At 51.8% G+C, this 72,089-nt stretch overlaps 1 protein-coding gene across 1 annotated transcript; it reads right to left on the reverse strand.

Annotated features, from left to right (window-relative positions):
• Positions 1–13,441: 13,441 nt before the first annotated feature.
• Positions 13,442–49,088, reverse strand: LOC144945673 (dual specificity tyrosine-phosphorylation-regulated kinase 4-like). Its single transcript, XM_078874240.1, has 12 exons — positions 49,083–49,088; positions 48,451–48,553; positions 47,314–47,471; positions 45,562–45,698; positions 44,607–44,753; positions 42,452–42,590; positions 41,060–41,135; positions 40,505–40,677; positions 39,053–39,113; positions 38,361–38,478; positions 13,636–13,696; positions 13,442–13,453 (listed from the first exon to the last, which is right to left on the reverse strand). Exons 1-12 carry the CDS (start codon positions 49,086–49,088, stop codon positions 13,442–13,444), a joined length of 1,191 nt encoding a protein of 396 aa, XP_078730366.1.
• Positions 49,089–72,089: the final 23,001 nt, after the last annotated feature.

Genomic DNA, 72,089 nt, shown 5'->3' on the forward strand with positions numbered 1-72,089 from the left:
TTTTACCATGTTTAGTTGTTTCTTTTTTCACACTATTGTTATGTAGGCCAGGCTTAGTCACAAACCGTACCTCTCCATAACAAAGGCTCAGCCTCTTAAGCCTCACCTTACCATATTAATAAAAAGTGTGCCGTACTTGGCCCTTCCCCCCTCTCCAACCATTATATATACGGAGTGGTAGCTCTTGTATACTCTCATTTACTTGATACAGCTGTCGTGGCTGTGACGGTTCCACCTGAAGACGGAAGCTTGTGTTGCCTCCGAAACGTCGTGATTTTTATTTTATTTTACTTTTATTAATTTTAATGTTTTACCTACGTGACTTTACCGAAAAAACCTAAGAATATTTATAATCTGAGTAAGACGTTTCGCCAGTAATTACAACCAGCGTCATCAGGCGACAGCCAGATTTGTGGAGAAGTCCACCTGTCTCGTTGTTCTAACGGTCCCGTCCGTGCACCGATGTGGAGGCCTAGAGGTGACGCTGACCTCAACACCCTCCCCTTGTCTCCCCCTCGCTCTCTTCCCATCCCCCGCCCCACCCTCCAGTCGGCTCCTTCTGCGCGTGCACCAGCGCCAGCAACAGCACCTACTGGTGCATGCGCACCATGAACGAGACGCACAACACGCTGTTCTGCGAGTTCGTCATCGGCGTCGTCGAGTATTACGACCTCAACGTTGACCGCTACCAGGTGAGCGTGGCTTTCCCCCCCCCCCACACACACAGAGAGGGAGCGCTCCATCTCACGGCGTGCAGCGCCACTCGTGCAGGGTCTCCACTCGAGAGAGCCCTCACGAGGCTATCTTCGCCTACTCTTCCTTGTGGCGAACATGCAAACATGAAACACCCTCTGATAATACGATGCATTGTATTTGAAACTGATTGGTCCGCACCAGAGACAGCTTTATCTTTTGAGCCTCGTCTCAACTGTGTTAGACCAGAGGACGCCAAAAGGCGAACAGCACAAAAGCAATGCCACTATCAGGCCATTTATCGCTCGCGGTAGAGCTTGTTTTATATTCGCATGTTCAGCACAAGTACGTGTGGTTAATGCAGACAGTATTTCTGGAAAGATGATTCTGTTTGGTGTTTTAACATCTTAACACAACTGTTTTATTGTCAGAAAGGGTAAAACCTATTGTTATATTTTGATACCTGCAAGAGAGGCCCCATATTTTAGTAAACTCAGTTGAAGTAGTCCATGGAGCACACCGACCACATCGTCTCCCCGTCTGCTCCCCCCCCCTGGAACCGCCCCTCGCCCGACAGCTGACAAACACGGCACGCCGCTGCCGCAGCGCGACTTGAAGAGCTTCCAGGCGGAGCTCAAGGACCTGCGGGGCTGCCAAGGGCACAAGCAGTGCAACCCCGGGGTTACCCAGGGATCTCCTGCCCTTGGACAGGAGCCGCCCGCAGCCCAGAGGTCAGCACACGGACAGCGGCTCCCTCGCCAATAAAGGATGAAGAGATATGCCCTGAAGAAAGGCCACTGTCTGAATATGAGGTGGCAATGGTAAAGGTGCAGCCCTGCGGAAACCGTGCTTGTGTTTAGTTGCTGTCCCCCCCCCCACACCTCCGATTAGCGTGGTTGGCTACATACGGTTACGAAATAAGTTAAACATGCACACATATATACCACACCTACTATGCAGGTCATGTTCGTACGTGGACCTTTCGTATGTTGAACTTATTTCGCACCGTATGTAACCTTACCGTGCCAATCGGGGTCGTCGTTGGCTACATACGGTGTGAAAGGAAGTTCAACATCCGTACATACATAGACTCGCTCATGCCACTGCTGGCAGGGAAGGGCCTCTACTACAGGGAGCTCTACAGGGCCCCGACTTTATCTTCCACACTGGACAGGTGTCCTTGGAGAATGTGAGAGGAGCCACATTGTACCGCAGGACAAGAGAACCTGCCAGTCAACTCACTGCAATGTTCCCATTTGCACTGCCGAGTTTACAGAACTTGGCCATCGTCTCGACTGTTTGGCCAGTTCCTTCGTCAGAGTTCACAAGTGGGAGGGAACCAGAATGCCACAGATTCACGCACGTGAGACGATAACTCTCAATAATCCGCTCAGCCCGGGCCGGGTTCACAAATCCACTGGCTGGACTGACATGATCCTCGCCAGCTAACAATCTCGTCGTTTGTTTTAGAGTTTAATAAATGTACACAATAACTAAGCATTTCCCCTCCCCCCAATGCATAACACCACACCCTCAACCCATAGCACTCGTATTGAATTGCACACGCATTTACATTTTATAATACAATGTTCAGAATTTCCAACTGCAATTGACACTTGTTTTTCCCAGCAGGAACCATGGAATCTCGGAGGCAGAATGAACAAGGGTGAGAGGAAATTATTGTACTTAAATTAATCCTATTATAAAAAAATAACTATATTAAGAAACGTAAAATAAAAAAGGGGGATGATTCGTGCAGCTATTTCAGCTGTCACCGCACCACTCGTTGGTAGAGAAGCATTGCCAATTCACGCGGGGAAAGGGGGAGGGGGGGGTGATTCCGCACAAAAAACCGCGACCAATTTCGCTGCCAACCGTCCCGTGGAGGCAGAATAGGGGCAAGGGCTCTGCACGCCATCGTGCAGAGCGTGTCTCTTACGCTGAGCGACGTGGCTTGGTAGTGGGAGCACTGGGAGGGTGCATGGCAGCCCGTTCTGCCCCAGGTGTCGTGCACGTTTCTTGCCGCCGCAGTCGCAAGAGTAGGTGATGGATCAGAATCAGAATCTTTATCTATCCTGGATAAATACGATGAGCTGTGAAGCTCTTTTTCACGGATGTGTGGAGTCGTTTCTCAGACGTCCAGCATATGAGCCACCTGCTGCTTTCAGAATGGCGGCGTGCAACAGGGTGTTGAGCGTGGCACGTGGCTAATAATGCTTCGACTACGAATAATAATGACGCTTTCACAATTGAAGATGAACAAGCACCTCATTGTTACACATTCCTACTGTCCGTTATATAAATCAATGGGTGGTAGAGTGGCGCAGTGTCAACGCTTGTGCCTGAGAGCAAGAGGGTCCTGGGTTTGACTTCTATCTTGGGCATCTTACGGCTTTGTTCGTGCGTTCTCCCCCCCCCCCCCCTGCAGTGATATTCGCTGGGTTTTACAGTTTCCTCCCATCGCTAAAATCAAACTACAATGTGACTGGTGTTGGTCCGAAAATTCCAATCCTGAAAAATGGCCTCAAAATTATTCGATTGGGATGACACCCCACACAGCAACATCGCCCCCTCCTGCAAAACCATGGCACGACCATCTTGCATTAAAGTCTTAATCAGTGCTTTATATATATGTAATGTAGTAACTCGGCGGGAGACGACTTCACGGGTAACACACTCTTTATTTTACCAAACTCGTTCACAGGTGACTAACACCCACTTAGTATCTCGGGTGACAAACACCCACTTAGTATCTCGGGTGACAAACACCCACTTAGTATCTCGGGTGACAAACACCCACTTAGCTACCCTGGCGACTAACGCCCACTGAGCTACTCGGGTGACCAACACCCACTTAGCTACCCTGGCGACTAACGCCCACTGAGCTACTCGGGTGACCAACACCCACTTAGCTACTCGGCGACTAACGCCCACTGAGCTACTCGGGTGACCAACACCCACTTAGCTACTCGGCGACTAACGCCCCTGAGCTACTCGGGTGACCAACACCCACTTAGCTACCCTTTCGACTAACGCCCACTGAGCTACTCGGGACACTCCCTGCCCGGGGTGTCCGTCTTGACTGTGGGTCCCCAGCCCGACCCACGTGGGCGTCGGACCCTGGGTCCCACAGTCTCGCCTCCGAGCCACACAGGGCCCCGGTCCCTACAAGGACGGCGGGACTAGGGGTCTCGGGGCACTAGGTCTTCAGCTCCGTCTTCTGGTCTTCAACTGGGTAACTCTCCCCGAGTGCTCTCGCGCGTCCCCCTTTATACCCCACCTGCGGACGTCGCTGCGAGCACCCATCCTATTCGACCAATCACTGGGCGCTGGCTACGATCCTGTTTTCCCACATCTCAGCGTGCCTCACCACCCACGCCGCGCCGCCCCGTCATCTGTCACTCCCGGCGCGCGCGTCCACACCACGCCCACAACGCGTGCCCAACCCCGCACCCCGCGCCGCCCCGTGATCCATCACTGTCACAGTCGGCGCACGTCAACACCACCACTACATCACCCCCTACCACATAGCTCGCAGCCGACCCGGCTGCTATAAAAATATACAAACCCCCCTGTGTGCCCCGTAACACAACACAACAACAAGAACAACAACTAACGTAACAACACAACACGACGCGAACACTACCATCCGCAACCATCAACCAATGCCACCGCGACAATAGAACAATATATACAATCCGGCGAGTGACAATAGCAATGTGTATGCAGAAAGAAAAATAAATGGAAAATTTTTTTTTTTCTCTTTCTCGACTCGTGCAGCGTCCCATTCTTTCCGAGCGTCCCTACAACGGGACATTACCCCGGCAGAGGGGAACACCGGGCGAGCTCGGTGTCGAAAAAAAAATGTCTTCATGAAAATTGTTGTGCCCTAGCCCGAGTTCGCCTTGCCGGTCCGTCGTACGGCACCAGACGTGGTTGAACGTCCGGTGGTGCCGGCAGTTCAGGAAGACATCGGCCAGGCATCGAGGACCCGTGCGTGCCGCGGGGTTCAGGTTCCCGACGGTCAGCAGCCGTCAAGCCCGAGGCACCTGGGGGTGGGTCAGGTGGAGACACGTGAGGATCAGCCTGCGACACCTCCCTCCCCGAGTCGACGGTCACATCACACGCCCGGTCGTTACGGCACAGAACGGGGTCACACGGTGCCGCATAGGGCTTCAGTCGGGAGGGGTGCACGTACCAACGGCGTTTTTCCCATTTAATCTGTATACTCTGGGGTCGTGCAACCCGCACAATTTCCACCGGTCCCCTCCAAGGTCTCAACAACTTGGGGGACGTAGCCAACGGTGCATGTGGACAATGCAGCCAGGCCTTATCGCCTGGTTTCCAATCATGCGTATGCACCCTCCGCCCATGCAATCTCTCGTTCGCGATTTGCCGAGACCGCGAATTCAACCTCGCCGCCTCCCGCGCTTCAGTCAATTTGGCGATATTAAATTTGATGTGGTCTGCCAATTTTGATTTTGCACGTGGCTGGGAAATCCCCAGTTGGACGTCCATGGCCGGATCGGCCTCCCGCCCATACATAAGAAAAAATGGGGAAAACCCCGTCGCCGCATGAGGGGCCATTCGATAGGCTGCGAGTACCCCCGGCACCTGTAAGTCCCAATCAACCTGATCGTCGCAGACCTGTTGGCACAACATAGACGTAATCGTCCTGTTCAGACGCTCAACCATCCCGTCAGTCTGCGGGTGGTAGGGGGAAGTACGCACTTTTTTTGTACCCAACAGGTCGCACACCTCGCGCAACAAAACGCTCGAAAAATTCTTTCCTTGATCCATCAGCAAGCGTTCGGGGGCGCCCTTGTCCAAAACATAACCCTGGACGAAGGCGTCCGCCACCGCTGCAGCCGACTGGTTGGCGAGTGGCCATGCCATGGGCCATCGGGTGAAGTATTCTACGCCAACCAGCAGGAACCTATTTCCCCTTGGTGTAGCAGGAAAGGGCCCCAAGATGTCCAACGCAACCAATTCGTTTATGCGCGAAACTTGAATGGATTGCAGCGGTGGGTTAGCTGCCAATGGTGGCGGTTTTCTTTTGGCGCACCCTACGCATCCCTTAAGAATATTCGCCACGTCGTTACCCATCCCCGGCCAATAATAGTCTCGCTGGATTAGGGCGAGCGTTTTGTGAAAACCCAGATGCATGAGCCGTTCATGAGCTGCCAGAACGACCCTACCCCGCATAGCAACAGGCACAACGAGCACGTGACGCCGGGACATGTTGTCCCACTTCATCAAAAGGCCCTGTCTGCACACCCAGGAACCGACCCGCGCATCCCCTACCTCGGGAGCGCCAACTTTTCGACGTAGCGCAAGTAGGGAGCTGTCGGACATTTGGAGACGGCCCCACTCAATGAGGGGCAACGACAACAGCGAATCCCTCCCCGTGGGGGCGTCGACTCCAGGGGTGTCAGTGGCGGCGAGCGCAACTCCCGGGGTGCCGGCGACCGGGGGTTTGCACCGTGCCGATCCCAACAAACATGTGCAGTCCGTGCACGGTGGCAACCGCGACAAGGCGTCCGCATTTGAGTGTCGCAATCCCTTGCGGTAAATCGTCGTGAATTGGAAGTTCTGAAGGACCTCCAACCATCGGGACAATTGGCCCAATGGCTGTGCCACGCGCATAGCGTATTGTAGAGCCGCATGGTCCGTACGGACCGTAAAATGACGGCCGTAAAGATACGGCCTGAAGTGCTGTGTAAAAAACACAATCGCTAACAATTCACGACGAGTCACGCAATAGCGTTGTTCGGCGGGGGAAAGAACTCTACTACCGTAGGCGACCACCCGTTCAACCCCCCCGACCACCTGTGAGAGCACCCCCCCGATACCCGTGTTGCTGGCATCTGTGTCAAGCAAAAACGGTTGTGTGAAATCGGGGTAACACAAGGGGGGAGCCTGCACCAAGGCGTCACGAAGGGAGCAGAACGCAGCCTCCTCTTCCGCCCCCCAGTGAAACCGCACACCCTTAGCCGTCAAAGCGTGCAGGGGCCTGGCTATGGTGGCAAACTGCTTGACAAAACGACGGTAATAGGAGGCGAAACCAATAAAACTGCGAACCTCCGTGACCGAGGTTGGCGTTGGCCATGAGCTGACGCAGTGCGTCTTAGCAGGGTCCGTCGAGATCCCTGAACGACTCGCGATATGGCCCAAATACCTGACCGATTCCCGAAGCAGAAAACATTTAGCCGGTTTAAATTTAAGCTTAGCGGAACGCATCCTGAGGAACACCGCTCTCAGTCGCTGGAGGTGCTCCTCAAAAGTCCGACTAAAGACGATGATATCGTCGAGATAAATCAAACAGGTATCCCATTGGTGGCCCGACAAAACCAATTCCATGAGTCTCTGGAACGTGGCGGGAGCGGAATGTAAGCCCATGGGCAAACGGTTGAATTCAAATAGGCCACCAGGTGTCCGGAAAGCGGTTTTAGGTTTAGACTCGTTAGAGTGGCAATTGCCAAAATCCGGAAAGCAGATCGAGTGTGGAAAAAAACTGTGCTCCCGCCAAGGCATCCAGCGACTCATCCATCCTGGGGAGCGGATACGCATCCGCCATCGAGATTTTGTTTAAGCGGCGGAAATCGACACAAAACCGCAAGGACCCGTCCTGTTTTTTTACTAGGACAATAGGAGCACCCCACGGACTAGAAGAGGGCGAAATGATATCGGCCGCCAACATATCATTAACCGCCGATTGCACATGCTCCTTCTCGGCTGGGCTGAGCCGGAAGGGATTCTGACGAATAGGGGCCGCGTCCCCTGTAGCTATGTGGTGGCGCAACAGGTCAGTGCAGCCGATATCGTACTTATGTTTGCTGAACACGTCAGCAAACTCGAGTAGCAAACCCCTCAATGCTCCCAATTGCACCTTGGACAAGTTAGCAGAACCGGCACACAACGAGTCCAACCACTCAGTCCCCTCATCACTTGGAGGATGCGACTCGACAGTGAAATCTGCTTGAGCCACGAGCCGTTCCTCAACGGGTAGCGGCGCGGCGTGAACCAGCACCGTTCCCTGCGCAATTACGGCCGGCTGCGACCCCGTATTCAGGACCATTACGAACGGCTCACTGTCCCCTCTCACCATGGTTTGAGCAACCGCTAAGTCGAGGCCCCTTCTGGCCCTGTTAGACGGCCCCAACAGCACCCCCTGTGCCTCCGCACCCACCTCGAGTGGTTTCCTCAACCGAAGGGGTACCAACATTTGCGATCCCGGGGGCACCCGTACAGTCTGAGTTGCCAGCGCCTGCACCGTCGCACAAACCGTGCGTATTTTGGTAGGGCTCGTCAAGAACGCAACCCGCCGACCCGACGGAAGCTCAATGCAGGCCTGATCTATGAGAATTTTGATGGGCATTTTGGACAAAAAGTCCGTACCTAGCAAACAGGGAACGGCCAGCGATGATGATACAAAAATAGGGCCCGCCAATTTGATGTCACCAATGCAAATAGTCGCCCGAATCTGGCCGATGATCCCCAGGGATCCCCCATTCGCTGCATAAAATGGCACGTCCACTGGCAGAAGGGGTCTACTTTGGACGGGAAGAATGTTATAAATAAGGTCCGAGATGATAGTGGCCGACGCACCCGTGTCCACAAGCACCCGGACCTCAACCCCGTCAATAAACCGTTACCACGGACGACCCGGCCGACGCAGCCACTATCCTGTGGGCCAATTCGGACCACTCGACTGCTTGCGGGCCGTGTACGGACCCCCCTCGCCGAAGTGAACCCCCGGCACCCAGCCGCGAACCCCCCACCGCCAAGCGGCGACCCGAATGTGCCGTGTTTGTGGACCGAACGTGTGAGGTGCCGCGACTTGCCGGGTTTTGTTGGGATGACTTGTGGGCCTGGTCGTCGTCCCGACGTGGTCCTGTGGCGCGCTGACGCGGGGCCCGGCACCCGGCTGCGACGCGACCCCGAAGGCCGCAGTTGTAGCAGACGACGAGGGACGTCGTAGGTTTCGGTTGCTCCAGCTTGCGGGATGAACGTGTGGGCGAACGACCTCCCGTTCTCCACTCCCCCGGACGCGATGCAGCGAAGGCCTGCTCCTGATCCGCAGCTGGCTGAGGTTCGGCGATCGTGGCGGCCAGTGCCGCGTTCCCCGCCCATTTGCAGACGACCCCTGGCTTGCGTTTGAGGACCTCGTACGCGTGAATGCTCGTGGCGATCGCCAGGGAGCAGATATCCATTTCGTCCGCCACATTGATGGGGACCCCCAACTCGTGGGCCAACGCCAGCAGCTGCTCCGTCACCATGGCGTCCTTCCCCTCCTTGTCCATGCGGGGAAAAGCTGCGTCCGCAAAGGCGAGCAGTGCCGTGCGATAGGCGAGCGTCGTTTCTCCAGCCACCTTCCGCTGATCGTAGAACTGGTGGCGACAGGTGGAGGGCGGTCCGAACACCTTCGCCATCAGGTGTAGTGCGGCCTGGAGCGTAGAGCGGGACGACCTTGCAGCAGATGTGAAGGCTGCAAGCGCGTCGTCGTCGAGCATCGCTGGCAATGCACGCAGGGCAGTGGTGTCGGACCACCCCGACATTTCCTGATGAGCGAGGAACCTTCGTTGGAAGGCTCCCCAGTCGCCCCCATCCGCCTTGAACGCCGACAGCGCGGGCAATCTTTGCTGGAGGACCCGATCGTCGTCGACGTCGGAGAGATTTTCTCGCGCTCCGCTGTAGTTGTGTTAAATGTCGGCTCGGTTGTCAGGCGCAAAATGGAGAGCTCCGGCGCGCGCTGATGACGTGGGCTGCGTTGAGCGGAGGTCTCCGGCCACGTGGTGTCCGTGCTTCCCGCCAATCGATGGCGGCCCCTCAAAAACGGCGGCAACTTCCAGACTTTTGGCGCGAAGCGCCTTTTGGCGGGATCCCTCCAACGTCGCTTTCTCCACCAACCCCGCAGCCGTTTTTCCGCTCGCCGGAACGGAGATGTCCGCCAAGACAGCGGCGGCGGCGAGTAGCAACTCCGCCAACCGGGAGTGTGCGTCTTGGAGGCTGGTGTCGGAGGCGAGCGGAGCGTCGGCCATCACCGCGAAGTGCTGAATCGGCGGCAACTCCTCGTCCTCTCCTCCCGAGGTTGGTGTCCCCGGTACGCCGTCGTCGTCCCGACCTCGCTCGTGGGTACGGGTAGTCTTCCTCGTGTCCATTCTTCTTGAAGACAGGTTTACTTCTGACGCCAGTTGTAATGTAGTAACTCGGCGGGAGACGACTTCACGGGTAACACACTCTTTATTTTACCAAACTCGTTCACAGGTGACTAACACCCACTTAGTATCTCGGGTGACAAACACCCACTTAGCTACCCTGGCGACTAACGCCCACTGAGCTACTCGGGTGACCAACACCCACTTAGCTACTCGGGTGACCAACACCCACTTAGCTACTCGGCGACTAACGCCCCTGAGCTACTCGGGACACTCCCTGCCCGGGGTGTCCGTCTTGACTGTGGGTCCCCAGCCCGACCCACGTGGGCGTCGGACCCTGGGTCCCATAGTCTCGCCTCCGAGCCACACAGGGCCCCGGTCCCTACAAGGACGGCGGGACTAGGGGTCTCGGGGCACTAGGTCTTCAGCTCCGTCTTCTGGTCTTCAACTGGGTAACTCTCCCCGAGTGCTCTCGCGCGTCCCCCTTTATACCCCACCTGCGGACGTCGCTGCGAGCACCCATCCTATTCGACCAATCACTGGGCGCTGGCTACGATCCTGTTTTCCCACATCTCAGCGTGCCTCACCACCCACGCCGCGCCGCCCCGTCATCTGTCACTCCCGGCGCGCGCGTCCACACCACGCCCACAACGCGTGCCCAACCCCGCACCCCGCGCCGCCCCGTGATCCATCACTGTCACAGTCGGCGCACGTCAACACCACCACTACATATACACAGTGTCATTCACGCAAACTGCATGTCACAATACTGCAAAAATCCGCAACCTTTTTAACTGGTACAAAATCTGACACCTTTATACAAGGCATCATGTTTGCAATAACCTCAACACAAGAAGTCAAAATGCAAACAAAAATAAACAACTCTGATGATGATGATAATGATATGCACCTATTCGCTGCCACTGGTAAAGGAGGTCTCATAGGTTAAAACATTGTTTGAGTTGGTTTTCTGCCAATTACTGAGGAGCATTTACACACGTGGCAGGAGACCAGAGCACCTGGAGAAAAGCCACGCGTGCACGTGAACACAGTGAGGCGTCACTCCGTAGCCTCACCTCATGGCTTGGCTTCGCGAACGAAGATCTAGGAAGGACATCCACGTCTTCTGCAGGCACGCTGGTGGCTGAAGAGGCCTATGCGGGACAAGCAGGTCCTGCCACAACAGCTGCAAGTATAGGTCTCATCTGAGATGGGTGCTGAGGGATCATGGTTCTTCCTCCTTCTCCTTTTGTCCTCCATACGGGCCCTGCGGGTATCTTCGAAGAAGGAGGTGGCCTGGTGGACTGTGCCGCCAGGAGTTGCGATCAGCTGCTTGTGTTGCCCACTGACGGTGATCGATGCAGCAAGCAGTGAGGAACTTCTTCAGGGAGTCTTTGTATCGCTTTCGTGGTGCCCCTATGTCGCGATGGCCAGAGGACAGTTCCCCATACAGCACAATCTTAGGTAAGCGGTGGTTCTCCATCCTGGTGATGTGCCCTGCCCAACGAAGCTGTGTCTTGAGGACCATGGACTCGATGCTGATGACCTTCGCTGACTTGAGGACTTCAGTGTTGGCGACGAAGTCACTCCAGTGAATATTGAAGATTGTGCGGAGGCAGCACTGATGGAAACGCTCGAGGAGAATCAGGTGACGACGGTACGTGACCCAGGACTCGGCGCCATACAGGAGAGTGGTCAGCACAACAGCTTTGTAGACGTTGACCTTTGTGGCTCTTTTAAGGTTTCTGTTGTTCCAGACACGTTTGTATAGTCTGCCAAATGCACTGTTTGCCTTGGCCAGCCTGTTGTCGACTTCGTTGTCGATCTTGGCGTCAGACGAGATCACGCACCCCAAGTAGCTGAACTGGTGGACAGCTTTCAGTTCTGTTTGTTCAATGAAGATGCTTGGTGGATGGTGCTCCTCATGGGGTGCGGACTGATGAAGAACTTCAGTCTTCCTCAGGCTGACTTCAAGGCCGAAGATCTGAGCTGTTTTCGCGAAACAGGACGTAATTCGCTGCATAGCTGCCTCTGTGTGAGCAAGGAGGGCGGCATCGTCAGCAAAAAGCAGCTCCCTGATCATTTGCTCCATGGTCTTTGTGTGGGCCTGCAAACGCCTCTGGTTGAACACGCTCCCGTCGAGACGAAAACGGATGTATACGCCATCAGCGTCGTCGAGGTCCTCTGTGACCTGCTGGAGTATCATGCTGAACAAAATGGTGAACAGCGTGGGAGCAAGAACACATCCCTGTTTCACGCCGTTTGCAATAGGGCAGGGCTGCGAGAGATTGTTGCTATGTCTGACTTGTCCAAGCTGGTCTTCATGAAGCTGGACGATCATGGTGAGGAACTTCGGTGGGCAGCCTAGCTTGTCCAGGATTTTCCAAAGTCCCTGCCTGCTCACGGTGTCAAACGCTTTTGTCAGGTCCACAAAAGTGACGTACAGCGCTTTGTTTTGCTCCCGGCACTTTTCCTGAATCTGCCTCAGGACAAACACCATGTCTGTGGTTCCCCGGTTGGCTCTAAAGCCACACTGGGTCTCTGGGAGGTGATCTTCAGCTATTGCGGGTACCAGCCTATTCAGCAGTACTCTTGCGAGGATTTTTCCGGCGACGGACAGAAGTGTTATGCCACGATAATTGGAACAGTTTGATTTCTCCCCTTTGTTCTTGTACAGGGTGATGATGACTGCATCTTTGAGATCTTGAGGGAGTTTACCCTGCTCCCAGCAGCAGACGAAGAATTCATGGAGTTTGGTGTGCAGTGCTGGGCCTCCGTTCTTCCATACTTCAGGAGGGATGCCATCAACTCCTGCAGCTTTACCACTCTTCAGCTGTTTAATGGCTTCCTCAGTCTCTTGTAATGTTGGTGCCACATCCAGTTCGGTTTTCACTGGTTGTTGTGGGATGCGGTCAATCGCTGGTTCTTGGACTGAGCGGCTAGCATTGAAGAGCGTGTAGAAGTGCTCAGACCAGCGGTTCAGGATTGAGTCCTTTTCAGTGAGCAGTTCTTTCCCGTCTGCACTCCGCAGGGGGCTCAGGATTTGGTACGAGGGGCCATATACCGCTTTTAGAGCTTCGTAGAATCCCCTGTAGTCGCCAGTATCAGCGCAAACCTGAGTTTTTACTGCGAGGTTGGTCCACCACTCGTTCTGAATCTCTCGAAGCTTGCGCTGGGTGGTGCTGCATTCCAGGCGGAAGGCTGCTTTTTTGTGCGGGCAGGATGGTCGGGCCAGGTGGGCCTGGTGTGCTGATCTCTTCTTTGACAGCAGCTCCTGGACTTCTAAGTTGTTCTCATCGAACCAATCTCGGTTTTTCATCGTGGAGAATCCGAGGGTATCTTCAGATGTTTGCAGAACAACAGTTTTGATGCGGTCCCACAGCACTTCAGGAACCGGAGGCGAGTCTCCTAGGCAGCTCGGTTCCTCTAGCCTAGATCGTAGGCTTTTCTGGAAAGCTGCTTTGACTGCGGCAGACTGAAGGCTGCAGACTTTGAGCTTCTTCCTCGGGGCGCCACCGTTCCTTGGTCTGGGTTTAAAGTGAAAGCTGAGTTTGCAGCGGACAAGACGGTGGTCTGTGTGACACTCAGCGCTAGGCATTACCCTGGTGTGAAAGACATCTTTTAGGTCACGCTGGCGCACAAGGATTTTCTGCTGGAAGATGGTGTTGGTAATGTAAAGCTGCTGTTCCGCACAGAGTTCAAGTAACAAGCGTCCATTGTCGTTGTAGCTGCCCACGCCGTGCCTTCCAAGTACGCCTCTCCAGGTTTCCGAGTCTCTGCCCACTCTGGCGTTGAAGTCGCCAAGGATGACAATCTTGTCGTCAGCTGGGATATCCTGCAGACGGCTGCGTAGGTCGGAGTAAAACTTGTCTTTATCAGCGGGATCTGCCTGGAGAGTTGGAGCGTACACACTGAGCAGCGTTGCGTGTTGTTGGTCACGAAGTGGCAGACGCATTGAGATGATGCGGTCAGTGACCAGTTGGCAGGCTTGCAAGCTTGGTAGCGATAGAGTCCCTGATCATGAAGCCGATACCTGAACGGCGTCTCTCTGTCGCTGGTTTACCTGACCAGTAGAGAGTGTAACCTGCGCCATGCTGCCTCAGACTGCCTTCCCCTGAAAAGCGGATTTCGCCGAGGGCGGCGATGTCAACATCCAGCCGAGCGAGTTCGTGTGCAATTAAAGCAGATCGTCGCTCAGGTCGAGTGCTGTCAGCTGAGTCTAGCATGGTTCTGATGTTCCAGCATGCGAGTTTGAGTCTTTTCCCACCTTTTAAGGCGAGTGGGATGCGCCGTCGATTCTTTGATGTAATTCGACCGCATATGAAGATGCCCGTTGACCGCGGTAAGCCAACTGAGGGAGGAGGAGACGAGCTTTGTTTAAGCCACCTTTTCTAGGCCCCTCTCCGTGTGGAGCAAGCAGTGCTGTCCCTAGAAAAGGCTGCTTGGTCGCTCAGGGTGCTGCCGGGTGATGATGTCGTTTCCAGGTCATCATCAGACGACCACTTGCGCCTGAGCCACCTGCATGCAGGATTGAGACTGCGGCTGCCAGTGTCATCTTACACCTGCCGAGTTCGCCCCTTTCCCATCGCTACAGGACTTAGTAAGACCGGGGGGGGGGGGGGGTAGACGTGAAGATTTGCTTCTTGCCTGCGCAAAGGAGCTTTCAAGTGGAGTGCAGTGTGCGCAGAACTGACCCCACCCTTTAAACCCGGGGTTCGTCTGCCATGGCCTGGCAAGCTGGGACGGTGACAGCGAGGTCCTCGGGCCGTAGGTTTTACATCAGAGTTTCCTTCTCCTAGGTAGACGGCCTTCCAAGGCTGAAGAGATCCACCTTCCCTGCTATTTCAAACCATAGCTGGTAGGCCACAGCCGCAGTCCACAGTAACGAAGTGGCGCGCCTTAATCCCGAACACTTGGCTGTTGGGTCCTAACGAGACCCTTCCGCCCTGGCCGGTGACTCCGTCGTGGGAGTTCATTCGCCCAGTGATGCAGTGTTGACATCACCCCCTCACGTCGTTTTGCCCGCCAGCTGAAGCGGTTTACCGGGGTGTGGCACTAGGAGCCAGACGTCAGAGATTTAGGAGATGGATGAGGACCAGTGTTTCCGTCCACTCAAAAATTGAGTGCAGCTACCAGAAAACAAAGGTACTACCTCTACCGAGAGCTCCCTACACCCCCACTCCGTAGACAAGCGTAGTAATACATAATCATCATCATAATAACAACAGTAAATGCCAAAGGCTCCAACTGTAAAATTAAGCATCAAATATATCCTGAGGTCAGCGAGATAAGCGTCCAAGGCCATCATACGCAGCCGTCTTGTTTCAGTTGCGATGCTAACGTGGCTTCTTCTTCGCGGGAAGCAGTCTTCTAAATTCAATCATGTACACACGTAGGCTTTCGCGACCAATATTATTCATAATACAGTTTTTGCGTTAGATCGCTGCTGCTCTATTTAAGACCGGGAGCAACAGCAGAGCCTCACCATTCTGGCGAATTGCCAGCTGGATGCAATTACCAGCGAAACGTCGTATTCAAAAATTGTAAATGTTGTGGTTTCACTCTTCAACACACCGGCGGACTAAAGTAGTGAACTATTTGTCTTTTCGATTTAAAGCTTTCGTGACTGCAGGGATTCATCTTCTTGGTTCTTTCGGTAAAGTCACGTAGAAGGGAAGTAATAAAATAATAAAAATAAAACATAATAAAATTATTCTCACGACGTTTCGGCCACAACGCAAGCAGTCGTTTTCAGGTGAAGAATGAAACACTGCCAAGTTTGGAGCGTATATATAAGCTGGGTTGGAGGTGGAAGAAGAGCGCCTTGACAAAATAATTTGCATATCAAGAGGAATTTCGCATATTTATGGGAAATGCGTAGGAGGTGGGCGGGGGGGTTTTAAAGTCATATTATGCCCATGCATTATGCAGGATTAGCAGCATCAAAGGGAGGGGGTAGCATTAACAAAGGGAGGGAATGTTAATAGTATGTAGAAGCCACGAAACATGTCAATGGGAGAGCGGTAGAAGGAGACCCCCAGCGGAGCAAATAATGCATTCCCTGTGGAGAACACAAGATACAGTCAATGCCAGTGAGTGGACTGCGGTCTGAAAGTCACCGTAAACGTGAACAACAATCAGTTAAGATCCAAAATGGTTTATTACGTCCTTCCAATGATTGCTGAGCCAGAATCCATCTTCTCGGTTTAAATTGTCTCTGTGTTTGTATATGTGGATCGCCTCATGAACGAATCTCTCATGGTAGCCAGATGGCTTGCAGAGAACCTCTGTCTTGGAGAAGTCAATGTCATGTGAGCCCACTGAATTGTAACAGTGATCTGCCACGGCTGAGGTGTTTGTCCTACCCTGTTTCAGGTCTGCTTTATGTTCACGGATGCGGTCCGAGACATGTCGTTTGGTTTCTCCAATGTAACTGCTACCACAGAGGCAACTTAGTTTGTAGACGCCAGGGTACAGTATGTCTGGAACCACGTCTTTTACAGACGGTACCAGATCACGGATTTTATGTACTGTGTTGAATCGGACCAGGATCTTGTGTTTAATCAGGATTTTGGAGATCATTTTTGTGACCCCAGCAATGTAGGGTAAGGTGATGGTTTTGAAAGGCTCCTCAACAAGATCCTTCTTGATGGTTGGAGTGATGGCTTTGCAGATTGTGTAGTCGGAGTAACCATTAGCCTTAAGAGCTTGGCGTATGTGTTTGAGTTCACTGGTAATGTGTTCCTGGTCGGAGATGCATTGGGCTCTATGGTATAGAGTCTTAATGAGGGAGTTCTTCTGAGATGGATGGTGGTGGGAATCCGGTTTTAGGTAAGCATCCGTATAGGTGGCTTTCCTGTAGACAGAATGGCTCAATGAACCATAAGGTCTCCTTTTAATTAGGACATCCAAAAAGGGTAGCTTGCCATCTTTTTCGACTTCCATGGTGAATCTGATGGCTGGGTGTATGGAATTGATGTGGTCGAGGAATTGGTCTAGAGCAGGCCGGCCATGTGGTCAGACGACAAAAGTGTCATCTACGTACCTTTTCCATAAGGTCTGGCATAGAGTGGCAGTCTGGATGGCGTCAGTCTCAAATTTCTCCATGAAAACGTTGGCTACAACCGGAGATAGGGGCACCTCGTCCCTCTCCTCTGCGGGTCTCCCTCCTCCAGGCCGTCTCATCGCACCATCCTCCGCCTCTTGGCTCACCACCCCAGATCGCTTGGTCGCCATGGCCCCGAGGGCCTGCGAGGCTGCCACTGGCCAGGCAGCCAGGGAGCCGAGACTAGGCACGACACCAGCAGAGACACGCGATTTAAGGTTTTTATTTCCTTTCAAGCAGGAGCAGCCCTCTGCTTTGTACAGCCAATAGGACCGGAAAAATCACAAACGTAACGGGAACAGGGGATCCCCTTCACTGCCGACGCACCGAGCTACGCCGCGATCAAGTTCCCCTCTTTCACACCCTTCACTCAGAAAAAAACAAAAATTCACCATCGCAAAAAAAAAGGGGGGGGGGGTACGTTCATCCACTCATTCTCGAAAGGGGGGGGGGGGTCGTTTCGAATTAGCCCATCCCGTACTTGGGCAGCGGCCACCGCCACTTCGCGCCCGTGGCTGCTCCGCCCGCTGTCGCCCGCTCCACCTCCACCACCCTCTCCAACAGCCCCCTGGCCAGTCGGCACACCTCGGGAGGCGACATATAGGCGCCCTTAATCAGTTTCTGGCGCGCCATCCACAGGGCCTCTTTTACGGCACCTATGACGGCCCATGCCTGAGCCCAGACCCCACCCGCTCTCTGCCTGAACATCCCCCAAATCATATTAGGCGCTGTGGCCTTTACGGGGCAAAAATGGGACAGCAGGGGTCGGCTTAACTCCCACACCTCCTGGGCAAATGGGCACTGTACGAGGGCATGAGCAGCGCTCTCTCCCAGGCCGCAGCCTCTCGGGCAATCAGGTGAGCGGGCCAATCTGCGGGAGCACATAAATAGTCTGCACTCCAGCCTGTCCCATGCGGCCAGCCAGGATAAGTCCCGCTGCCTTTTGGTCAGGGCTGCCGATGCTACGTTTTCCCAAATTTGTCGTGCCCGGGTACCCCGAGCACCTGGCACCTCTGTGCAGACCTCCTTTTTCGACATTTCCGCCAGGACTTCCCTGGGAACCCACGACCCTCGCGTCCGGTCCGGCTCGTACTTCGTGATGTATTCATTTACCGCGGTGCACAACCACCCCTGAGGCCAAGCCAGGGGGGTGCTGCGCGGCAACGACGCCATGCTTAGCCGTCTCAGGAGCCACGCCAGCCTATACCGAACATAATGAGGCTTTCACCTGGAGCCCATTGGAGAAATATAGTCGCAGCGTATTACAGACAAAAATCGTGTTAAGGATGCACACGACATTCGGGGCCCCCCTCCCACCGTTCTCAGCACGTTTGTACATTGTTTCTCTCTTCACTCGGTTCATCCCTCCCCCCCAGATGAACTTGAAAAACAGGCGCTCCAACCTTTTTGCCATTTGCGCCCCTGGTAGGTAGATGAGTACCGGGAGGATTTCCACCCTCAAAACCAACATTCTACCTTCCATTGAAAGGCGCCTGTCTGCCCAACCAGCCAGCCTGCCTCTCACCATGCACTCTTTTCCCCGCCAATTCTTAGTCGCCGAGTCCTCCCTATAGAACGTGACTCCTAAGATTTTGATCCCCTCACCCTGGACCGTTATACCTGGCGGGCGGCCCTCAAATAACCTGGGGTCACCGAATATCAGCAGCTCACTTTTGCTTACATTCACCTTTAATCCTGAGGCCAAAAATAATCTATCCGCAAGTCTTAGGGCCTCCCATACTGAAGCAACATTCCCACAGAAAATGACAACATCGTCCATATATGTTGCAATTTTTGCTGGTTCCGCACACCCTGGCATGCTCACCCCTCTAATCAGCTGACTTCCCCTGACAGCCTGGGAAAAAGGCTCCATACACATTATGAATAACACCGGCGACATCGGGCACCCCTGCCGCACACCGGACCCAATTGGAAACCCTTCCGAGAGGACTCCATTTATTAGCAGGCTACCTGTGAGCTTATGATATAGCTTCCCTATCCAGTCTATAAGCTGTTTCCCCACCCCCATTTGCCTCAAAACCGCAAACAAATAATCGTGCGAGATGCTATCAAATGCCTTCTCCTGATCCAAACTGAGTAGACCCAATGAATTACCCCTCTCCACAGTGGTTTCCACCACCTCCCTCAACAGAACGAGGTTATCGGATATCCGCCTGCCCGGAACCGCACACTTCTGGTCCGACCCCACCACCTCCCCCACCACCTTCCCCAGACGCGCCGCGATAACTTTGGCCAGGATTTTATAATCGGTGTTCAGCAGGGTGATCGGGCGCCAGCTCCCGAGGTCGCTGCGCTCCCCCTTCCCCTTGTATATAAGGGTTATGACCCCTCTTGTCATTGAATCTGGCACAGGGCCTTCCTCCGTAATTTCCTTATACATCTGCCACATGTCGTCCCTGAGGGTACTCCAAAACGTAACATAGAATTCAGCCGGTATCCCATCTAAACCTGGTGCACTGTGCCGACGTAATCCCCCCACCACCTCATCCAATTCTGCCCTCTGGATATGCTTGTTTATCTCCTCTGGAGCCTCAATAACCCTATCTACCCCCCCTAGCAGTGTGCTCCGCGCCCCCTCGTCTGATGGCCTGCTCCTGTACAATTCCTTGTAGTAACCCCTGGCGGCCTCCGTTATCCCCTCTGTGTTCTTGAGTCTACCTAACCTGGGACATACCAATTCTCGGATTGTGTTGTCCGCTTTCCTGCACTTCTTAAAGAAAAAACGCGTGCAACGCTCACCCTCCTCGACCGCCTTCACCCGAGCCCTGAATGCAAGTTGCGCGGCCTGCTTCTCCCACACCGCAGAGATCCTATCTTTTAGTTGCTTTATTTCTCCCATGACGGGGAATCCCAGTTCCATCAGTTTATATGCTCCCTCCAATCTCTCATTCAATCCCCGCAACACAACCCCTACGCTCCTCCTTCTACTCTGGGACTGGAAAAAGGACTTAATTCGCCCCTTCACCATTCCCCACCATTCAGCTATCGTGCCAAAGCAGCACCGCAGGCTCCTCCATTCCTCGTACTGCCTGACAAATTCTTCCACCACCTTTTTGTCCTCCAGCAGTCCCGAGTTCATGCGCCAGATTCCCCTTCCCAACCTCAGCCCATCTGGGATTCTGAACCCCCCCGCTATCATCTTATGGTCAGAAAAAGAGAAAGGTTCGTTTTCCACTCTCTCCACTTTAACCTTGGCAGATACAAAGAGGAAATCAATCCTCGAGTGCGCGGTTCCCAAACAACTCGACCACGTGAACCCTGGTCGCTTTGGGTGTAACGACCGGTAAGCGTCAATCAAATCAAAATCTCCAACCAAAGCCCCCAGCCTCCTAGAGGAGGGGTCCAACTTTCGACATCCGGCGACTGGCCGCGTGTCCGCCAGGGTTAGAGGGCAATTAAAATCACCCCCCATGACGATGTGTCTTCGTGTTAGCAGCAAGGCTGCCACGTTCTCTAGCAACTCCACACGTTCCGGAGAGCCTGTGGGGGCGTACACATTGATCAGCCGGACCGCCGCCCCACCATATGCAACATCGACATAGTGGAGTCGTCCCGGGACCACTTCTCGGGCCTCCTGCACCTCTATGTTCTTTCTACCTAGGAGGATAACCACTCCTGAGCACCTATTAACATTGCTTCCGGACCAGAAGCAGTGTCCCTCCCAGTCCCTAGCCAGATCCTCTCGACCAAGGGAGTATGGCAAGTGGCACTCCTGTAAAAAGTAAACGTCCTTTTTCAGGGACCGTAGATAATGTAGAATGGCCCCCCTCCTAGCCCTGCCCCACATTCCCCTCACGTTTACTGATGCTACGGTAAGGTCCATACCCAGAATTGTCTCTCCCTACCCAGACCCGTCGTCCAATAGTTCATACAGGTTTGTGTCAGCCAATCCCTGCAATTGTTCCCCTCTCCTAGGCTCCTTGGGCAGCCCTCTTCCCTGGTTGGTCTTAGCCGCCACAGCACCATCTTCCGACGACCTCGCGTCTATCGAGGAGTCTGTTGCCTCCAGGTCCCGTTTGCGGGTCGACCTCGCTGGGCCACGCGGCGCTTTCTGCTTCCTTTTCACCACCCTCTTGAATTTCTCCCTCCTGGTGCTCTCCCTCTGCTGCTCCTCTCCGTCTTCCCCCGCCTCCACCGCCTCCGCCCAGTCAACCACCGCTGGGTCGGGGGGTTTTCCCACGGGCTCCTCGTCCTTGTCCCCAGGGTGCTCCACCTGCCGCCCCGTGGGATCCGCGTCTTCCTCCGATGTCATCTCCCCCTCCTCCCTCTCGTCCTGCAGTGGCGTACCCTGCCTGCCCACCTCTCCACCCCCGTCCTCCATCTTCCCGCCGGGCTGCGTTGGTTTCAGCCCGTCCTCGGCCACCTCCCCTTCTCCATCCGACACCCTGCTCCTATGTGCGCGGACCTTATTTGCGTATGACAGCGGGCAGTCCCTGTACAGGTGGTCTTTATTCCCACATAGGTTGCACAATGCCGGGGCGCAGCATTCTGCCACAACGTGGTCTCGTGCCTTGCATCGGTAACATATCCGTGCCTCGCACGCTGCAGCCAGATGGCCACTCCCCCCACATCGCCTGCAGAGCTTCGGCTGCCCCGCATACACCACGTAGCCCCTATTGCCACCAATGTTCAGGGCGCTCGGGATGTGTTGCAGAGCCCCTTCTGCCGTTCCCAACCTCACTCGCCATTGCCTGGCGCCCGTCCAGATCCCTAAAGAGTCTTGGACCCGCTTACTGTCCGAAAGCACCAGGCAGTGCTGCCTCAGCCACACCTCGACGTCGTGGTCTGGCAGAGCTTCGTTGTACAAAAATATGGTGACCACTTTTGTATCGAGCTCAGAGAGCAGTTGGAGCTTCAGCAGTGACAGTGGCCTTTCCCCCGCCTTCTCCTCGAACAAAGTCATAAAACGCTGCAGTAAGTTGCTTGTCTTAAAGCTCACGTCAAAAGCCCTGCCACCTGGCAAGGCTATCAAGCAAAACAGATCTGCCGGATCCACCTTCAGAGTTTCGACCATCACTGACCGCACGAACCTCGGTCTGTCGATCGTGACCTCCTCTGGCACGTCCTCCTTAAAGGACACCCGCACGCAGTTATGCCTCTTAGCGTGTAGCGGGGTGAAGTTCCCTGCCGAACCTCCGCGCCACCGCCCTGCGCGCTCCTGGGGCCGCCCTGCCCCCACAGGTCCAGGACTTGCCTGGACAGCGTCGCTTTGGGCACCTTGCGCCTGCAGGCCCGCCGAGCTCGGTGCTTCCTCCGCCTCCTCTCCTGGGCTGGCCGACACCATCCCACTCCTCGTCGGCTCCTCTCCCTTCCTCGCCCGCTGCCACCAGGCGTCCTCCTCCGCTCGCCTCGAGGTCGACGCTCGCGCCTCGTCCCTCTCCTCTGCGGGTCTCCCTCCTCCAGGCCGTCTCATCGCACCATCCTCCGCCTCTTGGCTCACCACCCCGGATCGCTTGGTCGCCATGGCCCCGCGGGCCTGCGAGGCTGCCACTGGCCAGGCAGCCAGGGAGCCGAGACTAGACACGACACCAGCAGAGACACAGTAGATACAAACCAGCCGCGGTCGGGGCCCTCATCGGGCAATTCGCCAGAATGGTGAGGCGATGCTGTGTCTCCCGTTCTTATATAGAGCAGCAGCAGGGTGACGTCATCATTAACTCATTAACTCATCAGGTGCAAAGATTTGAGGGGGGAGTTATTGTAATTATATACTAGATTAGTAATCGGGCTATTGTTACGATGCGAGTTGTAGAGTAGTAATCATTTGGAATGTGCTTTATTGTGATTATGCTACATTAGTAATCAGTTAGTGTTTGTTTCCCTTATAAGGAATTGTAATGTATCTTATTTAATAATACGCTTCCAGGCCGCATTAAGCCTGTAGCTCTCTGAGTGATTAAAGTTATTTCTGTTTCTCTCAATTTCAATCGATTCTCTAATTAGTCTTTGCCAGTAGTAACTAGTTTTACACAACACTTCAACGTTGTCAAAATCAATTGAGTGTCCCTGTTGGCATGCATGTTTTGCCACTGCCGACAGTTGTGTTTGTGATAATTTAATATTTCTCTGGTGTTCTTTTAGTCTTACACTAACGTTACGCCCTGTCTGTCCAATATAGCATCTGCCACATACACAATTAATCCGATATACACCTACTGTTGATAATTTAGGTAATTCGTCTTTAGTGCACGTTACTAGTTGTTGAATTTTGTGTACCGTACCAAATCTTACTGTAATGTTTTGCTTTTGCAAAACACGGGCTAATTTGTCATTTACTCCGGAGATAAATGGTATTTTTATTGTTTTAATAATCTGATCGCTTTCAGCAGTGTTGCTTTGCGATCGTGATTTGGCATTTAGTGCTCTGTTAATTTGAGCATTATTGTAGCCATTCTGTCTTAGTGCTTCTTTAACATGTTTAATCTCTCTCACTAGACTTTCACCATCTGACACTGTTTTAGCCCGATGTATGAGCGTCTTGATAAGAGAGGATTTCTGAGCTGGGTGGTGATGCGAATCTGCATTCAGATAGGCATCAGTGTGCGTTTGCTTTCTGTAAACGCTGTGTGTTATGTTACCATTTAGGCCATGCCCAAGTAAAATATCCAGGAACGGGAGTGTGTTATTCACCTCCGTTTCCATGGTGAACTGAATGGCCGGGTTTTGTGCATTGAGATGATTTAGAAAATCGTTAAGTGTATCTTTACCATGTGGCCAGACAACCAAAGTGTCATCCACATATCTAAACCAAAAGGATGGTTTTAATGTGCTCGAGGCAAGTGCTCTGGTTTCAAAGTTTTCCATGTACAAATTTGCTATAGCAGGAGATCAAGGAGAGCCCATTGCTGCTCACTCCCTTTGTTTAAAGAATTCGCCTCTCCATAAGAAGTAAGTGTTATTTAAACAATGGTCTGCGAGTTTCGGAATATCTTTTGGTAAACCTGTATTCTTTACCAGTGTATCAAGTAATTTAAGCGACTCGCTCACTGGAACCTTGGTGAATAGCGAAATCACATCAAAACTCACCAAAATATCATTAGGGTTAAGTTTAATATATTTGGTCATATTCACAAGATGTTCTGAATTTCTTATGAATGATGATGTCCTACCGATGTAAGGCTGTATTTGTTTAGTTACATATTTTGCTAATTTATATGTGATGAATCCCTACAGTCACGAAAGCTTTAAATCGAAAAAGAGCCTTCGACACTTCACGTGGCTTCAAAGTGCACCTGGCCTGGCACAGGCGCCGTGGTGACTGTCACTTATTGGCGAATGGTGACGGTCGATAACGCAGCGGTGGTTGTGAGCAATGTCATTTTGAGGGGGGGGGGGCGCCAACCCTGACCAGCTGTGAACCTCACGTCGCCTCGCAGCCACCACAGTGGCCACAGGGAGTTCTGGATGGGTGCGAGGGCTGGTAACCCTCCTCCACCTTCAACTACATCACCACACATTCACATGCAAGCCCTTGGGTCTGTCGATGGATCTCTGTGGTGAGTCTATGGGTTTCTGTGTGGTGAGTTTATGTGTCTCTGTTTTGGGAGTCTATAGGGCTCTGTGCTAGTCTGTTTGAGTCGGTGGTTCTCTGTGTGATAAGTCTATGCGTTTTTGTATGACTCTATGGGTCCCTGTGTGAATCATCTATGGGTCTCTGTGTGACGAGTCTATAGGTCTCTGTGTGGTGAGTCTATGGGCATCTGTGTGGTGAGTCTATGGTTATCTGCATGGTGAGTCTCTGCGTCTCTGTTGGATAGTCTGTGGGTCTGTTTGAGTCTGTGATTCTCTGTGATGAGTCTATGGTTATCTGTGCATGTCTGAGGGTCTGTGCGTGGTGAGTGTATAGGTCTATGTGTGATGACTATATGAGTCTCTATGTGATGGATATCTGTGGTGCACATATCGTGGCACAAGCGCCGTGGTGTCGTCACCACCACTTCGTGGAGAATGCTCCTCCCCCTGCTCCTGCTTGTTGTTGTACTCGGGAAGGAGAGAGAAAACTCGAATAAAGTCTCAACGATTTTCATTTCACCAGGTAAGGTTCACTGAGCTAAACATCTCTTTTTCAGGAGCGACTTGGCACCAATGTCAGCTCAACGAAGTGGCTCATCGTCACGTGTAAATTATAGCAGCCAAATACTTTCAACGAATATTCATATTCTTGGTTCTTTCGGTAAAGTCATGTAAAAAAAAATGAAATAAAAATCAAATTCATAAAAATAAAGTAAATATGATCAATAGCTTTTATTATTTTCATTTTATCTTATTTTCTATTTAATTTTTTTTATTTGAAAAAGAATATAGATTTTTTTGTTTTCTATTTACGTGACTTTACCGAAAGAACCAAGAATATGAATTCCTGTAGTCAAGTCAAAACTTTAAACGAATGTTTCTAAACGTGGAGGGAAAAACCGGAGGAACCGGAGAAAAATCCACGCGACCACGGGGAGAGACAGAGGCAGGCAAACTCCAAATATACAGCAGCAGGCATCAGGGTCGGGATCGAACCCACAATCTCCTGTATACCAGGCGAGGTAGTTATGGGGGAAAGCAGAGACAGCGAGAGGGAGAGGGGGGAGAATTAGTCAAACTCACACTCAGTATTACTCACTAACCATGATACACTCACCATCACACTCACCATCACACTCACCACCACACTCACCATCATACTCACCCTCATACTAACCATCACACTCACCATCATACTCACCACCACACTCACACACAAGCCCACACACATCAACATTCGCCATTCACCACTTCGTGGCGGTGACGTCACCACAATAACTCAGTTGCCATGTTCTTGGTTCTTTCGGTAAAGTCACGTAGAAGGGAAGTAATAAAATAATAAAAATAAAACATAATAAAACAATTCTCACGACGTTTCGGCCACAACGCAAGCAGCCATCCTCAGGCGAAGAATGAAACACCCCAAGCTTGGAGCGTATATTTAAGCTGGGTTAGAGGGGGGGGAGGTGGGAAGAAGAGCGCCTAAACAAAATAATTTGCATATCAAGAGGAATTCAGCATATGGAAAATGCGTAGGAGGTGGGCGGGGGGGGTTCCAAATCAATACTATGCCCGTGCATTATGCAGGATTAGCAGCATCAAAGGGGGGGGGGGGAAGGGGGGGAGCATTAACAAAGGAAAGGAATGTTAATAGTATGTAGCTGTAGTTACTAAACAGCCACGTAAAAAACTACAGTATAAACTGCATGACAAACTAAAGTATAAACTACATAGCATCATCAGTAAACTTACTATACTCTACAATAAGCTGAGTTACTAACAGTAAGTAATACATGAAAAATTCTACGTTGTAAAAAATTATATAATATGCTTCCATCTAAACTTTATTCTCTTACATCACACGCGTCTATACCGTACTATATACTTCCATAGGCAAAACCAACATTAAATTACATACTGTATTGCTATAAACCACCCTATACCTTATACATTTTTAATATAACACTATGTATGATTCTACCCACCCTAATGTGTATCAAAATGGTTTATTACGTCCTTCCAGTGATTGCTAAGCCAGAATCCATCTTCTCGGTTAAAATTGTCTCTGTGTTTGTAAATGTGGATCGCCTCATGTACGAATCTCTCATGATAGCCAGATGGCTTGCAGAGAACCTCTGTCTTGGAGAAGTCAATGTCATGTGAGCCCACTGAGTTGTAACAGTGATCTGCCACGGCTGAGGTGTTTGTCCTACAGTGTTTCAGGTCAGCTTTATGTTCACGGATGCGGTCCGAGACATGTCGTTTGGTTTCCCCAATGTAACTGCTACCACAGAGGCAACTTAGTTTGTAGACACCAGGGTACTGTATGTCTGGAACCACATCTTTTACAGACGGTACCAGATCACGGATTTTATGTACTGTGTTGAATCGGACCTGGATCTTGTGTTTAATCAGGATTTTGGAGATCTTTTTTGTGACCCCAGCAATGTAGGGTAAGGTGATGGTCTTGAAAGGCTCCTCAACAGGATCCTTCTTGGTGGTTGGAGTGATGGCTTTGCGGATTGTGTAGTCGGAGTAACCATTAGCCTTAAGAGCTTGGCGTACGTGTTTGAGTTCACTGGAAATGTGTTCATGGTCGGAGATGCATTGGGCTCTATGATATAGAGTCTTGATGAGGGAATTCTTCTGGGATGGATGGTGGTGGGAATCCGGTTTTAGATAAGCATCCGTGTGGGTGGCTTTCCTGTAGACAGAGTGGCTCATTGAACCATCAGGTCTCCTTTTGATGAGGACATCCAAAAAGGGTAGCTTGCCATCATTTTCGACTTCCATGGTGAATCTGATGGCTGGGTGTATGGAATTGATATGGTCGAGAAATTGGTCTAGAGCAGGCCGGCCATGTGGCCAGATGACAAAAGTGTCGTCTACGTACCTCTTCCATAAGGTCGGGCGTCTACAGGCGTCTACAGGAAAGCCACCCACACGGATGCTTATCTAAAACCGGATTCCCACCACCATCCATCCCAGAAGAATTCCCTCATCAAGACTCTATATCATAGAGCCCAATGCATCTCCGACCATGAACACATTTCCAGTGAACTCAAACACGTACGCCAAGCTCTTAAGGCTAATGGTTACTCCGACTACACAATCCGCAAAGCCATCACTCCAACCACCAAGAAGGATCCTGTTGAGGAGCCTTTCAAGACCATCACCTTACCCTACATTGCTGGGGTCACAAAAAAGATCTCCAAAATCCTGATTAAACACAAGATCCAGGTCCGATTCAACACAGTACATAAAATCCGTGATCTGGTACCGTCTGTAAAAGATGTGGTTCCAGACATACAGTACCCTGGTGTCTACAAACTAAGTTGCCTCTGTGGTAGCAGTTACATTGGGGAAACCAAACGACATGTCTCGGACCGCATCCGTGAACATAAAGCTGACCTGAAACACTGTAGGACAAACACCTCAGCCGTGGCAGATCACTGTTACAACTCAGTGGGCTCACATGACATTGACTTCTCCAAGACAGAGGTTCTCTGCAAGCCATCTGGCTATCATGAGAGATTCGTACATGAGGCGATCCACATTTACAAACACAGAGACAATTTTAACCGAGAAGATGGATTCTGGCTTAGCAATCACTGGAAGGACGTAATAAACCATTTTGATACACATTAGGGTGGGTAGAATAATACATAGTGTTATATTAAAAATGTATAAGGTATAGGGTGGTTTATAGCAATACAGTATGTAATTTAATGTTGGTTTTGCCTATGGAAGTATATAGTACGGTATAGACGCGTGTGATGTAAGAGAATAAAGTTTAGATGGAAGCATATTATATAATTTTTTACAACGTAGAATTTTTCATGTATTACTTACTGTTAGTAACTCAGCTTATTGTAGAGTATAGTAAGTTTACTGATGATGCTATGTAGTTTATACTTTAGTTTGTCATGCAGTTTATACTGTAGTTTTTTACGTGGCTGTTTAGTAACTACAGCTACATACTATTAACATTCCTTTCCTTTGTTAATGCTCCCCCCCTTCCCCCCCCCCCCCTTTGATGCTGCTAATCCTGCATAATGCACGGGCATAGTATTGATTTGGAACCCCCCCCGCCCACCTCCTACGCATTTTCCATATGCTGAATTCCTCTTGATATGCAAATTATTTTGTTTAGGCGCTCTTCTTCCCACCTCCCCCCCCTCTAACCCAGCTTAAATATACGCTCCAAGCTTGGGGTGTTTCATTCTTCGCCTGAGGATGGCTGCTTGCGTTGTGGCCGAAACGTCGTGAGAATTGTTTTATTATGTTTTATTTTTATTATTTTATTACTTCCCTTCTACGTGACTTTACCGAAAGAACCAAGAAGATGAATCCCTGCAGTCACGAAAGCTTTAAATCGAAAAATCAGTTGCCATGGTTTGACGGCTGTGTGGTGAGTCTGTGGCTCTCTGTGTGGTGGTGAGTCTGTGGGTCTCTGTGTGGTTAGTCTGTAGGTATCTGTATGATGAATCTGTGGGTCTCTGTGTGGTTAGTCTGTGGGTCTCTGCGTGATGAGTCTGTCGGTCTTTGTGTGATGAATCTGTGGGTCTCTGTGTGATGAGTCTGTGGGTCTCTGCGTGATGAGTCTGTGGATCTCTGTGTGGTGAGTCTGTGGGTCTCTGTGTGAGCTGAGTCTGTGGGTCTCTGTGTGAGGTGGGTTTGTGGGTCTCTGTGTGGTGGTGAGTCTGTGGGTCTCTGTGTGGTGAGTCTGTGGGTCTCTCTGTGTGGTGAGTCTGTGGGTCTCTGTGTGGTGAGTCTGCGGGTCTCTGCGTGGTGAATCTGAGTCTCTGTGGGTGTCTGGACATTTCCACACGATGGTGATGATGTTATCAGCCACTTGGTTGAGCTACTATGTGTCCCTGTCGGTCTCTATGTTTTTCTATGGGTCTCTATGTATCACTCTGGGTCTCTATGTATCTATATCAGTCTCTATGTATCTATATCGGTCTCTATGTATATCTGTGGGTCTCTATGTATCACTCTGGGTCTCTATGTATCTCTATCGGTTTATATGTATCTATATCGGTCTCTTTGTATCTATGTGGGTCTCTATGTATCACTATGGGTCTCTATGGGTCACTATGTATATCTGTGTATCTCTGGAACTCTGTGTGTCTCTATGTATCTCTTTGGGTTTTTATGTATTACTATGGGTTTCTGTGTGTCTCTATGGGTCTCTGTGTGTCTCTTAGGGTATATATGTATCGCTATAGGTCTATATGTATCTCTATGGGTCTCTATGTATCACTATGGTTCTCTGTGTGTCTCTATTGATAAGCTATGTTTCTTAAGTGAACTGGGGAATGTGGAGGGTGGGTAACGTGAGACCAATGGGAGCTCAATGGGAGTGGCCGGCAGGTGTGATTGTAATGCGTAGTGCGGATAAGCGTGGTTTCTTAAGCGAATTGGGAAATGTGGGGACGTGTAACGTCGGAGACTATGGGAGTAGCCGCTGAAGGCGATTGCAATTTGTAATGTGGATAAGTAAGCTGCTTATGTGATGTAGGAAATCTGGCAGAAGGGTTGACGTAAATAATATAGAAGCCTACGGGAGTAGGCAGTGAAGGTGATTGTAATTTGTAGTGTGGATAAGTTAGGTAAGCTGTCCATGACGGCCCGCGCAGAACTCATGAATTGTTACTCAGACACGTGTCCCACCCCACTTGTGACGTCACGACGGCACTTATGCCAGGCTAGGTGCATGCACTCTGAGGCCACGTGAAGTGTCGAAGGGTCGCTGCTGGCAGGTCACGGGACAGACCCAGCAGTTGCCATGCGTTGACTGCTGTGCCAGGCTAGGTACAGGAGCTGGGCAGACTCCAAATACACAGCAGCAGCAGGCATCGTCAGGGACGTGATTGAACCCACGACCTCCTATGTACCAGACGAGGTAGTTAACATCTCATCAGGGTCGGAATTGAACCCACGACTTCCTGTGTACCAGGCGAGGTAGTTAACATCTCATCAGGGTCGGAATTGAACCCACGACTTCCTGTGTACTAGGCGAGGTAGTTAACATCTCATCAGGGTCGGAATTGAACCCACGACCTCCTGTGTACCAGGCAAGGTAGTCAACATCTGGACCCAAGTCACCTGAGACCCCAGACTGCAGCAACTCGCCACAACAAACACAATTGCAACGATCTGTTAAATCCGCTTATTTATTAACAACAACAATCGATAAACAAACAATGGTCTAGATGTATATGTACACATTATTACATTATAACTTTTTCTTATCTCTATCCTAACTCTTCACACGCGCAAGTGGCTAGGCAGGTGAGTGTGAGTGGTGAGTGTGGTGAGTGTGGCTGGTGAGTGTGGGTGGTGAGTGTGGTGTGGTGAGTGTGGCTGGTGAGTGTGGGTGGTGAGTGTGGGTGGTGAGTGTGGTGAGTGTGGGTGGTGAGTGTGGTGTGGTGAGTGTGACTGGTGAGTGTGGGTGGTGAGTGTGGGTGGTGAGTGTGGTGAGTGTGGTGAGTGTGGGTGGTGAGTGTGGGTGGTGAGTGTGGCTGGTGAGTGTGGGTGGTGAGTGTGGTGAGTGTGGGTGGTGAGTGTGGGTGGTGAGTGTGGGTGGTGAGTGTGGCTGGTGAGTGTGGGTGGTCAGTGTGGGTGGTGAGTGTGGCTGGTGAGTGTGGCTGATGATTGTGGGTGGTGAGTGTGGGTGGTGAGTGTGGCTGGTGAGTGTGGGTGGTGAGTGTGGGTGGTGAGTGTGGTGTGGTGAGTGTGGTGAGTGTGGGTGGTGTGTTTGGGTGGTGAGTGAGTGTGGTGAGTGTGGGTGGTGAGTGTAGTGAGTGTGGGTGGTGAGTGTGGGTGGTGAGTGAGTGTAGTGAGTGTGGGTGGTGAGTGTGGGTGGTGAGTGTGGTCAGTTTGGGTGGTGAGTGTGAGTGTTGAGTGAGTGTGGTGAGCGTGGCTGGTGAGTGTGGGTGGTGAGTATTGGTGGTGAGTGAGTGTGGTGAGTGTCGGTGGTGAGTGTGGGTGGTGTGTGTGGCTGGTGAGTGTGGGTGGTGAGTGTGGTGAGTGTGGTGAGTGTGGGTGGTGAGTGAGGTGTTGTGAGTGTGGGTGGTAAGTGTGGGTGGTGAGTGTGGGTGATGAGTGTGATGAGTGTGGGTGGTGAGTGTGGTGAGTTTGGGTGGTGAGTGTGGGTGGTGAGTGTGGGTGGTAGTGTGGTGTAGTGAGTGTGGGTGGTGAGTGTGGTGAGTGTGGGTGGTGAGTGAGTGTAGTGAGTGTGGGTGGTGAGTGTGGGTGGTGAGTGTGGTGTGGTGAGGGTGGGTGGTGAGTGTGGTGAGGGTGGGTGGTGAGTGTGGCTGGTGAGTGAGTGTGGTGAGTGTGGGTGGTGAGTATGGGTGGTGAGTGAGTGTGGTGAGTGTGGTGTGGGTGGTGAGTGAGGTGTGGTGAGTGTGGGTGGTGATTGTGGGTGGTGAGTGAGTGTAGTGAGTGTGGGTGGTGAGTGTGGGTGGTGAGTGAGTGTAGTGAGTGTGGGTGGTGAGTGTGGGTGGTGAGTGTGGTGTGGTGAGTGTGGTGTGGTGAGTGTGGGTGGTGAGTGTGGTGAGTGTGGGTGGTGAGTGTGGGTGGTGATTGTGAGTGGTGAGTGTGGGTAGTGAGTGTGGGTGGTGAGTGTGGGTGGTAGTGTGGTGAGTGTGGGTGGTGAGTGTGGTGAGTGTGGGTGGTGAGTGTGTTGAGTGAGTGTGGTGAGTGTGGGTGGTGAGTGTGGTGACTGTGGTGTGGGTGGTGAGTGAGGTGTGGTGAGTGTGGGTGGTGATTGTGGGTGGTGAGTGAGTGTATTGAGTGTGGGTGGTGAGTGAGTGTAGTGAGTGTGGGTGGTGAGTGTGGGTGGTGAGTGTGGTGTGGTGAGTGTGGGTGGTGAGTGTGGGTGGTGAGTGTGGTGAGTGTGGGTGGTGAGTGTGGGTGGTCAATGAGTGTGGTGAGTGTGGGAGGTGAGTATGGGTGGTGAGTGAGTATGGTGAGTGTGGGTGGTGAGTGTGGTGAGTGTGGGTGGTGAGTGAGGTGTGGTGAGTGTGGGTGGTGAGTGTGGGTGGTGAGTGTGGGTGGTAGTGTGGTGAGTGTGGGTGGTGAGTGTGGTGAGTGTGGGTGGTGAGTGTGTTGAGTGAGTGTGGTGAGTGTGGGTGGTGAGTGTGGGTGGTGAGTGTGTTGAGTGAGTGTGGTGAGTGTGGGTGGTGAGTGTGGGTGGTGAGTGTGGGTGGTGAGTGAGTGTAGTGAGTGTGGGTGGTGAGTGTGGGTGGTGAGTGTGGTGTGGTGAGTGTGGGTGGTGAGTGTGGTGAGTGTGGGTGGTGAGTGTGGGTGGTGAATGAGTGTGGTGAGTGTGGGAGGTGAGTATGGGTGGTGAGTGAGTATGGTGAGTGTGGGTGGTGAGTGTGGTGAGTGTGGGTGGTGAGTGAGGTGTGGTGAGTGTGGGTAGTGATTGTGGGTGGTGAGTGTGGGTAGTGAGTGTGGGTGGTGAGTGTGGGTGGTAGTGTGGTGAGTGTGGGTGGTGAGTGTGGTGAGTGTGGGTGGTGAGTGTGTTGAGTGAGTGTGGTGAGTGTGGGTGGTGAGTGTGGGTGGTGAGTGTGGGTGGTGAGTGTGGGTGGTGAGTGTGTTGAGTGAGTGTGGTGAGTGTGGGTGGTGAGTGTGGGTGGTGAGTGTGGGTGGTGAGTGAGTGTAGTGAGTGTGGGTGGTGAGTGTGGGTGGTGAGTGTGGTGTGGTGAGTGTGGGTGGTGAGTGTGGTGAGTGTGGGTGGTGAGTGTGGGTGGTGAATGAGTGTGGTGAGTGTGGGAGGTGAGTATGGGTGGTGAGTGAGTATGGTGAGTGTGGGTGGTGAGTGTGGGTAGTGAGTGTGGGTGGTGAGTGAGGTGTGGTGAGTGTGGGTGGTGATTGTGGGTGGTGAGTGTGGGTAGTGAGTGTGGGTGGTGAGTGTGGGTGGTAGTGTGGTGAGTGTGGGTGGTGAGTGTGGTGAGTGTGGGTGGTGAGTGTGTTGAGTGAGTGTGGTGAGTGTGGGTGGTGAGTGTGGGTGGTGAGTGTGGGTGGTGAGTGTGGGTGGTGAGTGTGGGTGGTGAGTGTGGTGAGTGTGGATGGTGAGTGTGGGTGGTGAGTGTGGGTGGTGAGTGTGATGAGTGTGGGTGGTGAGTGTGGTGAGTGTGGGTGGTGAGTGTGGGTGGTAGTGTGGTGTGGTGAGTGTGGGTGGTGAATTGTGGTGAGTGTGGGTGGTGAGTGTGTTGAGTGAGTGTGGTAAGTGTGGGTGGTGAGTGTGGGTGGTGAGTGTGGGTGGTGAGTGTGGGTGGCGAGTGTGGGTGGTGAGTGTGACTGGTGAGTGTGGGTGGTGAGTGTGGGTGGTGAGTGAGTTTGGTGAGTGTGGTGTGGTGAGTGTGGGTGGTGAGTGTAATGAGTGTGGGTGGTGAGTGTGGTGAGTGAGTGTAGTGAGTGTGGGTGGTGAGTGTGGGTGGTGAGTGTGGTGAGTGTGGGTGGTGAGTGAGTGTGGTGAGTATGGGTGGTGAGTGAGTGTGGTGAGTTTGGGTGGTGAGTGTGGTGAGTGTGGTGTGGGTGGTGAGTGAGGTGTGGTGAGTGTGGGTGGTGATTGTGGGTGGTGAGTGTGGGTGGTGAGTGTGGTATGGTGAGTGTAGGTGGTTAGTGAGTGTGGTGAGTGTGGGTGGTGAGTGTGTTGAGTGAGTGTGGTGAGTGTGGGTGGTGAGTGTGAGTGGTGAGTGTGGGTGGTGAGTGTAGGTGGTGAGTGTGGTGTGGTGAGTTAGTTTGGTGAGTGTGGATGGTGAGTGTGGTGATTGTGGGTGGTGAGTGTGGGTGGTGAGTGAGTGTGGTGAGTGTGGATGGTGAGTGTGGGTGGTGAGTATGGGTGGTGAGTGAGTGTGGCGAGTCTGGGTGGTGAGTGTAGTGAGTGTGGTGAGTGTCGGTGGTGAGTGAGGTGTGGCGAGTTTGGATGGTGAGTGTGGGTGGTGAGTGTGGGTGGTGAGTGTGATGAGTGTGGGTGGTGAGGGTGGTGAGAGTGGTGTGTGTGGGTGGTGAATGTGGGTGGTAGTATGGTGTGGTGAGTGTGGGTGGGTGGTGAGCGTGGTGAGTGTGGGTGGTGAGTGTGGTGTGGTGAGTGTGGGTGGTGAGTGAGTGTGGTGAGTGTGGGTGGTGAGTGTGTTGAGTGAGTGTGGTAAGTGTGGGTGGTGAGTGTGAGTGGTGAGTGTGGGTGGTGAGTGTAGGTGGTGTGTGTGGTGAGTGTGGTGTGGTGAGTGTGGGTGGTGAGTGTGGGTGGTGAGTGTGGGTGTTGAGTGTGGGTAGTGATTGTGGCGGGTGAGTGTGGATGGTGAGTGTGGTGAGTGTGGGTGATTAGTGTGGGTAGGGAGTGTGGTGAGTGTGGGTGGTGTGTGTGGGTGGTGAGTATGGGTGGTGAGTGTGGTGAGTGTGGTTGGTGAGTGTGGGTGGGGAGTATGAGTGTGGGTGGGGAGTGTGGTGAGTGTGGTTGGTGAGTGTGGGTGGTGAGTGTGGTGAGTGTGGGTGGTGAGTGTGGGTGGTGAGTGTGGGGTGGTGAGTGTGGGTGGTGAGTGTAGTGAGTGTGGGTGATGAGTGTGGGTGGTGAGTGAGTGTAATGAGTGTGGGTGGTGAGTGTGGGTGGTGAGTGTGGTGTGGTGAGTGTGGGTGGTAAGTGTGGGTGGTGAGTATGGGTGGTGAGTGAGTGTGGTGAGTGTGGGTGGTGAGTGTGGTGAGTGTGGTGAGTGTGGGTGGTGAGTGAGGTGTGGTGAGTGTGGGTGGTGAGTGTGGGTGGTGAGTGAGGGTGGTAGTGTTGTGTGGTGAGTGTGGGTGGTGAGTGTGGTGAGTGTGGGTGGTGAGTATAGTGTGGTGAGTGTGGGTGGTGAGTGAGTGTGGTGAGTGTGGGTGGTGAATGAGTTGAGTGAGTGTGGTGAGTGTGGGTGATGAGTGTGAGTTTTGAGTGTGGGTGGTGAGTGTAGGTGGTGTGTGTGGTGAGTGTGGTGTAGTGAGTGAGTGTGGTGAGTATGGGTGGTGAGTGTGGGTGGTGAGTGAGTGTGGTGAGTGTGGGTGGTGAGTGTGGGTGGTGAGTATGGGTGGTGAGTGAGTGTGGTGAGTGTGGGTGGTGAGTGTGGTGAGTGTGGGTGGTGAGTGAGGTGTGGTGAGTGTGGGTGGTGAGTGTGGGTGGTGAGTGTGGGTAGTGAGTGTGGCAGGTGAGTGTGGGTGGTGAGTGTGGTGAGTGTGGGTGGTGAGTGTGGGTGGTGAGTGTGGGTGGGGAGTGTGGTGAGTGTGGGTGGTGAGTGTGAGTGGTGAGTGAATGTGGTGAGTGTGGGTGGTGAGTGTGGGTGGTGAGTGTGGTGAGTGTGGGTGGTGAGTATGGGTGGTGAGTGTGGGTGGTAAGTGTGGGTGGGGAGTGTGATGAGTGTGGGTGGTGAGTGTGGGAGATGAGTGTGGGTGGGGAGTGTGGAGAGTGTGGGTGGTGAGTGTGGGTGGTGAGTGTGGGTGGTGAGTGTGGGTGGTGAGTGTGGGTGGTGAGTGTGGGTAGTGAGTGTGGCAGGTGAGTGTGGGTGGGGAGTGTGGTGAGTGTGGGTGGTGAGTGTGAGTGGTGAGTGTGGGTGGGGAGTGTGGGTGGGGAGTGTGGTGAGTGTGGGTGGTGAGTGTGGGTGGGGAGTGTGGGTGGGGAGTGTGGTGAGTGTGGGTGGTGAGTGTGGGTCCACTCCGCTACTCTGCCGTGGGCCGCCCACCACAGAGCAGCAGGCGGCTGAGCAGCGAGCGGAGTGAGCGGAGCGCCCTGCCCACACGCGCCAGGACCCCTCGCTCCCTCTCCCCCTCCTCCTCCTCTTCCTCCTTCTCCTCTTTATCCTCCTCCTCGTTGTCGTCATCCTCCTCCTGCGTCTCCACCACCTCCACCACCTCCGTCCTCTCTCCAAAGGTCTGGGTGAGCAACGATGACGACGATGGCGATGACGACGATGGCGATAGGAGCTTCTCCTCCGGCTCCGCTCTGTGGAGAGAGAGGCAGCAGCACCACAGCAGCACATCATCGTCATCATCGTCATCATCATCATCATCGTCATCATCATCAACATCGTCATCATCATCGTCGTCATCATCATCAACATCGTTATCATCGTCGTCGTCATCACCATCGTCGTCGTCATCGTCGTCGTCATCATCGTCAACATCATCATCGTCGTCATGATCATCGTTATCGTCATCATCAGACCCACAGAGACCCATAGACCCACAGTGACCTATAGACCCACATAGAGCAGAAGCCACTTGGCCATCTCAGCTGATAGCTGAATCAAGTGGGCTGATAACATCATCATCATCTTCATCGCGTGGACATTCATAGCGGGAGTCAATTACTCGAAGTGCGTGACGCCGATTCTAAACGTGGAGGGGAAAATCTGCAGGACCCTGAGAAGAATCCACGCGGTGACCACCACGGGGACAGAAACGCAAAATGCAAATATACAGCAGCACAGGCATCGTCAGGGTCGGGATCAAGCCCACGACCTCCTGTTTACCAGGCGAGGTAGTTATCATCTCATCAGGATCGAATCCACTACCTCCTGTGTACCAGCGAGGTGGTTAACATCTCATCAGTATCGAACCCACAACCTCCTCCGTACCAGGCGAGGTAGTTAACATTCATCAGGGTCGGGATCGAAACCACAACCTCCTGCATACCAGGCGAGGTAGTTAACATCTAATCAGGGTCTGGATCGAACCCATGACCTCCTGCGTACCAGGCGAGGTACACAGAGAGAGGCTCACCGCGGCTGAGCAGCTGCAGAGCCTTGGACAGGAGTGGTGCCACCGCCGCTGCTGCTGATGGTGGTGGTGGCCCAGCTGGTGGTGTCGGCCCAGCTGGTGGTGGTGGCCCGGATGGTGGTGGTGGCCCAGTTGATGGGCCGATTGTAGATGATGGGAGTGGTGGTGGCGGTGGTGGGGGTGGCCCAGCTGGTGGTGGTGGCCCGGGTGGGGGTGGGGACCAAGATGGTGGTGGTGGTGGCTCGGATGGTGGTGGTGGTGGGGATGGCCCGGGTGGTGGTGGTGGCCCGGATGGTGGTGTTGGTGGGTATGGCCCGGATGGTGGCGGTGGTGGTGGTAGCCCGGATGGTAGTGGAGGTGGGGATGGCCCGGATGGTGGCGGTGGTGGGGATGGCCCGGATGGTGGCGGTGGTGGGGATGGCCCGGGTGGTGGTGGTGGCCTGGATGGTGGCGGTGGTGGTGGTAGCCCGGATGGTAGTGGAGGTGGCCTCGCTGGCGGTGGTGGTGGTGGCCCGGGTGGTGGTGGGGGTGGCCCTACTGGTGGTGGCCCTGCTGGTGGTGGCCCGGGTGGTGGTGGTTTGGAGCCAGCTGTGAGCCAGCGCCTGCTCAGGCGTCATCCGGAGATTCGGATCCCATCTGTTGGGAGACGCACGGGGAGGGAGGCAGGGGAGGGGTGGGGGGGAGACTTACACGTGGTGAGAAGGGCATGGTGAGATGATTTGACAGGGTGGGAGGTGGGGGAAGAGTGGGGAGAGGGGGGGGATGGAGATGGTGGGAGGGAGTGGTGGTGGGTAGTGAGTGGGTGGCAGAGCTGTCAACCCGTACGGATTATTCCATATTCTTGTACACGGAAATTGAGTTTTCAGATCCGTACGGAGTGCAGCCGTTTCAATTCTGGGTAAAAATAATAATTTGTGTCTATTTGTTTGTGTTTGTCCCTTGTGATGGGACTTTGCAGGATGAACGTTAAGATTTATAAGGGGCACGGAGTAACCGACAATATCTGAGTTGGGTCTGTTGTAAGGTAGGGCACTGATAAGGTGTTGACAGGTATGTGGTGGTGAGTGGGGGTGAGTGAGTGGGGGTGAGCGAGGGGTGAGTGTTGTTCGTACTGCAGGCAGCGGCTGACGAAGTCCACCAGCTGAGGGTGGTGGCCCTGCAGCGCGCGGTGCAGGGGGAGGCTTCCTGGTGGCCGCTGCTTGGACAGGTTTTTGGGGAGGCCCTCAGAGTCTGCAGAGAGACGCACGCAGAGTCACCAAACACCACGTCGCCCACATACCTGCTCATCCACTTACCTACCCACCTACCTATCCACCTACATACCCACTCACCGAACCACCTACATACTACCAACCAACCTACCTAACCACCCTACACACCCATCCAACCACTCACCTGCCCACTTACCCACCTACCCTCACACCGACCCACTCACCCACATACGCACTTACCCACCTACCCACTCACTCACCCACCCACCCACTCACTCACCTACCTACTCACCCACCCACTCACTCACCTACCTACTCACCTTCCCAACCACTCACTCACCCACCTATTCACTCACTCACCCACCCACTTACCCACCCACTCACCCACCCACTCACTCACCCACCCACCTATGCTTCCGAACGCCTGCTACTGAGAGCCCAAAACCCCACCCCACCCACCACCCCAAAGATAATCAGAGCCGCCCCCAGCCCCCCCCACAAAATAACCCTATAAGAGCCTCACTGCCACCCCACCTAATAAAACGGAATGGGTTACGTCGCTTGCGCCAGCCTGCCCGAGCCCCTCGACTCACCAAAGAAAAGTATCCTTTTTGGGGCGTCGTCCACCATCTTTTTCGGGGGCATGCCCAGGATCTGCGCATGGTTTCGGACGAAGACAAAAGGAGGAGGGGAGAGGGGGTTACAGCTGGTGTCGCCTCAGCGGACCCATTGGGGCAAATACTGCATGTCAGCGGTGAGTCGTGGCGGAGGCAGCGCCTGTGGAGGCCGGAACTGTGTACAAAGACAACAATCCCCCCCTCTCCTTATTAGTCTCATCTCATTGCTGGGGCAAGTGCTGTTAGCAGCGAGCAGCACCTATGAAGGCCGGAACGGCACACGAGGGGGTGGGTGCCCAGCGCCAAGCCCAGCCACCTTTGTCTCCCCCAGTGGAAATGTTTACTACACACTGCTACATCAGGTACAGTAGAACCTCTGGTCACGAACGCTTCTGACCACGACCAAATCGGGTTCCGACCAAAAAATCCACAACATTTTTGAATCTGGTAACGAACACATACTCGGGTGGCGATCAAACACGGCCACGGCCGATTTCCCCTTCCGCGCCATTTTTTGTTGAATTACACAAAGCGTAACAGTTATGTATGTAACTATTGTTATATAAAATTCGTAGTAAGATATTAATTTTGTGAGTGTAGTCATACCCCTCCCCCATCTTTCAAGCCGTAATTTAGAGAGCGAAAGCGCTGAGTACGTAAATCGCTCACGTAAGAACCCGTTAATGTCTTCTCACATCATTCATACGATGATGCGGTGAAGTAAACGTTCATACGATATTACGGTGAATGCTTCCACAAACAATACTGTACGCAAATATTACTGTTAACTTACTTTCAATAGAAACATGAATTTCTCGTGCGAATATTCTCTCTCTCAGAATCGACCGACTGATGTAGCAGACGAAACAATCATCTTGTTGAACGATTCTAAACCTTGACGCAGCAATGTTAGTTTTCCCTGTTGTTCAAGGTTTTCTCAGTGTTATTCAATGTTTTTACATTTAGTTTACTATTACACTGTGAATTCTACGGCATTATTAACTATTTTTGTGCTTAAAAATCTTTAAAAAACAATATTTATGTACAATTCGTAGGCGTCTGGAACGGATTAATCGTATTTACATACAATCCAATGGGGAAATTAGGTTCGAGTCACGACCAAATCGGGTTGCGACCAAAGTTATGGAACGAATTATGGTCGTGACCAGATGTTCTACTGTACTCGCTTGAGGCTTAGTCGACCTATAAGAGGCCCTGGACCAGTTCAGATATTCCTCTCTGGTGTTTGGGGCCGTGAGAGGGAATCAAACTCTATGAGTATGGGTTTCTGTGGGTCTGTATGGGTCTCTATGAGTATGGGTCTCTGTGCAGACCCACAGAGACCCATACCCATATACACCTGCCCGCCCACCCACCATACCCACCCACTATACCCACCGTACCCACCCACCCACCCACCGCCCGTACCTCAATGCAGCAGGGCAGGTGTTCTTCGATGGCAGGTGAATCGAAGAGCACCTTGCCGGTGGCCATTTCGGCCAAGGTACAGCCCAGGCCCCACATGTCCACAGCGGAGGTGACATCGTAGCCCAGCAGCAGCTCCGGGGCCATGTAGGGCAACGTCCCACCCACGTTTTTGGCTGCACAGCAACAACAACAACGACGATGAATATGAAGTAGTCCCTCCGTCAACAGCGACGTGGGGGGAACAGGTTTCTTTTTTTGTCGGCTAAACGCGTAGTCGGCTTCTGCGACCGATATTTCATGGCGGAGGCGAGTTATTGGGTTGGACCGCGTACTCTGGCTGCCTGCCTGATGATGATGCTCAGCTGTAAATGCTCTAATTGTAAACATCGTAGTGGGTTTTTACATCTCCAGCACACCGGTTAGTGCTGTGCAAGTGGCGAATTGGCGCGTCCTGTATACGTGACGCTGAACCTCGCCGGCCGGTTGCGTTTAAATTGACGCCATCTAATCCCCCCCCCCAAAAAAAACTCCACGCATGCACGCAAGGCCACTCACTTTTATGCTTCAGGTAAAAGCTGCACCCGAAGTCGGTGACCCTAACTTTGCCGGTCGCGGTGAGCAGAATGTTGTCCTGGACAAAGGGGAGAGACAGAGAAGGAATTCCACGCTCTGAGGTTACGGCGAGAGTGTCCAGCCAGCAGTGGGTCGATCACGCAAAGTGACGTATTGACAACCATACGGGCAGCCTCCCCCCCCGACTTGCGACACGGGCGACGTGCCTGAGACCCGTTCAAAGTTGTATTTTACTACCAGGGTGTAAGGCCCCGCTGAGCTGCTGTGTAGGTCTTTTATCGGAAACGACCCGGCCATCACGTAATGACAGCAGCTCAACCAAGGGGCTGATATCATCGTCAGCATCATCATCATCAGCATCATCATCAGCATCATCATCATCAGCATCATCAGCATCATCATCATCATAATTGCGTGGACATATATAGCAGCAGCCAAACACTCTAGACACGTGTTTCAACAAGCCCATAGAGACCCATACTCATAGAGACCCATACAGACCCACAGAGACCCACACAGACATAGAGACCCACATACTCATAGAGACCCACATACTCATAGAGACCCATACAGACCCACAGAGACCCATACTCAGAGACCCACACAGACATAGAGACCCACATACTCATAGAGACACATACTCATAGAGACTCACAAATACCAACAGAGACCCATACTCAAAAAGACTCACACAGACCCACAGAGACCCATACTCATAGAGACTCATACAGACCCACAGAGACCCATACTCATAGAGACCCACAAAGACCAACAGAGATCCATACTCATAGAGACCCACACAGACATAGAGAGACCCATACTCAGAGACCCACACAGACTTCGAGAGACACAGACTAAAACTAATCTATGTTTTACTTTACTAGGTGTAAGGCCCCACTCTGAGCTGCTGTGCAGCTGTTTTGTCAGAAGCTCCCTGGCCATCACAAACGATAGCTCAACAACGTGGGCCGATATCAATATCATCATGCGGAAAGGTTACAGCAGCGGTCAAATACTCTAAACGCGTGGTCATGTTGATTCTGAACGTAGAGGGAAAAACCGGAGGGCTTGGAGGAAAATCCACATGACCACCACGGGGAGCGAGAGATACGCAAACTCCAAATATACAGCAGGCGTCAGGGTCGAGATCGAACCCACGACCCCCTGTATACCAGGCGAGGTAGTTAACATCTCCTAGCCACAGCTGCCTACCGTCAACCTGCTACCTCTATCTGGAAGGAGGAGGTGGCAGAGTCACAGTAGATTGACGAGCCAGCGCATCGACCCCGCGATCAACCATGGCCGGCCTGCCTCCGCGCCAGCTAACCGAGCGCACCGATGAGAGGGCGTGACCACCGCGCCCGCTCCGCTCACCGGCTTGATGTCCGCGTGGACGATGCCCCGCCCCTTGGCGTACAACAGGAAGTCGAGGATGGCCCTGGTGTGCTCCCTCAACCGCCTCACGTAGATTCGCCCGATGCTCCCTTTGCTCATGACGTCGTAGAGGCTCTTCCTGGCACGACAACGACGACGACGTTAAAACCCCTTTCCCGTTCCGATGACGTCCGCTCGGCGACCCACGACCCGGACCCCAAACCGACTTGTGCCACTTGGTTAGTTTTGGGGGGAGAGGGGTCATGAAACGCCTCGTCGCTCCGCGGTATTCATCCGCGGCCTCGCCGCGCCGCACTAGCGCCAAAGGAACTGAATATTTTGTGATAATAACTTCATTATGATTTTAATATAATTTCACCATGGTTATGTTATTCCCTTTTATTATTTCATTACTATCATTTTATTACTATCATATCACAATTTAACAATAAATGTATTCTATTTATTATTATTTTATGATAAATATTTCTTAATATAAATTTGTATTATAATTTTAATTAGCAATATATTCGTATTATTTCATTATAATTTCCTTATCTTATCATTTTTTCCGTCATTTAATTGGCATATTATTGTTAATTAGAGTTTTTTCATTATTCACCTATTAATATCGTATCATTAATATATTTTACTAGCAGGTGTTCCCGTTCTTCGCACGGAAATTAATAGTTTAGTCCACAGATGTGACGTCACCGCTCACTGCCGTGCAATAGATTATATCCATTATTCCCCCCCCCCCCCCCCCAAAATACAAAAGTCTATTTTTATACTTTTTACATTGTGTACAGTACGGAAGCTACCTACGTGCCAAATTTCAAGTTTTTTGCATGTTGGGAAGTATGCAAAACATTTCGAACAGACACACATATCCACACATTTCCGTTTTATTTCTATGTAGATTCTCATGAAAAAAATTAATGTGTGATTCATGGGGAGCATTTCCGTGAGTCGCGTCTTCCGCAACCCGGGGGACTTCCTGCGTCTGATTTGTCGCCACGGTGTTCTGCGATTGTCGATAACGCAGCGGTTCGCCCATGTTGAGCTGCTTGACCCATGCGGGCCACGTGGACGCGTGCTGCTCGACTTCCCAGAGCTTTGGAGACTCGATTGCCAAACAAATTGTGATTGTAAAATTGTCAGATTAATTATTGCATAAATTAATTATCAAAATAGTAATTAAATAAGTTACGTATTCGATTAAATTAACTGATTTAAAGAGGCGAGACATTTTGATGAATTGTTAACTATCTTTAAACTCATTAAATAAACTGCAAAAATAAGGTAATTATGAAAGGTATTAAAAAAAGCAATTTGGGAACAAATTAGAAAATTAATCCCCCCTCCCCCCCCCCACTTTGCGCAAGAGCACAGAAGCCTGATCACCACATCTGTGCCTCTATATAAGGAACGAAACAGGTGGAATTCTCCACAAAATGTGGCTGTCGCCTGATGAAGCCAGTTGTAATTACTGGCGAAACATCATACTCAGAGATTGTAAATGTTGTGGCTTGGCTCTCCAACACACTGTTGTGCTGTACCATTATACTACACTATACACTACTATACACTACTATACACTACACTTTCCATTACACTGTACACTACACAATACACTACTATACACTACTATACACTACACTACTATACACTACACTTTCTACTACACTATACACTACACTATACACTACTATACACTACACTTTCTACTACACTATACACTACTATACACTACACTATACACTACTATACACTACTATACACCACACTTTCTACTACACTATACACTACTATACACTACTACACTTTACACGACACTACACAATAGTGCTGTACTAGTAACGAATTGGCACGTTCTGTTTGCATGACAACCCTTACTAGTTGGCTATGTTGGGTGGTGGCGGGTTTAACGACACAACATTTATATATTTACTTAATCTAACCAAAAATACCTCTATTATGGATGATATTGGTCGCGAAAGCCCTGCGTGTGAAACTCAATCAATAAATGTGATAAATCGATCAATCTAGTTGCTTGATCATATGTTAAATAAATATTTATTCCGAAATAAATCAACTATCGAGCGGAGCAATGGACACGCACACGCACGTGGGTGGGAAGGGGAGGTTCGCGTACTTCAAGAGCTCGACGACGAGGCAATTGTGTCCGCGGAATTGGAACGTGTCCAAGACCCGGATGACTCCGTAGCGCTCATCGCTGGCCTTGCCCTGCAGCTCATTGGCCACCTCCAGCTCCGTCCTCTGGCGGGCCGCCGTCGAGGAGCTGCGCAGCGGGAGGGGGAAGGCCACGAAATCAACGGTGACTCTGTGGGTGACTCGATGGGTGTCTCTGTGGGTGTCTCTGTGGGGGTCTCTATGGGTGTCTCTGTGGGTGTCTCTGTGGGGGTCTCTGTGGGTGACTCTGTGGGTGTCTCTGTGGGTAACTCTGTGGGGGTCTCTGTGGGTAACTGTAGATATCTGTGGGTCGGGGTGTTTCTGTGGGCCTCTGTGGGTCTCTAAGGGTATGGGTGTCTCTGTGGGTCTCTCAGGGTCTCTATTAGTCTGGGTGTCTCTGTGGGTCTCTAAGGGTCTGGGTGTCTCTGTGGGTGTCTCTGTGGGTCTCTAAGGGTCTGGGTGCCTCTGTGGGTCTCTAAGGGTCTGGGTGTCTCTGTGGGTGTGACTCTGTGGGTTACTCTGCGGGTTTCTGTTGGGTCTCTATGGGTATTTTAGTTCATAGTTAGCAATAGTTGTACAGCAGTTATTATTTTGTTAGTTAACTTTAGTTCATAGCAGTAGTCTTACGGCACGTTATTATTTTGTGAGTTCATAGCAGCAGTTTTACGGCAGTTAGTGCTTCTTTTTAGTTAGTTCATAGCAGTAAGTTGTTATGGCAGTTAGTATTCTGTTACTTTATAGTTAGCAGCAGTTTTATGGCAGTAAGATTTTGTTAGTTTATAGTTAGCAGCAGTTTTACGGCAGTTAGTATTTTGTCAGCGAGTCCATAGTTAGTGGCAGTTTCACGGCGGTGCCTCCAATCATTTGATGATTATTTTTCGAGAGCGCGGGCCACCGCGGAAGGCCCTCTGACTCACCTCCAGGGCAGCGACAGCATCTTGACGGCCACGAGCATTTTGGTTTTGTGGTCGAGGCACTGCAGCACCAGGCCCTGGCCTCCCTCGCCGATCATCTTCTGCACCTCATAGCGGTAGTGGAGCTGTTCCTTGCGGACCTAGGAGGCAGAGGAGGAGGCGGAGGCCGGTAGTCAGAGTCGTCGCAATCAGAGCGTCGAACGTTCGGTGGTTGCAGCAGTAGTCGGGGCTTCCACGACCGCCATTATCAGCTACGGAGGTTACTTTTTGCTTGGGTGTTAGATCGCGGAAATGTATAAATGTTTCGTTAAACTGCCGAATGCTTGACTTAAAGCTTTCGTGACTGCAGGGATTCGTATTCTTGGATCTTTTGGTAAAGTCCCGTGTGATAGGTTCAAAGAAAAATAAAAAAAAAACAGACAACTACGACGTTTCGATCGCAACGCAAGCGGTCAACTTCCTGTTATTTTTATTATTTTATTTGAACCTATCTACGTGACTTTACCGAAAGACCCAAGAATACCGAATGCCGTTAAAACTTGGAGGGGTTGTTCGCCTTTTTGCGTTTATCCATCTAACACTTTGTAGTGAGACACTGGTGGCGACAAACTGGTGGCGAGACACAGGTTATGAGACACTGGTAGTGAGACACTGGTGGTGAGACACTGGTGGTGAGACTCTGGGTAGTGAGATAGTGGTAGTGAGACACTGGTAGTGAGACACTGGGTAGTGAGACACAGGTTGTGAGACACTGGGTAGTGAGACACTGGTAGTGAGACACTGGGTAGTGAGACACTGGTGGTGAGACACTGGGTAATGAGACACAGGTTGTGAGACACTGGTAGTGAGACACTGGGTGGTGACACTGGGTAGTGAGACACAGGGTAGTGAGACACTGGGTAGTGAGACGCTGGTAGTGAGACTAGGCCCTAAAGAAGGATGCTCTCTCCGGTGTAGACCAATCAGTTTCAAAGGCAATGCCATACATTATCAGAGCATGTTTTTGTCTGCATGTTCACCACAAGTATGTGTTTTATGTCCATAAAGGCTACAGGCTATTGCTACGCTGTTAAAGGCCTCACCACTGAGCTGCACTTGTTTCTCAAGAGCGACCTAGCCATCACAAATCATTGCTCAACGAAGTGGGGCCTCATCATTATCACCGTGTGGAAATGTACAGCAGAAGCAGCCAATTGCTCTTAATGTGTGTTGACGCTGTTTCTAAATGTGGAAGGAGAAAAAACGGAGGACCCGGAGAAAAATCCACGCAACCACGGGGAGAGAGATAGAGACGCAAACTCCAAATATACAGCAGGCGTCAGAGTCGGTATCGATCCCACGACCTCCTGTATACCAGGTGAAGGCGTTAACATCTCCTGGCCACCACGGCCGACGTCGTGAGTGGATTAGCCAAAGTTTACTACATACGGTGCAAAATAACTTGAACACTTTCACAGAGACCCAGAGACACCCAGACCAATAAAGACCCAAACATATCCTGAGACACCCACAGAGACCCCCAGAAACCCGTAACACAAAACCCTAACTGACTGTCTATGTCTGGTGGTGGTGGCAGGTTTAACGATTACACATTTATACTCATGCCTTCTAACCCAGCAAAAACCTCTGTGGGTGTTTAATGGTGTCTCTTTGGGTGCCTCTGTTGGTCTCAATGGGAGTGGGTCTCTATGGGTGTCTCTGTGGGTCTCTGTGGGTGTCTTTTTGGGTCTCCATGGGTGTCTCTGTGAGCCTCACAGGGATGTAGTTGTTGTTATCGTCGTCGTAGCTGTCGTTGTTGTTGCCGCCCCGGGGTTTGCCGACCTTGTCCACAGTGAAGAACCATACTTGTTTCATGGCCTCCAGCTCCAGCTTTTGGCGATGACTTAGCTGAGGCCCAAAGAGATCCAGGATCGCTGCACACGTGACAACAACAGCGACATCTTAGACTTTTAACTATTTCTGTTTTGTTTACATGCCAAGTAAGGCCCCCGCTAGAGCTACATCGTCATCGACGTAATCATCATCACATGGAGACTCATCACTCCACTCAGACCCACAGAAACCCATACTGGTATCGAACCATAGAGACCCACAGAGATCCATAGACCCACAGAGATCCATGCTCATATCGAACCATAACGACCCATAGAGACCCATACTAAAACTAAACTATATATTTTTATTTTGGCAGGTATGGCCCCACCAAAGTGGCTGTGATCTTCATCACGTGGAAATATATAGCGGCATCCAAATACTGTATACCCACGTAACATGGCTGCCATGACATCCCTCGTGCAACATGGCCACCATGACAACCCACATGCAATATGGCTTCCATGACATCCCCCATGCAACATGGCCATCAGGACATCCCTCATTCAACATGGCCGTAATAAAGTCCCCCATGTAACATGGCTGCAAGTGACATCCCCCATGCAACATGGCCGCAATCAAGTCCCCCTTGCAACATGGCCACAGTGAGATCCCCCATGCAACATGGTCACCATGACAACCCCCATGTAACATGGCCACCATTACAACCCCCATGCAACATGGCCGCTGTGATATCCCCAATGCAGCATGACCATCATGACATCCCTCATTAAACATGGCCGCCCTAAAGACCCCCATGCATCATGGCCACCGTGAAATTCCGCATGTAACATGGCCATAGTGACGTCTCCCATGCAGCATGGCCGTAGTGATGTACCCCATGCAACATTGCTGCCGTGACATCCCCCATGCAAAATGGCCACAATGAAGTCTCCCATGGAACAGGACTGCCATAAAGTCCCCTAAGCAACATGGCCACCGTGAAGTCCCCCATGAAAAATGGCGGTAGTGACTTCCCCCCATTCACCGTGGCCATTTTTGCTCACTGCTGTTCCTCACCTCGAGGCGATTTACTGCGGATAGGGCCGGTGCCGGCTGCGGACAACGCGCTCCACGTGTTGCCAGAGACTGCCTCCCTCCTTCTTGCTCCAGCTTGGCTCGTCTACATGCACATACACACATAAAAACAATATTGGAGTAGGCTCCTCTACACACAAACTTCAAATAAACAGTAGACATCACGGTCGGGGTCGAACCCACGACCTCCTGGAAACCAAGTGAGGTTGTTAATATCTTGCCATTGTGGTGCCACAGAGTAGTGTACAGGCATCACAAACACTCACTACATCTCGTGGAGGATCGTTCCGCGGTTCGGTTCGCAAGTGCGAGTTGTAAGTCGATGTTAAACAAATATATATTTCATGGAAGCTCGTTCGTAGTGTGGGTGGTGTTTGTAAGTGTGGGTGGTGTTCGTAAGTGAGGGTGTTGTTCGTAAGTGAAGGTGTTGTTCGAAAGTATGGGTGGTGTTCATAAGTGCTATTGGTGTTCGTAAGTGCTGGTAGTGTTAGTAAGTGCTGGTGGTGTTCGTAAGTGAGGATGGTGTTCGTAAGTGTGGGTGGTGTTCGTAAGTGTGGGTGGTGTTGATGAGTGCTGGTGGTGTTTGTAAATCGAGCGTAGGGGCCCATGCGTACCTCCATGGTGTTGATACTCAGAGTGGCTTCTCTCACGCAGCAGTCCCCAAGGTCTCTGTGTGGAAAGCTGTGGGTGGGTGGGGGGTGTAGATGGTGTAGAGAGTCACAACACGGACTCACATCCTCACCACTTTCCCACATCCCCCAACCAGGAACTCACCATTCTAACCACGAACCCCCATCCTCACCACAAACTCACAACACGGACTCACATCCTCACCACGAACTTACAACACGGACTCACATCCTCACCACAAACTCACATGGACTCACATCCGCACCACGGACCCAACCTCACCAATAACCCACAACACGGACCTACACACTCACCACGAACCCACAACACGGACCCACACACTCACCACGAACCCACATCACGGACCCACACACTCACCACGAACCCACAACACGGACCCACACACTCACCACGAACCCACAACACGGACCCACACACTCACCACGGACCTACACACCACGAACCTACATCACGGACCCACACACTCACCATGAACCCGCAAAACTCACCTCGTCAAATTTTTCGCTCGGATGGCTTCAGCAGAAGTTGTTCGAAAGGCGACGATGATGAAGCTGAAGCAGCTGAAGTTTAAGAAGCAGCCGTCTCCTTCACGCCCGTCTCGAACTCTGAGGAAGCACGTGGTGATTGCGACGTCACCGGTGATGTCACATCGCGAGGGACGTGACCACGCCCCTTTTAGCCACGCCCTCCGAGTGACGTGCCAGTGCGCGACCACGCCTCCGGAAGCCGCCCCCCGCCCCTCCTCTTTGGGCGACCTCCACCCCCAGCTTCTACTTCCGCTTCCGGTCGGGGCGGATGGCGGCGATGGCGGGAAAAATCTGAACCCTGTCTGGGCCTCCTCGTGGTCGACTCAGCCTGAAGATGCCGAAACGGGGCGCTGTGTGAGGTGAGTCTGTGGGTCTCTGTGTGGTGAGTCTGTGGCTCTCGGTGTAGTCATCGTGTGGACATTCTGATTCCCACCATAGGAATGAGGAATTTCCACCACCGGCTAGGGACAACGAACGGAGATGAGCAGAGTTCAGTGAGGCTTTGAAAGTGGAGAAACGGTGACTTTGAAGTCTAAGTTTGGCATAGCTGCCGTCTTTACTGTCGCCTGCTTAACTCTTATTGCTGAGATGAAGAGTGGGGAAATCAGCTCGTGGTTTTTAAAACAATTGTGCCTGTACAATTATTCCATTCATATCATACGTGCCTTTCTCTACTCGTGCATATGGGTCATTAGAATAACACCACGGGTGAATACTTTTGACACGAATGCTGTTGCATGAGTTTACTACGAAAAATAAATGAAGAATGATATTAAGCAGACCGAATTTATTATCATTCTTACAGTTTATATTATTTCCTCTAGTGAAAACAATTCAACATACAAAATGGTAAGCATAAACAACTATCAAAGCAATGCATCTATCTCATATACAGTATGTGCGTCAATAGATGTGAGCTTATTGAAATGCCATGTATTTTTTCTGGAAGAATTTGGAAAAATTGTATCTGTAACACTGATATAACAAGTCACGCAAAACATAAAATAGATATACTGTTGATATCCATCACACACTGTTGCTGTAACAAGTCATAGTTTCATTGCAACTCACGGCCACTGGAAAATTAACCAATCTGAATTGCCATGTATGCACTTTTTTAACCGCAATTCGTAGACAGTCATTCCTTCTACACTATGAGATCTCTTTTACCAGTGGAAAAATATAATAGTAGGTTTTTACCCTTTTAAACTGGTACAAAACTGACACCTTTATTCAAGGCATCATGTTTGCAATAACCACAACACAAGTAGTCAAAAAAGCAAACAAAAAGAAGCAACTCTGATAATGATAATAATATGCACTGTTCTTGAAGTTGATTGGTTGATTGGTCCACACCCGAGACGGCTTTTTTTAGAGCCTAGTCCCCATTGGTATTGGACCAGGTGTCATCTGGTCCAACACCAATGGTGACTAGGCTCTAAAGGCTCTAAAGAAAGCCGTCTCGGGTGTGGACCAATCAACTTCAAGGACAGTGCATATTATTATCATTATCAGAGTTGCTTGTTTTTGTTTGCTTTTTTGACTACTTGTGTTGTGGTTATTGCAAACATGATGCCTTGAATAAAGGTGTCAGTTTTGTACCAGTTTAAAAGGGTAAAAACCTACTACTATAAATCGTTCCTTCCTTTGTCTCTACAACAAACATCTCTTTAGTACCGGCGCTCATAGTGGCAAGTCGTATACAAATTCATACATTTGTTAACATTATTCACCCTTGGAGTGTGCACGACCATCATGCACAGTTTTAACAACACGGTTGCCAAAGACCGGCGACACGCATTGTTGTTTTCAGAGATCTAGGAGCCAGCTGCTTTGATGTTTATGAGTTTAACATTTTACGTTGTGGCAATGAGAACCACTGTCACATCTGATGGCCCTTCCAACGTGGTTCCCGTACAAAACGTGTGCTCGGCGTTTACATCATTCTCCACACAGCGGTGTGCATGACGAGAAACTTCATTTGTCTAGACGCAAGTCATCCTGTCAATCACAGCAGTATTTTGTCGTACATAGGGCTCGTCCTAAACAGGAGGGACGTGTGAACGATGGTATCGATAATCGAATGTGTATAAACTTTGACCTAGGTAACAAAATGCGACTGAAAATGTTCATGGACAATCAGTATGTTCTAAACTGTCTTCTCATTCCGATATGTTTTTATTCAGTTGCAAGTTGGGAAGAAAAAAAAAGATTTAACGTGAAGAAAAATCTTATTGCCGTGTTGGGTAGTTTTTGCGAAGTCTTGAGGTCTGGTTGGGGGGGGGGCATACCAAAATAATTGTCCAATTCACTGCTGATTGAAGGCTTCCCCACAACATGTTTGTTATGGTTGTTGTTTGACTAGGCCCTCACTACACTGGTCATTGCAGGTTGATGAAGGGGAGCCAAGGCTGGCTCAGGTGTCGCCGCATCGCGAATGTTAAACCTCGGGCTGGGTATCAAACGTCTTCCGTCACATAAGCTATGAAGAGCAACTCTTCGAGGTCCAGTTGTACGTGAATGCACTGCGCCACCATTCCACTTTATTGTAAATCGGAAAATTTCCATTGACAAACACTGGTATCGCTGTAATACTCCACCCGGAGTGTGCGATTATTGCGAAATATACGACTGTTGTGTTGTGGAATAATGAATCGGTGGTTGTCCTGTGGAAAGTCTCTCTGGAATTACCACTAATGGAGATGGGTGACGCCCCAGTGCTCGCATGAACATTGGGACATTGTCTTAGCTTGATTGTCGTATAATAGCCGTGAAATAATTACTAAACTTTTTTGTTATTTACCAAGGAAGGCCCACTGAGCTATATAGCTTTTTTTTAGAAGCGATCTGGCCACGAATGATAGCAAAAATGAAGTGACTTATCGCTTGGAAATTTTTCGCAGACAAATACTCCGAACGCATGTTTATATTCTAAATGTGGAGGGAAAAACCGGGGGATCCCGAGAAAAATCCACGCGACCACGGGGAGAATATGCAAACTCCAAATATGTTGATGTCAGGGTCGAGATCGAATCCACGACTTCGTGTATACCAGTCGAGGTAGTTAACATTTTGCTACCGTGGTAACTGTAATACAAGGTAATGGTACAGCCCCTGCAATTATTTGTGCTACTGCTGGTGAAAGGGCCTCTGCTAGAAATAGCTCTAGAGTGCTGTTCTAGAGGCTATTTTTTGGTGAGCTCTTCCAAGCTTGCAAGACGCCTTGGAATAGGTTGGAGTAACCCACACTTTATCCTGCCGCTCGTAGAAAACAACTCCCACAAAACATCCTTTACATCATTCTGAAATTTAGTAGAGCACAATTATTACCGCACGGTATTATTATTACGTAATTAGTGCTCGTGAAGCCTTCTTCGCCGGCTGCCACGCCGCTCTGTTGCACAAGCGGCACTTAGTCTCGCGTTGGCTGGGCCATGCTCCTGGCAAAGTGTTCGGTTTTTGGGTACCGCGTGTGCGCGCTCAAGAGTTCGCCGGGCGATGACAACCCCTGCCCCCCCCCACTCAACACTTAGGGCGATCTCGTGCACAGACATGGGTAAACAGACAACGAAAACCATGGGGCACATTTGGAAAATCATTTGTTTATTGCTGCTATGACCAGTGTAGGTCACCATTGAAAAATACATGCTTAGCTAAATGGCCGTTACCCAAAATAACTGCCTGACTGACTATATAGTTGGTGCACATTTGCATCTGGATTAAGGTCAGACTAAACCTAACCCAAGAGCATGATCTGGAATTCTAAAGGGAATAATTGCACCACTCTTTAACCAAGCAGAAACAGTTGGCACTGGCAGTTTGATGATCATACCTTGTCAGACTGCACTCATAGAGGTTGTTTACTGCTCCTGACATCTTTATGGCAATCAATGTTGATGGGGTGCTATTATAGGCCCTCCTGAAAATCCACAATTATGCCACAGTCTGTCTACCTGTTGTAGGGGGGGGGCGGGAGTGCGTATCAGACTCGCCGTGGTTCCAAGGTATATGCGGATACATCCGATATGTGAACGTCTGTTGAACACGACGTTTACCAGCACCGTACGCACGGATTGGTTACGAGACACAAGATTAAAGCGCAGACTCCTTTAAACGTTGCAAGCGTGCTTTACGTACGTTTAACTTCTTTCCCACCATACATAGCCAACCGTGTTAATCGGAGGAGGTGCGGGGGCCGGACAACAAACTAAATGCAGAAGGCAGTTCTGAAAGAATGAGTCGTTCTAAAGAAATGCGCCTGGGAAGTGAGCGAATGTACACGAGATGAAAAAACACCACTTGAAAAGATCGGATTTTGGAACATCGATAGAAATAAGTAATATTTAAAAATACTTTTTTTTAAACACGCTTTAATGAAATGTACCGTACTAGTAAGGGCAGAACTCTACGATCTTGATTTTTAATTAGAGTGTGTGCTGATTTTTAAAGGTGCATTGAAAATTTTATATTCTGCTACTGATACTCCTGCTGTTGTGGAGTGACTCATGCAGCCAACTACAGCTGCAAAGTTTGGTCGTACATGTTACGTGTATCGTTTATTGTTAAATTTGAATCACAGTTCCTATGATCACTGTTACATTGTCTTATTGCACCCGAGTCAAGATCCGCATGGCTCACAGGGTTATAAAACAACACATACCTGCGGAGGGAGCTGGTAGGAACGTTGGGTTGCTCGGTCAATGGCCAGGGTCAACGGCAGCATGGTGTATTCTGCATATATGGCCGACTGTGAGGGCGAGCACAAGCTGGCATGAGTAGGTTAAACGTTGAGTTTTATCAGGGCACCACGGGGTGACCAGCCCCTCCCCACCCAGCCCCACCCCTCCCACCCCCCACCTAGCCCCTCCCCACCCTCCCCACCCAGCCCCTCCCCACCGTCCCCACCCAGGCCCTCCCTGCACAACGGACGGACATAATAATCCTCTGTGGGCTGGTGTAACCAGAAGGTTCCTACCAGTATTAATGAAACTGAAACAAGGACTGTTAGATAAGTATCTTGGCAAGCCCTGATATGTTGCTGTTACTGTCATTGTTTAGACCCCAAGTGAGTCAGCATTTAAAATATGCATAACAAACCTTTTTAAATCTCTTAGAATATGAATAACATGTCTACAATGAGTGTGTTCTGATTGCTGGCACAATTGTGCCCTACATTACATGTATTGAATGTTATTCAACATTGGGGAGGAGTCTGCCTTCATGTTCAGACACTCGCTGCTGCCATAGTTGTCTCCAATCTGAAGGCACAGCCACATGGATGGTATTTTTTACATCAAATAACCTGCAAAGTCATGCTCGGGTTATAACAAATAATTTTAAGTATGGTCATGTGACCCTAATGACGTACAAGGCATAGGGGGGGGCCTTTATCAAGCATTCGATTAATACAAATGGTCTGTACATTGACAGGCATGTCTGGATTAGAGGTTAAATATCATTAAGTCTGGCGATGATGTTTAATGCAGGTGGAATAAACATGTTCATGTGGATGAATGAGTGATCGGACGCATGCATGATTGGGCAAACGAGCGAGTGAATGGCTTGTAAAGCAACAGGCATGAAATTTATTTAATTGGTACAGTGAGTGGTCAAATATGTAATAATTGAGAGGATGAGTAAGTCAACAGGTTGCAAAATCTGAGCGTTGTTCCAACCTCCCCAGGCCATCCAACTTCAAACAGAATCTACTCCTTCCCAACAATATGGACAGCCAAATCAAGTGGGCTGAGATCTTGGATGACTATGAGGGTAAGTCCCAGATACCTGCATCACATTGCTTATATGCAGAGACGGAGGCTCCTTGATCAATTACTTTTAGTAGACATGGCTTGGTGGTGATTGGAAGACGTAATGATCGAGTGTGGCTGAGAGGATGGGTTCTGATCTGAGTTTCAGCCATTTTTGTTTAAACTGGGGTCTCAAGCTAAACATGACTTGTAAAGTTTTACTGCCATGTGATGAATATTTCTCAATATCAGGTCCTGTTGTGTGGTAAGAGGCAATTACAGCGATCTTAAAATTATTTCTGCGAAACTCCACGTCCTTTGTTCTCTAATTCATTACTCGTCGTTTGAATTAATTTTCTGTTCTTTGTAGGTCGGGAGTCGTCGTGTCAGTCGACCACGTTGGGGGACATGGATAAGGTGGACCCTTTCCCAGGCCAAAGTTGCTACAAGCATCACTCCCCAAAGGTGTGGGGTCTGTGGGAGTCAAACACACAACATTCTCTCCAAAACTAGCACACCATCACACCAAAATATCACTACACCATCTCTTCACATTACCTTTCTCATGACACCACACCACCACGGCCAATTAAATGCACCATCATAGAGCCTCATCGTGTCTCTATACCATCACAAGACACCATGTCTCGAGAACATTCCACTTCTTGACCTCTCCAAATAACAACACCATCTCCCGACATCATCACCCGATCTCTCCACCATCCCACTCATGCAAGCACTTAAAGTGGTAATTTATTACCAATGAAGACAGAATTATATAAATCAGTCACATTAATTGTCTGTTAGTTGATTTTGAAGTTGCCATTCCAGTTGCCCACTATGGGCACTACAGTGAAATGTGTCGTTATTATGGGCTACCAGATCTTTATAATGGAGCATTCTGTGGAAACTATTGCAGTGATGATTGTTGACAACAGTTGCTATGAAATCTTCGCAGTCGATCACAGCCTTAAGTGCATGTGTAATGTAGTAACTTGGCGGGAGACGACCTTACGGGTAGCACACTCTTTATTAACACCAACTTATATTACACGGGTGGCTAACTGCAGCCTAACCCACGGGGTTCCCCTGGCTACACCCACACGGGCTCTTACGCCCCGTAGCTTCTCGGAACCCACCCGGCTGGGGTGTCCGTCTCGACTCTGGGTCCCACAGCCTCGTCCCACATGGACGTCAGACCACGGGTCCCACAGTCTCGCCTCCGAGCCACACAGGGTCCCGGCCCTTACAAGGACAGCGGGACTAGGGGTCTCAGGGCCCTACCTCTTCAACTCCGTCTTCGATCTTCAACTGGTTATCAACTTCCCGAGTGCTCCCGCGCGTCCCCCTTCATAGTCCTTCATGCGGACGTCGCTGAGAGCACCCACCCCAGTTGACCAATCACTGCGCGCTGCCCACGATCCTATTTCCCACCTTGTGTCAGCGCGCACAACCACGCACCCCGCGCTTCCCCGTGATCTATCACTGTCGGCGCGCGTCAACACCACCACTACACATGTATGGGGTTTGTGAGGATATATTTATATTTACACGATCTAACCCGAAAATATATTTATTATGGGTTTAGAGGGTTAGCTTTTTAGGGGTATAGGTGTGTTAAGAGTTAGGCGTCTTGAGGGTTAGTTCTTTCGAGGGTTGTGGTTTAGATTGTTTGGGATTTAGGTTAGGAATTTAGGGTTTTAAAAGGTTAGGGTTTCGAGGTTCAGAGTGTTTACAGGCTTTGGTTTTTAATGGCTTAGAAGGTTTGGGTTCCAATGGTTAGGGGTTTAGAGGGTGATGGGTTTTTGGTGGGTTAGGGTGTAATGGTTGAGGGTTAGGGGCCTAGGAATTTAGAAGGTTGGAGGTTTAGACGGTTAGGGTTTTAAGGGTAAAGGGGTTTAGAGGGTTAGGGGTTTAGATAGTTATGTGTTTGGATGTTTAGAGGGTTTATGGGTTGTAATTGTTAGAGGTTTAGTGGTTTAGGTCTCTGTGTGAGTCTAACCGGTCTGTGAGATTCTATGGTAAGATTAAAATAGTTCATACTTTATGATTCTTTCGGTAAAGTCACGTAGGTAGAAATAAAATTAAACAAATCACGACGTATCGATCGTAACACAAGCGATCTTCATCAGGTGGGACAACCACAGCAAGAAAATTCCGGCGGGAGAGCTGCCGTGGCAAGAGGTTATATAGTTAAGAGAGGGGGGAGGAGGCACGGGAAGAGAGGGGGGGGTGTGGGGTAGGGAGAGGGGGGGCACGTGAGCGCTAGTGGAAGAGGACGTGAGGCTGAGAGGGGGGGGGGGGGAGTGGGCAGGGCTGGAAGTGGAAAGGTGGTGGAAGAACAGATAGAGGACGTGAGGCTGGGGGGGGACGTGGGCAGGGCGAGCATCAAACCGGCAGGTAATGATGGAAACAACAAGTTAAGGCATTACCTGGTTGATAACATCCTTCCAATGATTGTTCAATTTGTATCCATCTTCTCGGTTGAAGTTTTGTCTATGTTTATATATCTGGACGGCTTCATAAACAAACTTTTGATAGTAGCCTGAAGGTTTGCAGAGTACCTTGGTCTCGGAAAAAAACAATATCATGCGAGCCCACAGCGTTATAACAATGGTCAGCTACGGCAGAGGTATTGGTTCTGCCATGTTTCAGATCTGCCTTGTGTTCGCGAACACGGTCCGAGACATGTCGTTTCATTTCCCCAATGTAACTGCTACCACAGGTTCAACTCAGTTTGTAGATTCCAGGGTATTGCATGTCAGGAATGATCTCCTTCACAGGTGGGATCGGACCTGGATCTTGTGTTTGTTTTAGATTTTGGAAATCTTTTCGTAACACCTGGTATGTATGGTAAAGTGATGGTTTTGATTGGGCTCTCATGAGATTGTTTCTCCATGGTTGGAGAAACAGCTTTGCGAATAATGCGGTCTGAGTACCCATTCATCTTGAGGGCTTGGTGTACGTGTTCCAGTTCACTGGCTAGGTGGTGTTGGTCGGAGATGCAGTGGGCCCTATGGTGTAGTGTTTTGATGAGGGAATCCTTCTGTGCTGGATGGTGGTGGGAATCAGGTTTTAGATATGAATCTGTGTGGGTGGCTTTCCTGTAGACAGAATGTCCCAAAGATCCATCAGGTCTCCTCTCAAACAGAACATCTAAGAATGGTAGTTTGCCATCTTTCTCCACTTACATGGTGAATCTGATGGATGGGTGTCTGGAATTGATGTGGTCCAGGAAATGGTTCAATGCTGGGAGGCCATGTGGCCAAATGACGAAAGTGTCATCCACATACCTCTTCCACAGGGAAGGACGCAGGGTGGACGTCTGGATGGCGTCTGATTCAAACTTTTACATAAACACATTGGCTATCACTGGTGACAAGGGGGAGCCCATAGGGGTACCTTCATTTTGTTTGTAGAAAGTACCATTCCAGGTGAAGTAAGTGTTGGTAAGGCAGTGCCTAACCAAAGTTGGTACGTCAGGATTCAGTCCATGTTGGACTAAGTCTTCAATTATTTCTAAATCGCTAAAATCTTATACCCCTTTACCCTTAAAACCCTCACCCTCTAAACCCCTAAACCTCTAAACCCCAAACCCTCTAAATACCTAACCCTCTAAACCTCTAAACCCATCACCCTGTACATCTCTAAACCCTCAACTTATAATCCTCTAAATCCCTAACCCTTTAAACCGATTTACCCATTAAACCCTATCCATCTAACTCCTCACCCTTTGAAACCCTAACCCAAATACCCTCAAATCCCAAACCCCCTAACACTCTAAACCCCTTTACTGTTAAAACAATAATTCTCTAAACCCCTAGATCTCTCCACCCCTAATCCTTTAAACACCTAACCCTCAAAACCCTTAACCCTTTGTGTGGAGTGTGGTGTGTGGTGGGTGTCACGGGGTGGGTGCAGGGTGTGTGTGGTGTGTGGTGGGTGTTACGGGGTGGGTGGGTGCAGGATGCGTGTGGTGGGTAGTGGGTGTCATGGGGTAGGTGGGTGGGTGCATGGTGTGTGTGGTGTGTGGAGTGTGGTGGGTATCACATGGTGGGTGGGTGCAGGGTGTGTGTGAAGTGTGGTGGGTGGTCGGTATCACGGGGTGGGTGGGTGCAGGGTGTGTGTGGGTGCAGGGTGTGTGTGGAGTGTGGTGGGTGGTAGGTGTCACGGGGTGTGTGCAGGGTGTGTGTGGAGTATGGTGTTTGGTGGGTGTCACGGGGTGGGTGGGTGCAGGGTGTGTGGTGTGTATCACGGGGTGGGTGGGTGCAGGGTGTGTGTGGTGTGCAGTAGGTGGTGGGTGTCATGGGGTGGGTGGGTGCAGGGTGTGTGTGGTGTGTGGTGGGTGTCACGGGGTGGGTGGGTGCAGGGTGTGTGTGGAGGGTGGTAGGTGGTGGGTGTCACGGGGTGGGTGGGTGCAGGGTGTGTGTGGAGGGTGGTAGGTGGTGGGTGTCACGGGGTGGGTGGGTGCAGGGTGTGTGTGGAGGGTTGTGGGTGTCACGGGGTGGGTGGGTGCAGGGTGTGTGGAGGATGGTGGGTGTCACGGGGTGGGTGGGTGCAGGGTGTGTGTGGAGGGTGGTGGGTGTCACGGGGTGGGTGGGTGCAGGGTGTGTGTGGAGGATGGTGGGTGTCACGGGGTGGGTGGGTGCAGGGTGTGCGTGGTGGGTGTGGTGATAGTGGTCGTGGATCACAACGATCAACGACCACCACCATCTCTACTGTGCGGTGGACCGGCCACCACACAGCAGCGCGCGTCGGAGGAGTGAGCGGATGACTCTCCCCATGTGGGTCAGGCTCCCTGGCTTCCTCTTCTCCTGCATCACCATCACCTGATCCTCTACCCTTTTTTTCTCCTTCTCCACCACCATCTCTTCCACCACGATCTCCTCCACCAGGGTGTCCTCCTGCACCACCAGCTCCTCCACCAGGGACTCCTCCTCCTGCACGACCAGCTGCTCCACCAGGGTCTCCTCCTCCTGCACCACCAGCTCCTCCACCAGAGTCTCCTCCTCCTGCACCACCAGCTCCTCCACCAGAGTCTCCTCCTCCTGCACCACCAGCTCCTCCACCATGGTCTCCTCCTCCTGCACCACCAGCTCCTCCACCAGGGTCTCCTCCTCCTGCACCAGGGTCTCCTCCTCCTGCACCACCAGCTCCTCCACCAGGGTCTCCTCCTCCTGCACCACCAGCTCCTCCACCAGGGTCTCCTCCTCCTGCACCACCAGCTCCTCCACCAGGGTCTCTTCCTCCTGCACCACCAGCTCCTCCACCAGGGTCTCCTCTTCCTCCTGCACCACCAGCTCCTCCACCAGGGTCTCCTCTTCCTCCACAACCTTCAGCTTCCATTCAGAGGCCTGGGCAAGCGAGGAGAATGGGGGCAGCGCCGGCTCCGCTCTGTGAAGAGATGCGCACGACATCGTTCCAACTTCTGCTACAAAAGAGACTGCAGCCATCCCCTCCTCCACTATCGGGGGGGTGGGGGAGGGCTGGCGATGTCACAGTGGATGAAGGGCTACATGGCAAAGATATGGCTACTTAATTAGTTGTCCTCACCCAGGAAGTAATTCTAAAAATATATCCGTATATAACCGAATGTACACGTGGGATTTGAACTCTCCGTGTATTAGATTGTGGGCGGCAGGGCTGGAACTCACAGCCAAAGAGGGACCTGAGTTTGATGCCCATACTTGGGCCACTTTCTCCATGTGGAATATGGAGTTGTTATTTGCCTTGGCCCCACACCTCTCTATGGACTGCCTTGAACATTGGACAAGCATAAAGTGGGTTACCGTCGTTCAGCAGCTCCAAAGCACTGTACACGGCCAGGAGTAGCAGTGGTGGTGGCATTGCTGGTGGTGCTGGTGACTGCGGTCCGGAGCCACCTGTGATCCAGCGCCTGCACTGGCGTCTTACGACAATCCGGATCCCATCTGTTGAGAGACGCGTGGGAGATACACGCGCCGCATGTGGTGAGAGAAGCGTGGTGAGAGCTTTGAAGTTCCTTCCCTTCTCCGAAGAGGTCCAGGAATGCACGGCAGCAGCGGATGTAGCAGGAGCAGTGGCAATCCTCTGATGCCCAGTAGCTTAAAAATGCCCCGAGCTTCGCATTGGCCAGCAGCATCTTGCACGGACCTCCCCCTCATCCACAGAGGGCGATCTTGACACCGGTGGTACTGCACATCATCAGGTCCACTCAGCTCCACATTTTCCTGGCGATCGGTGGAGAGTGATCGCCGATCAATTGGAGAGGGGGGGATCCTCATGGGGAGAGGGTGGTGGGGGGTTCTTACCGCAGACAGGAGCTGACGAATTCCACAAACGCTGGGTCGTGGCTTTTGAGCACCCTGTCAAGTGGTAAGCTCCCCGGTACCCTTTTCTTGCCTGGGCAGAACATCTTCCCTCGACGGTCTGCGGGAGCCATGCACAGCGTGACAGATGCAGTCACCAACCACCATGCCGCCTACTTACCCACTTACTCATCTATCAACCCACTCACCCACCCACCCACTCTTCCACCTACACAATCACTCACTCACCTACCCATCTACCCAATCACTGACCCACCCACCCACTCACCCGTCCACCCGCTTACCCACTGACCAATTCGCCCACTTACCCTACAACCTACTCACCTACTCACCCACATACCCACCCAATTGCCCACACACACCTATTTACCCACCCACTCACCCAAGGAATTTAAAATACAAAGAGGCCATTCCCTCCCCCCTCCCCCCCCCAAAAATGACAACAGCCGCAGGCCTCTCCTTAAAACTGAATCCGGTCCGTCGCTCGCACCACCCTTTAACTCACCAAAGAACTGCCTTCTGTCGGGAACTGCATTCACCATGTATCTTGGAGGCATTCCCAGAATCTGCACATGGTTGAGACAAAGACAAAGGTCACCTGTGTAACCTCGGTTGACTGTAGGGGCAAGTGCTGTTAGTATGGCGTAGCAACAGCAGCAGCGCTTGTTGAGGGCCAGCATTATGGCACACTGCACTAGGTACTCATTTAAGGCTGAGGCTAACTAAGGGAGGCCCAGGACAGGTTCAGATATACATCACTAGTGTGTGCCATGAGCTGGGATCAAACTCAGTTTATAGCGCAGCATGCTAACCGCTACACTACCGCTCCCCTCACACGTACAAGACGGACACGTGTACACACATACACAACATACGACGGCCGCTATTCGCCAGATCACTAAGTGGCCACCCCCCCTCCTGCCACCCCCAAAACCCACGACTCCAAGGAAAGAGAGGGGGATCACGAGCGGATGGACGCCCAGTGGGAAATACCTCAATGCAGCGCGGGAGGTGATCTTCGTCACTTTCGGACTGGAATAATTACCTGCCCGTTGCCAACTCCTCCACCGTGCAACCCAGCGCCCACATGTCTACTCCACAGGTCAAGCTGTAGCCCAGGTACAGCTCCGGAGCCGTGTATTCCAGGGTCCCACCAACATCCATAGCTGCACACCAATCACAAGAACACCACATGTGTGTGTGTACTCATTGTTTATTAAACAGCATCTTCATCACACACATAAACAGTCACATGTACAGACACTCAGATACTCACACATAGACACAATCAGACAAACACTTACACACAGATACTCGCACACAGACACAGAGACGCCCATACACAAAGACACCCACATAGACACCTACACGCAGACGCTCACACACCCAGGTGAGGTCACTCACGTTGACTTTCCACAAAAAAGCTCGTGCCAAAGTCCGTGACCCTCACAGTGCTGGTCACGTGTCCTTGACGAGAACATTTTCCTGCAGAAGGGGCAGAATGAATTCAAACTCAGAGGTTATGCCGATAACATTCAGCCAGCAGTTGAACGATTACGTACCACCACCTACACTAAACAGGGGAACTAAACGAGGTGTAGTGCCGTTGACGAGCGTCGGTCAAGTGCAACATTCGGTGTTTGTTGACAGCTATTACTGGGGGTTGCCCCTTTCAATTGCGTCTAAAATAGAGATTTGAGTTGAGACTCATGTTCAAAGCACTCTGAGGCACCATCGAAGTAAAGGAGGGCAGCCCTATTGACAACTGATCGTGGTTCCTCTGACAGGAGAGCCGCATTTAGCTCACAGCTGCAAAAGAGTGCCCTTTAACGGGTTACGGACCAAAAGCTCCACATGAGAGCTCGCGGATTCCATGTCGCTATCCACCACGCGTTTGTCTTCGGAAGTTTTCCATTTACAGTGTGGAAGCCAACAACGGGCAAGCTGTCGGGTCAAAATACATGTTTGGCACACTTAGGAAATCTTTTTCTTTTCTCCAGTTTCTGTCTCCGAAGGACTGGGGTAACGCTGTCATCAACGTTGCCGGTTTTGTCTATGGTGAGTCCCCAATACCGACACGACTCTACACTACAGTTTAATTCATACCGCATTATTTTCACCAGGGGTACTATGACCTGCCTCCTTCCAATTAGATAGAAAGAGCAAACGCATCGACCTTGTGACGAACGTGGCCGGTTTTCTCCGTGGAACGATTCCCTAATAATGATACACCTCTGCAACAAAGTCATACTGAACGCTGTGTCCACTCACTGGCTTGATGTCCGCGTGAACTATGTTCCTGGAATAGATGTGGCACAGGAACATGAGGATTCCCCTGGTATAGCTTTTCACCATTGCCATGTCCAACCGGAACCCCAATTTTCTCATCATATTGTAGTAGAGTTCACGACTCTTGGACGCCGGAGTTGGAGGCACACGGGTTTATTACACACAGCACGGTTGTGGCATACAACTCTAGAGGGGGTGTCGGCCCCCTCACCCGGCTAGCTGGGGATACACGCGCTAGCTACTTTCTAGCCTGCCTCCTAGTCCTCTAACGGGCTAGGGGAGGCTAGCTGGCCCAACACTGGTAAGTCGGGCCCGGTACCCTGAGTCCCAGACCAGCGCTGACAAGAGCACCGGCTCTGGATCTCGGGACCACGCCGCTGGCTCGGTCCTGTTCGGCCCTGATAAGGACGGCGAACCAGGGGAGTCCAGGGCTCTAGCTAAGACGTCTTCAGTCTTCACTGGTTAGCTTAACAAGACTCCCGAGCCCTCCGATACATCCCCTTTTATACCCAACCCCCCGCTGAGGGGTGGGGCCCCGGGGGATCATAACTCCGAATCAGCCCCCCCGGGGTGCCTGGCGCGGACGTCGTAGAGAGCACCTCCCCGTGCACTCACGTAGCCCCGCCCACTGTGTTTGTTTGCCATAAGCTGCCATGCATAACGGGCTCTCTCTCTAACACCCCTACATCACCCCCCCCCCCCCCCCCCCCCCCGCATAGCTTGCAGCCGTCCCGGCTGCCAACATACAAAAAAAAAAGACAATAAAAGCGCATTTACCCCCTGACCGCACGTGTGCCTCACTATTTTTCAACAATAACAAGGACAACAACAAGAACACAACAAGAACGCAACAGCGAGAAGAGAAAACAACCTGACGCACCCCCCCCCCCCCCAAATAAATACGAATTCCGTAAAAACAGCCTATATAAAATTTGCAGGGAATCCACCACACACACACAACACACAATGAACACAAACTATGTACACATCTTCCGGCCTCACAACAGTCTGCGCATTTTAGCGCGCGTCCTTGAAGCGGGCCCCTCACACGGGGTAACCCCGGGTGGCGGACCGTCAGGTGGCAACTGTCCGTCTTGGAGTGAGTCCTCATTCGACGCCGCTTGACCCTTGGCATCCCCAGGAGGGGTGATCGGGCGTGAGCCCGTCACTCCTGATGCACCTGGAGGTGGCACAGCCGGCAAGGCATTAGATGAGAGCGACGGAGACGGACCCAGTGAGTCGGTTGACCCCCCACATGTTTGGCCACGCGTGTGTGAAGTGGGGATGTGTACCGCAACGAAGGGTTTTAATCTAGAGGGGTGCACGAACCACCGCCGCTTCCCCCATTTGATGCACACGCACTGCGGGCGCAAAACCTCGACCACCTCCACAGGGCCCCGCCACGGCCGCACCAGCTTAGAGGAGGTTGCAAGTGGCACCTGGGGACAGTGCAGCCATGCCTTGTCCCCCGGCTTCCACTGCAGCATGTGCGCCCGACCCAGTCTGAGCCGCTCATTCGCTTTCTGACGGAGGTGAGAGTTTTGCATGGCAGCATCCCGTGCCTCTGTTAATTTGGCCAGATTAAATTTTACATGGTCAGCCAATTTAGTTTTTCCCTGCGGCGCGGGGATCTGCAGCTGGGCACGAACAGGCGGGTCAGGTTCGCGGCCGTACATGAGGTAGAAGGGGGAAAATCCCATAGCTGCATGGGGGGCCATTCGGTATGCCGCCAAGACCCCTTGAATTTGCAGGTCCCAATCGGTCTGTGAGTCCGAAACCTGCTGTGACAACATTGACGTGATGGTGCGATGCAGACGCTCGACCATCCCGTCAGTTTGCGGGTGATACGGGGAGGTACAAATTTTCTTCGTGCCCAGGAGCTCACAGACTTGTTGGAGTAGTTTGCCGGAAAAATTTCTGCCCTGGTCGGTCAGCAGCCGCTCCGGAGCACCTTTGTCCAGGACGTATCCCTGAACAAAGGCCTCCACGATGGCTGCTGCCGACTGGTTGGCAAGGGGCCAGGCCATAGGCCAGCGCGTAAAATACTCCACACCAGTCAACAAATATCTATTGCCCCTGGGGGTGGCGGGGAATGGGCCCAAAATATCCAGCGCGACAAGCTCATTTATTCTGGACACTTTGATTGATTGCAAGGGTGGGTTAGACTCCTGTGCTGGCGGTTTTCGTTGCGCGCACCGAGGGCATGACCCCAATAAATCCCCGACATCCCTCGTCATGCCTGGCCAAAAAAAAATCAAGTTGGAGCAAGGCGAGGGTCTTTTGGGTCCCCAAGTGTACGAGGCGCTCGTGAGCGGCCCACACCACCTTGCCCCGCAACCCAGAAGGGACCACCAGCCGGTGTCGATGGGATTTCCCGTCCCAATGCATCAGCAGACCTTGCACCATTTCCCATGCGTCGGCACCACCCCTCCCCCGCCCAGCACCGCCGACGCAACGACGCCACCCGAGGAGGGAGGTATCCTCCATCTGGAGGCGCCCCCAATCAGTGACGGGCAACCCCAGCAGGGAATCTTTTCCCTGTTGTGCGATCGAATTAGTAATCAATGTTTCGTCGTCGGCGGCGGCCGCCAAGACCGGAACCGATATGTCCCCCGGAGGCCTGCAACGTCCAGACCCCAGGAGGCATGCACATTCGGAGGTGGTTGGCATGCGCGACAGAGCGTCCGCATTGGTGTGGCGAACGCCCTTACGGTAGGTGGTTTCAAAATCAAAGTCCTGGAGAATCTCCAACCATCGAGACAATTGTCCCGATGGTTGTTGAACTCGCAGGGCGTACTGTAGTGCCGCATGATCTGTGCGGACGGTGAAATGCCGACCGTACAGATATGGGCGATACTGTTGGATGAAATAGACAATTGCCAACAGTTCCCGACGGGTGACACAATATCTCTGCTCCGCAGGAGACAACACCCGACTACCGTACGCGACCACCCGTTCCACGCCGTCAACCACCTGGGAAAGCACACCCCCAATACCCGTGTTGCTCGCATCGGTGTCAAGCAAAAAGGGCTTAGAAAAATCGGGGTAAACCAAGGGAGGAGCTTTCACCAGAGCGTCCCGAAGGGAGCGGAAAGCAGCCTCCTCCTCCTGTCCCCAGTTGAACCGAACCCCTTTTGACGTTAAAGCGTGCAGGGGTTTCGCAATCGTCGCAAAATCCGCGACAAACCGTCGGTAATAGGACGCGAAGCCAATGAAACTCCTGACCTCCCCCACCGAGGTGGGAGTCGGCCAGGAGCTGACGCACTGCGTTTTGGCGGGATTGGTAGCAATACTTGAGCGTCCCACGATGTGTCCCAAATACCGCACCGATTCGCGTAACAGATGACATTTTTGGGGTTTGAATTTCAAATTAGCAGCCCGCATCTTTTGGAAAACCGCCCGCAACCTCTGGAGATGTTCGTGAAATGTTTTACCAAAGACGATAACGTCATCCAAATAAATCAAGCACGAGTCCCATTGCAATCCAGCCAAAACTAATTCCATCAAACGCTGGAAAGTTGCCGGCGCTGAGTGGAGTCCCATCGGCAACCGGTTGAATTGGAACAGGCCGTGCGGTGTACGGAAAGCAGTTTTAGGCTTTGAATCATCGTCCAGAGGAAGCTGCCAGAATCCCGAAAGTAAATCCAATGTGGAGAAGAATCGCGCTCCCGCCAAGGCGTCAAGCGATTCGTCCATCCGTGGGAGCGGGTATGCGTCGGCCACCGAAATTTTGTTAAGGCGCCAAAAATCAACGCAAAACCGCAACGAGCCGTCCTGTTTCTTAACTAGGATGATCGGCGCTCCCCAAGGGCTGGTGGAAGGAGAAATGATGTCGGCGGCTAACATGTCATCAACAGCCGATTTGACATGGTCCTTTTCGGCGGGACTTAACCGAAAAGGATTCTGGCGTATCGGCGCGCTGTCACCCGTATCAATATGGTGACGCAGCAGATGAGTGCAGCCCAAATCGTATTTGTCCCGACTGAAAACGTCGGAAAATTCCCGCAGTAGTGTTTTAAGTTGTTGACACTCTGAATTTGACAGGTCCGTCGATCCCGCACAAAGCGCCTCGAGCCACCCTTCATCGCTGTCCGAATGTGGTCGCGGCACAGGGACAGCGCTCACGTGATTCGCGACGGGTTCCTCACAGGGCACCGGCGTTGCGTGAGCAAGCACGGTCCCCTGTGGGACCACCACCGTCTGCGAGCCCACATTGAGGACCGCGATGAAGGGGTCTCCGTCCCCTCTTAATATGGTCTGGGCCGGAAGTAAATGAGGTCCACTAACCCCGGCCCTAGACGGCCCCAGCAGAACCCCCTGGGCCCCAATGCCCTTAGCGAAGGGCCGCCGAAGTTTCAAAGGAATCAACATTTGTGCCCCCGGAGGAACGCGCACCGTTCTATCTACGAACGCCGGCACCGTCGCGAACGCCGTCCGACTCGTAACGGGGGATGGCAGAAACGCCATGTGTCGGCCCGACGGGAACTCAATGCATCCCTGGTCGATTAATATCCTAATCGGCATTTTGGCCAGGAAGTCCGTCCCCAGCAGGCACGGAACCGCCAGCGAGGAGGAAACAAAAATCGGCCCAGACAATTTAATATCCCCGACACAAATTTGGGCTCGAATTTGTCCAATGATGCCAAGTGAGCCCCCATTCGCAGCATAGAATGGCACGTTAACGGGCATCAAAGGACGGCTCTGGACAGGGAGAATATTGTAAATCAATTCCGAAATAATGGTCGCCGATGCTCCCGTATCGACCAGGATGCGCACCTCAACCCCGTCGATGTGCCCCACAACGGCCGACGACCCCGACGATGCGGCTACAACACGATGGGCCAACACGGACCACTGGCTGGGTTCGATATGAGTACCCAGAGTGGTGCGTGTTGGTGCGATGGTGCGCGATATCGACCCCCCCATTCGCTGCGGTGTTTGAGTGTGTGACGGGCGTGTGCGTGGGCCAAACATGAGGGGTGCCGCGACTCGCCGGGTTATGATGATGGAGCTTGGGAAGAGGGCCGGCGTCCCGTCGAGGTGTCGTCCCGCGCTGCCGAGGAGAGCGGCACCCCGAGGCGACATGGCCCCGGATGCCGCAGTTGTAACAGCGCGGGAGCGCTGGCGACGACGATGGATGGTCGAGATGGCTCGAACCGCCCCGGTCCGCCCGTACTCCCGCTCCCTGCTGCCGTTGATGGTCGATGGCGCAAATCTCTTCTGCTGGGAGGGTGGCTGCAGCCACGGCACGCCCGCTCGCCGCCTTGCTGGCCTTCCGTCGTTGCGCGAGCAGGTTTGCGTGGAGAAGTCGTGCCGCTTGGAGGGAGCACATCTCCGTGTCGTCTTGTGCGACGATGACGATATCCAAGTCGTCCGCCAGCAGGAGTATCTTTTCCGTAACCATGGCGTCGATACCTTCGTTGTCCATCCGTGGAAAGGCCGCCTTCGCCAGTGCCAGGAGGCTTGTGCGGTACGCCAGGGGCGACTCCTTTGCCCCCCGCTGGCGATCGTAAAAGAGTTGCCGACAGTCCGACGGCGGACCGTAGACTGCAGCCAGCAGCTGCTTCGCCGTCTGCAGCGTGGAGCGCCTCTCCTTCGGTGCCGATGTTAGAGTGGCGAGGGCGTCGCTGTCGAGGAGTGCCGGCAGCGCGCGGAGAGCCTCGGCGTCCGTCCACTGCGCCATTTCCTGGTGAGCGAGGAAGCGCCGCTGGAAGCCGCCCCAGTCGCCTTCCTCGCCCACAAATTCTTTTGAGTGGAGGTAGTCGCTGATGTAACGCAGCGGCTGCCGCGGAAGGTCGCACTCCCCCATCCCCCTCACCCGGCTCTGCCTCGGCGCGAACAACCGATGGCATCGCCGGTCGCACCCGTGGTGACGTGCCGTCCGTTGGTGATGACGCGGCAGGTACTGTATGCCCGCCGTTGGACTCGATGCTCAACCCGGCCACGCCCTCAACAGCAGCTGCGGCGATGGCGGGATTTTCAAAGTGGTGCTCCGTCGAAATGGCGGGAAGGCGCTGTGGTCGCCGGCTGCCGTCGCCCCGTGGCGGTCCAGCAGCCCCAAGCTGTGTGATGTGGTCCAGCATGGCAGCAGCGGCGTACAGCAGCTCCGCCAGCTTAGCGTGCGCCTGCCTCAGCCCCTCTGTCGACGGCTCCCCATTCTCCTGTTGCTGCGGTGTGGACGCATCCGACCCCGACTGCTCCGTGTTTTCTTCAGCCGTCCCGGGCTCCCCGACTGCAACGGTGTCCTCCCCCTCCGGTACCCTGACTCGAGCTGTCCGGCGCGTGTCCATGTTCGTAGATCTTTACTTCTGACACCAGATGTAGTAGAGTTCACGACTCTTGGACGCCGGAGTTGGAGGCACACAGGTTTATTACACACAGCACGGTTGTGGCATACAACTCTAGAGGGGGTGTCGGCCCCCTCACCCGGCTAGCTGGGGATACACGCGCTAGCTACTTTCTAGCCTGCCTCCTAGTCCTCCTCTAACGGGCTAGGGGAGGCTATCTGGCCCGACACTGGTAAGTCGGGCCCGGTACCCTGAGTCCCAGACCAGCGCTGACAAGAGCACCGGCTCTGGATCTCGGGACCACGCCGCTGGCTCGGTCCTGTTCGGCCCTGATAAGGACGGCGAACCAGGGGAGTCCAGGGCTCTAGCTAAGACGTCTTCAGTCTTCACTGGTTAGCTTAACAAGACTCCCGAGCCCTCCGATACATCCCCTTTTATACCCAACCCCCCGCTGAGGGGTGGGGCCCCGGGGGATCATAACTCCGAATCAGCCCCCCCGGGGTGCCTGGCGCGGACGTCGTAGAGAGCACCTCCCCGTGCACTCACGTAGCCCCGCCCACTGTGTTTGTTTGCCATAAGCTGCCATGCATAACGGGCTCTCTCTCTAACACCCCTACAATATCATAAAGGCTCTCCCTGTGAGAGAGACGAAAGCAGAAACAAAACCAACACAGTGTCAGTGTCATCTTAAATGCTGTGCTGATTCTGCTAACGACAATAATATTAATATTGTTTGTGCATGTTCACGACCAATATTTAGAGTCGTAGTTCAGGTCGTTGGTTTGCCGATAAACAAAATCAGTTGGCTCAGTTACCCACTTGACAAATTGGTTTCATTTGCCAGGTGGTAGAGGGTTATCCATGGGGAGAAGATAACAACTCCGCCTGGTAAGGTCGTGGGGTTTGATCCCGAACTTGACGCATGTACATTTGGAGTTTGCATGTTCTCCCTGTGGTCATGTGGATTATTCTGTAGGTCCTCTGGTTTTCCCCTCCACATTTCGAATCAACATGCATTTATAGTATTTGGCTGCTATACATTTCCACGTGATAAGTTACTTTGTTAAGGTATAATTTGTGGGCAGGTCGCTTACAAAAAATAACTAATAGGTCAGTGGACTTTCCCAGGAAAATAAAAAAAAATTTGTTTAGTTAATCAGTTGACCACGCTATTAGTGGGGGGAGTGGGAGATGGAACACGCGGTACATACTTCAACAGCTCCAGGACAAGGCAGTGGTGTCCCCTGAAATCAAAGCTGTTTAGGACTTTGATGACGCTGTAATCTTCATTGCTGGCCTCACTGAAGTTCCAGAGCTATCTGGAGCTCCATCCTCTGCAATGTTTCTTCCTTGGAGCTGCGCAGAGGAAGTCCACAAATTAATAACTTACACTTTCTTAAGAAATACCCAGAAGCAAATACTATTCATAATTAAATATGCTTTCACCAGGTCTGACGGCATTGTGAGCTAAAGTAGCGTTCTCGACTCTCATTGGTACCATACGGGGGGCAGGAGCCGACGTAGGGTGCCCAATAAGATATGAAGGTGAATAGCCATTCAAATCAGATTGGTCATTCGGGAAAACTAAATGCAAACGCGTGTTAAAACAACGCGTTTTCGCTATAACGTGGTTCTTCCACACTTTTGACACAATGCAGAATGTGCACGTTGTAACACGAAACGCGACCATTACAACACGGACCACGCCCATTCTAACAAGATACGCACCCATTATAACACGGAATAAGCCCATCATAACGTGGTTTGTGAGTGTCGACAACAAAATACTTTTTTGAGCTGCACCGTTGAGCG

Source organism: Lampetra fluviatilis, chromosome 38, assembly GCF_964198595.1.
Source record: "Lampetra fluviatilis chromosome 38, kcLamFluv1.1, whole genome shotgun sequence".
NCBI classification, from domain to species: Eukaryota; Metazoa; Chordata; class Hyperoartia; order Petromyzontiformes; family Petromyzontidae; genus Lampetra; species Lampetra fluviatilis.

Coding starts and splice junctions, on each gene's coding strand:
- LOC144945673 (XM_078874240.1), bottom strand. Junction 40,678..41,059: donor CTTTTACCTGAAGCATAAAA/GTGAGTGGCCTT, acceptor GTTGCTGTGCAG/CCAAAAACGTGGGTGGGACG. Junction 38,479..39,052: donor AAAAAGGATACTTTTCTTTG/GTGAGTCGAGGG, acceptor GTCTCTCTGCAG/ACTCTGAGGGCCTCCCCAAA.